This window comes from Melitaea cinxia, chromosome 26, assembly GCF_905220565.1.
Source record: "Melitaea cinxia chromosome 26, ilMelCinx1.1, whole genome shotgun sequence".
NCBI lineage: Eukaryota > Metazoa > Arthropoda > Insecta > Lepidoptera > Nymphalidae > Melitaea > Melitaea cinxia.
This window is the reverse complement of record NC_059419.1, coordinates 2,802,289-2,862,190: the sequence shown is the minus strand read 5'-3', so window position 1 is coordinate 2,862,190 and position 59,902 is coordinate 2,802,289. Positions and strand designations below refer to the sequence as shown.

Here is a 59,902-nt window from a genome sequence, read left to right as displayed (position 1 = left end):
AATGATAGTACCATATAATACTATATAAATATTCGACAAGAACGACAAAATTCATAAATATTATTACATAATTTATACATATACAAACTTTATTATGTATAATTAATATATTTATTTATTTATACTTTATTGTACACCACAACTACATTTTACGCATTAAACATAATTATTTTGAGACAGTGACAGACTGAGAACTACAATGGGCGGACTTATAGCCATTTCTTCCAGACAACCCAGATATATAGATATATACTATTAAAATAAAACTTTAATATACTAAATAATAAAATATATCTAGAAAATGTATTCATTATCCATATATAGCCTATGTCGTATTAATATGCAAATAGCATATAAAGCCTAATTTACGCACTACATGATCCGGGAACTCTAAATTGAGCTGTCTTGAGTTCTCCTGTTCTGACTCTCGGACTCTGGCCTTGAAGGATTTGGTCTCTATACAATATGAACATTTTGTCAAGCTTTGGCCCACACATTACAGGAACTCTTTGCAATCTGTACTCACTGCCAGCGCATTGGGACTGGCAAGCAGGTAAAGGTCGCATTGTGATACATATTTCATCACGATTCTCGTAAAACTGACTTTCACGCATCACTTCACAAGTCAGTGTGGTTTTTAGATAATTTCTTGATGTATAAGTTTTTTCAGAAGCCCATTCCTCTCCTGATTCCATTGGCATGTCGTTTTGCAGACCTTGATCGGAACGTGAAAAAACTGTGTATTTTCTCTTTGGCTGATAAGCCATTTTTTTAGCTTGAGCGTTTAACTCTTTTTCCTTGGAATCACTATCGCCGTCAATCAAAATATAAGAGGCAGCGTACAATTCAGGTTTGTCGAGTAAGCCGTTTGGTGATAAATAATCATCACGAGGCTCTCCACTCATGTACCCGCAGATACCTCTGTTGTTATTACGATTCCAGTTTGTGATGAAAACTAATCTTGAACCATCGTACATGACTCGAAGCTGATTTTCGCGGATTTTAATGATTAAAATGCCATTATCTTCGGTGTGGTACTCGAGCATTGGCAGCTCCTCGATGTCATCCCAGTACATCGTTTTGTCTCCCTCTGAAACCTTCTTAGCGTTGGTCTTTACCTGGACTACGTAACTCTTTTGAGTTTGAGGTGCTGGTTGCACTTGAAACTCTAAATCTTTGCCGGTGTGGGATCTATTGGATAGAAACGAATAATAATTACAACTTAAATGTATATTGTTATATATAATTATATACGTTAGATAGCTTTCTTTTAAGTTACTAGTAAACTTAATTGCCAAGCAAATTCTATTAGTGCATGGATGATATCAATACAGTACCTGAAAGAGATGTACATCTCTCGGGTATTGTCATCAAGCCTCCTTGCTAATACTGCCAAGTTTTCGTTTCTTTCTGGTCGATTGTCGTATAGCACTACATGCCAAGATCGAGATAACGTGTACTCGTAGCTACGGTCACTGAATGTCCTCACTTTGCTACCGTCAACGCTGCAGTAAGCTGAAATTATAATTTATTGGAAATAGTTTATTGTATTTATGTTTTGTTAAGTACATATTTTTAAGTAGGTGACTTTCTAATGTATATAATACTAATACATACGTTGGAACTGGTGTCGGCTGAAGTGATTAAGTACACGTTCATAAGACGTGTACGGCCAATAAATAGCTACAAAGGGAGCAGTAGCTTTTGGAATGGGAACGTTTCGTAGTCGCATTTCACCGAGCCGAGTTTGAAGGGCTAAGCACAAAGTATTTGTTAAGAATGAAGCATTTACATTTAAATCAATTCTTCCTTCGCTGTTAACCTTCTGGGGACTTATTTCTGATTGCCATATAGTGAGACCTTCGATAATTCTGTACAACTGGTAGTAAAAGTTTTTAGTCATTGGAGTGATATCCTTGTAGGTAACGGAAACTTTGTAGTTATCGGGAGCATGAGCCATTACAATGGCCCTATGGCAATTGTGTTGATAGTTGTTCCCCTTCGACATTTCCTGTTTGCATTCTTTACCCAAAGCATGGTTTTGAAGGTCGTCAGCATATTTCTCTGTTCTTTCAGCTGTACCTTTGATGTGAACATTTTCTTTCTGGTTGTTTGCATAGTCGATTTCAAAGTCCCATTTCAAATTATTATTTAGGGCTTCCACGAAGTTCATTTGAGATATTGACGCAGGCTTATTGATTACTCCGAAAGCATTAGCTTGGTATGGACCATTTTGATCGGAATTCCTACCCGCAAACAATTCGAATTGCATCTTGGGATCAACTTCACTTTGTCCAATTGCTAGTGTTGCAACGTACTCAATTTTTTCGGGTGACTCAAATTGAGCGCTGAGGTCTAAAACTTGGGCTTTTGCAGATTTAATTCCAAAAGTAACTCGTTTTACAAGCTCTTCTCGACGTGATGGACTGTTAGGTGATACGTCTGCTACTTTTTGTACAACTGGTGGCACTTTGTCACCATTGTTTTGATTGTATAAGGTATCTGAAATGGGAAATTTTACTTCCTTACTTTAAAGAATTACTAAGCTAAACGTACAATACTGTACATGGCTGTACACCAAAATACTAAGCTAAATTCACAATGTAATAAAATTGTTATGAAAATGCTTACCGTAAACAGCTGAAATAGACACTGCCTTACTCTTCGACTGTTTTCCGAGATATCTTAAGTTCCAATGAGTTTGAGCAATATCTCGTTGTTTTAGTGCGAAATATAAATTGGAAAGGTAATTCTTAGAATTGAAGAACCATCCGAAATTTCTGTAGTCGTTAGCGTAAGAGTATCCTTGAAGTTGGAATATTGCTCCAATTTGCTGACCAAATTTATAATCCACTGATAATACCTTTTGAGGTCGTATGATAACTTTAGAGTTGGGATCCTGTGAAATCGTAACCAAGGTGTCCTTCTTTTGATTTGCAGAGTACGGCCACACGCTGTAATGAACAATCGTACTATCTTGCTCTGGTTCCCTTGGCGCCAGCCTCAATTTCATCTCTCCTGACTTAACCTCCAAACGCATTTTAAAAGGTAAATGCAATTGGAACTTTTCTACAACACCTACACTAGGATATTGATTGGAAATAGTGTCCAGGAAACCAACACTTCCTTCGTAATTTACAGCTAATGTGAACGATACGTCACTATTAAGAGCCATCTCAGTTTTATGTTCGTTGTTATTCGTAGCATTAAATTGTTCATTATTATTGGTTTGAATGTGTAAAATCATTGGTTTTTTGTACTTGTATATGAAAGGCACACCAGCTGCTAATGGGAACATAACTGAGACTTGGTTTATGTTCACAATTTTGGTGTAGTGTTTATTAGTACCTTTGGGCCAGCCTGATAACCATTCACCAAACTGAAAACCTAAATCTTTAATATCTCTTTCATTAAAAGCAAAGTAGCGTTGTTGGTTCATCCAATCAAAATAAATTGATGCTTCCAAAGGTTTTTCGTTCTTATTTTTAATATTTAAAATATTGGAAATCTTTTGAGCGGAGTACTTGTGATTCAGTTCATTAGGAGCAGCATTTTCTTGTTTATTTGTTCTTTTAAAAACTTCATTAAAGAAATATTCAACTAACTGTTGTTTATCGGAAGTAGCCGCAGAATACTAAGAAGAAAACAGAATAAATATTCATTAGTGTAATTTGATGATTTTCTCTTTGTCATTTTTATTTTGTAAAAAAATGGTGTTTTGAATAAAAAACTTCCTACCCTAAGTCGAATCTCAACTTTTATGAAAACTTAATACTTTAAAAATGTTATTAACAATAATTTTGAAGTTTATTAAACTATGAAAAGTATCTACTGAAAGTAAAATTGTTAGTCTATTATAAATTTTGACCGTTGTTTTATTTACTTACCGTGTATTCTTCGTCCCAGCCTCTATCTCTGTTTTTCCAGGAGTATTCGAATGTGTTACCCAGGAAATAGTCCTTGCTTCCAATTTGTGAAAGGACACCAATCATATCATATTCATCGTCTCTGTTCGGATATTCCATGAATACCATTTCGGATTCTTGCAAACCGAAATCTTCCTTCGTCAACATATCTTTTACAGCAGCAGCTTTCTTAGATCTAAAATATTTTTTTAATATTTATTAAAATTCATGTATTAAAGGAGAAATAATATAAATTTAATAATTACAGCTACTTACAGTTCATAGAAGCGCGGGTGTTTCAGTTCAGAAGCAGAATTAATTGCTGACTTCAAGACAGACCGTACTTGGTTGCTTGGATCTTCATTGGTCATTTGCGCCATTGCTTGCATCATTGCACTCGAAGGGTGAGTCATAAATATGTTATGAATAGCAGCTACTCGTACTTCATAAGGCTCAGCGGTGTTTTTTAAGATACTGTATAAAACAGCTCTTACGTGGCTATCACGTTGTTGTGCTAAGACTCGTAGGTTTTCAACAATGCGAGTCCTCAGATAAGTCGATACCTTAATTTTTCCTTCAATATATGGGGCAAAAACGTCTAAAATAGCACGATGACCAAGCTTTCCAATAGCTTTGATGAATACTTGTGATTTATGGCTGTCCTCTTGATCAACGGCGAGCTTTAATTCTGCACTTAAGCGGGGAAGAATGTCATCTACAACAAAATTGTCATGCTTAGGTGACAGACGACCGTACATATGCGAAGGGTAGTAATGGTGAGTGGTGTCATTGTTTACTTGGCCCATGTTAATGAACTTGCTTGCGGCAATTAAGGCAGTGCTGTTAAGGTAAGGCTGTTTCCTTACTTCTGGATTCATAGCCAACTCAAAGAATTGCGACATAGTTTCTTTAGTAGGGTAGCGTAACGACCTTACGAGAGAAGCGATAACTTGCGCAGCTTCTTCTCCTTCTATTGTTCTATTTTCAATCCATGTTTTGATTTGTCGGAACGCTGGAGTTGTACCCGCTTGCGTCACGGCATCTCTGTAGACCATCCACATATCCAGTTTGACATTATCGTTGCTCGACTTTGCTATTTCAATGCTGCGACTCGTTTGACTGAGCTGTCCGTAGCTCATAGAAGCGATTACACGAACCAGGATGTTAAACTTAGCAAGAGTATCTGCTTTAGGCATGTTGTTGGGATTTTGTAATTGTTGTGCAATTTCTTGTACCAACTTTTGTGCATTCATAGGGTTTTCTTTCCTATCACCGCTAGGCTGTGGACTCATATATAAAGCAGCATAAGCAGGCTCATTACTTTTAGGAACCTCATCATTAACATAGGCGGAAGTGGATTCACTGGAACTGGAGGAACTAAGGTCTGCATTACGACTCTTAGTAATAACTTTGTTAATAGCCACTGTTGTTTTTTGTTTGACAGAACGCCGATTACGATACGATTTGTTAATCTGTATATGTTTCTCGTATCCTTCGTGTGATGATGAAGTCGATGAGCTGTCTTCATTGATATCTCTTTGTTTTGAATTTAAAGAGTACAGAAGAGTTGTAACTTCGCGTTTAGCTTCAGGTTGAGGCCATGCAGTTTTTGAGTCCTGCTCGTACGAAACTAAACGAAAACTGACTTTGCTGCGTACTTCTGCCTTCTTTTTTCCGAACATATGAGGGTGCACATTGACCGTACTTGTCGTCTCTGCCTTGTAGATGGGGCCGTTTTTACCGACGAGAATTCTCGATACTGTTGCTTTTTTGATGAACTGTTCCTCATCAGGCTTGTGCGCCGTACCAGTCCACTCTGCGCCAGCTGGTACACCGAAGTGGTAGCCAACTCTGTGGTGGCAATGGCCGTAAGTCTTGCTTTTTGTGATTTCCATGGGGTCCTCTTCTTCCGTGAAGTTTGGAAGTTCACGCCTCCATTCGGGAGGTGCTGGAGAAGCTGTGTAAAGAGTCTCACAGTCACCAGTGACGTCTGTTTCCATCTTCCTGAATAAACCTTGTTGACTTTCCTTGTCGTACGTGTCGTGTGAATTATCGACGTTGCGATGGGTAGATAAATCTACTTGTAATGAACTGATAAGACCTTTTAATAAGTTCTCTTGAGCGACTGACACGGAAGTTGGTAAGTCGATTGAGAGAATTCTACCTCCGTCATGAGAAATCTCGAAAGGTTTGTCAAGATTTGGTACAGGTTGATAGTTTACTACTTCAGGGTTTGCTTCATGGACATCATGGTGCTTTAGCTCTTGATGAATTTGAGCATTTCGCGGCATTTCCAGTTTAGCCTGAAGCTGACCAGGAGCTTTCACACGAATTATAAATCGTGCTTTGAAAGAGTTTCCAGTGCTAGCACCCTCCGCGTGATAAGCCAGTGTGTGGGCTTCGACATCGTAGCGGTAAATTTTCCCGGTTTCCCATGGCCATTGAGATGTTTCATCGTTTGATTCGCTGGGCTTGCTGAGCCGGCCCGAAGACACAGCCACTGTACAAACATAATTAACATAATATTAATTACTATGTAAATGTGTGTAAGCGTCAATTTAGAAAATTAACATATGTGTAAAACAAATTACAATAAACCTAAAAAAAAAAAAAAAATTATGTTATATTATTAACATAATTTAAAATAAAATAAGATAAGATTTTTTTAAGTTGTCCTTTCGTGTGATAAAATATAAATTCACATATCCTTAAGTTCAAGCGTACGGCTCGCATGATGGTAAGCAAATACCGTAGCCTATAGACGTCTGCAACACCAGAAGCACCACAAGCGCGTTGCCAAGTCTATTCCCAATTCCCCCAGGAGCTCTGGTCACGTTACTCACCAACAGAAATACAAAACTGCTTGAAAGCATTATTATTTAGCTTTGATCTTCTGTAAGGTCGAGGTACTACCCCAATCGATTTATGTAATTATATCAAATGTAGAAAACAATAAGCATATTTTGATAAGGATTTATGTTTAGAAAACACAAATAAATTAAACGTCTAGCACTGGTCTGTTTCTGTCGCGCTGGTGGTTGCGGGTTCGATCCTCGCATATGGCAAACGTTTGTATTGGTCATACGTCATCATACGATGTTTATCGTTGTCTGGGCGTTTGTGCTGTGTGTTTCCGGACCACCAACGTAGGAGATAATCCTACTGGAGGCCGTTGAGTGTGAAGAGTTTACGTTTAGATTTTGCATACAATGTATTTTAAAAATAAGTTTAATTATATAAACATTTTTGAATATCATATCAAAAATTGACCGCTCCAGCGGGGTTCGAACCCGCGTCTCGCGTTCGCTTAAACCGAAAATAAAAATCATCTTATCGAAAATTTCGCTCTAGCGGGTACATCGTTCCATAGCTTAATTGGCTAGAGCGCCGACACGGTCAGTCGGAGACGCGGGTTCGAACCCCGCTGGAGCGGTCAATTTTTGATATGATATTCAAAAATGTTTAGAATTCCTAATGTGTGGGTAACACAAAAATAAAATCGTACATATTTAATTATATAATTATAAGTAATAAAAAAAATGACGCCGCGTTGGCGCAACGGTTACAGCCATGGATTGTATCTGTTGCGCTGGCGGTTGCGGGTTCGATCCCCGCACATCACAGACATTTGTATTGGCCATACAAGTGTTTGCCGTGGTCTGGGTGTTTGTGCAGTCCTTGTGGGTCTCCCCACCGTGCCTCGGAGAGCACGTTAAACCGTCGGTCCCGGTTGTTATCATGTACACCTGATAGCGATCGATACTCATAATAGGGAATATATCCGCCAACCCGCATTGGAGCAGCGTGGTGGATTAAGCTCTGATCCTTCTCCTACATGGGGAAAGAGGCCTATGCCCAGTAGTGGGATATTACAGGCTGAAGCGAAAGTAATAAAAAATAATATTAAACATTTACATAAATTTGAAAAAAAACTGACTTCAATTTACAAGGACAAGTAAAGTAGGTAGGTACACGTACAGTTATACATTATTAACCGACTTCATTAGATATAACTATTCAATTGTTTTATCAGTTCTTGATAGAAATAGGATTGTTATAACTGCTAATTGTTGTCGCGCTATGATTAGGTTTTGATGATTTTTTTCAGACTGTTTGAGTTATTAATAACTAGCGACCCGCCCCGGCTTCGCACGGGCAATGCAGAAACTTTATATGCTACAGAATGTCTTTATATACAACGTTCACAGCTTTGTTGTCATAAGTAAATAAAAACATGTCTTCTTTGGAGGTTATTCTTGAAAGAGCGTCATATAATTATCTGACATTTAATTAAATAGGCTATGTGAAAAACACTCAATTCTCAAATTTAACCCTGGGACGTTAAAAGTTTGACCCTGCAATTTATTAATGGTTTATAAACTCAGTTCTTGTTTCATCTCACACCTGAAAACTATACGTGTGATTATGAACAAATTGCCCTATTATTTTAGTGTGTGCTGCAGTAAAAAAATATTTTACTTACTATTCGTTCGACTATAAATAAAAGATAATCAACAATTATTAACAACAAAAAATATGTAACCTAACGTAACCTAACGTCGTAGGATTTTCGATAATTAAAAATAGTTGCTCTAATACTAAATTGCCTTAACTCTTAATTGAAACCAAGATACAATTGATAAATTATGGTTTTAATCTAATGCTATCCTACCTAATGTATGCGTGTAATGTATGCGTATAATGTACATGTATAAGTGCGGTTACGAATTGTAGTTACGAGTTGTTGAAATAATGGCATGTAGTCTTAGCGAAAACGAAATCCAGGAGCTATTGTTGGATGAAAATGATACAGAACAAGAACTTTTGAGTGATTTCGAACCTTGTGACGAAAAAAAAAATAAGTGACAATGAAAATTCGGAATATGAAGCCACTTTTCAATCAGGTGACTATTCATCTGACGATAATTTCGAAGATGAAAGTAAAGGAAAAGGTAATGCACTGTCATCTAAAACTTACTATAGAGGCAAAAATAGGTTTAAGCGGTCTAAGACACCGCCTAGTAGCTCCAGAATCAGAAGTCACAACATTATTACTGACCTACCTGGGATCGTTGGTCCAGCTCGTGATAAACAACAACGAACAACAAGAAAGAAGAGCAGTTTATTCTTCATTTTCAATGGATCTGAAGAATAAAATTGATAATTTCCTGGGACCAGCTGTTGATGTATCGCAAAATGATACACAACAAGAAACTTCCACTCAAAGTGGGTCACGAAAGAGAGGAAGATGCTATTTATGTGGTCCAAAGATTGAAAATAAACAATCGCAAAAGTGTGGTAGATGCTGCAAATTTATATGTAAGCTTCATGTACAAAAAAAAATTGTGTAGCAAGTGTCTTACATAGAATAAGTAAAAGACTGATAACAATTTTACGGTTTTAGAATAGGTTGTCATTTTTTTTTTATTTTCAGTTGATCTCACAAAGAATTTATATTTTTGTTAACGTCAAGATACGTAGAACTCTAAAGTATTGTAAAATTTTAAAGCTTTTTTGTTTTTATTATTTTTTGATATGGCCAAAGAAGAACACCAGATAAAAATGACCAAATGTAGAACCTAAGATTAAAAGTGAAAAAAAATATATAATTTCATGATGTAAATGAATAAAAGTTCATTTATATATTACATAACAATTGTTTTAATGTATTTATAACCCATCTAAGTGATAATTTCTTCTGTATTAAATAATAGCTTGGATTTTAATTAAAGGGTCCATTTGGACCTAAGATTCCAGTAATGTAGAACAATTTAGCTATTTCAGTTAAGGGTTAAATCTAATTATGTCTAACTTAAAATTATTAAATGTGACGCCATGAGAGTTTTTTTACACCCGACTAGCGTATGACAAGCCTGGTTATATGGAACTCTGCCAAAACCTGACTCAGGCTATATGCTATGCTCAGCGACTTGTAGCATGAGAGGGGAAATATTGTGGACTCAGGCAATATATTCTCTTAATTTAAAAAAAGGGCATTTTCGAAAGCTACGACAAAATAAATAATTTTAGTTACCTATATTTCCTTATTTCTATGTAATGTATAAAACTTAATAACTTACCCCTTCGCGCACAATGCACCACACATTTATCACATTTAGACTTTAGTACCGCATAAATAGCAGTCATAAATCCGCAACATATTTCGCAACTTTATTTTTAAGAACAGTTACTATTTCTCACGTCTTACTTCTCGTCTGTCAGTTCTTTGTTTCGCCCCGCTACCAATTTGCTTATTCTCATACTACTTATCCAGATAAATTTTTAATCTTATACTACCTACCAGACGTACCAACATGAAATAGTGATTTTGTTTCGTAAAACACATAGGTACCATAGTATGCTGTATGAGACATAATTGTGTTTTCTGGAAAACGAAAAAAACCGATCGACAAGTAATACAACGTAGATTGACGACAAAAATTGTCAAGTAAATACGCATTATCAAAGCTTACTCCAAAAGTTGTTATCAGATCTCAATGAAATTTAAATGTGACCACATGATAAACATCGGCTTTCGATTAAATTAAAAATCATCAAAATTGGTATACCCAGTAAAAATTTATGTGGATTTTCAAGGGTTTTCCTCTTTCCCTTGATTTCTCTGGGATCCCATCATCAGATCCTAATTTTCTTATCATAGTACCACACGTGAGATATATTATTTCCAACAAAAAAATAATTATCAAAATTGGTTCATAAACGACGAAGTTATTCCCGAACATACATTAAAATATATATATATATATATATATATATATATATATATATATATATATATATATATATATACGGTCGAATCGAGTAACCTCCTCCTTTTTGAAGTCGGTTAAAAACGAAATAAAATACTTATAAACAATCTAATTAAAAACGCAAATAGCTTTAAATTTAAAGCGAAATAGTCTGTTTTTTTTTTCTTAGTTGACATTCTTTTAACGTTGTATTTATGCAAGACAAGTGGACCTGTTGAGCCTCACCACTATATTGTTTTTTTTTTTTTTAATCTTATTTTGTTTAAACATTCTCCTAACAATAACGAACACAAAAAATAGAATTACCTATAAAATTTGGTGCATTCTTCGGAAGAAAAAAGATATTTTTTCCAGAAGACTATTTCGCTATTCAGAAAGGAGTGAATATTTAAAAAAAAATTAAGGAAAGTTTATTTATTTTATTTCTGTAATTTTTTAATTTTTACAATAATAATTTTTGTTTTAATAAGAAATAATGGCACGCTTAAACTGATATTAAACCCTATTTTTATACGAAGGTATAGAAAGCTTTAAGTTTTATATATTTGTAGTTAATCATAATAATTAGAAATTAAATTAAATAAATAAAAATGAAAACATAATTATAAGCTTACCAATGATGGCCGCGAGGACCAAGATCTTCATGTCGTGGAACAACTCAATCCGTGTTTCCTACGGCTGAAGAAGATCACATCTGTTTTAAGATCTCTTTCCATATCTTATATATTTTCTGCTCAGCGCGTGTATATTTTGACCCTTGGTATTAGAAGATAATTACAATGTAGTCTTGTTATGTAGGCCCGTGACTAACATTTTCTTGATAACGTATAAAATTAGATTTAAATAATACTTTATTTTCATAAATCGTACATATCATGATGGAAAAGTTGTAGTCTGTACGATAGAGTTTTAATAATATTCAGATGTAACTTTCCGTTGCGGCTTCGTCCGCATGTACCATACGATTTTTACCACACTTTTATTAGCTTGGGTTGTATATATGTAATGGAATCTTTGAGCATAATTTTCACCAATTTCCAGAAATTTGTTTAATTTAAAACTTTGCACACGTATCAAGGACCGATGACAGTGCAATAATTCAATAAAAGTTACCCAACATCCTTATCAGGACCGCCACGATTAATAAATTCTTTCGTGGATCCTCGGCGTAGTAAAAAGACTCTAGTAAAAAGTTATGAAAATATAGTAAAATGCACCCCACGCTTTTGACTCTACATTGAATAGTTCTCTTAATAACTTAAATCTTCTATAATATAAAAATGAATCGCAAAATGTGTTGGTAAGCACATAACTCAACAACGCCAATTCTTTTGTTTTAACGTTCGTTGAAGTACAAGGATGGTTTTTGCGGCGAGAAAAATTCGAATAATTTCCGTGAAACCCTAAAAATAGTCCTTTTCTTTTTCCCATACAAACGTTTTTTAACTAAAATGTAGAGTCAGTTTGAACTTTATTGCTATTCAATAAAGTTCATGTTAAATTATATATTAGGGCGCATTTTACGTAAGTTATTATTGATTAAATTGATCTTAATCGTAGACCACACTTTAATATAATTTACATACAGTAAAAATGGTATTAACTAGCTATTTCACATTACTTATTATATTCTTGCGGGGGCGTTAACAATGGAAAATTCCCATTTTTAAGCTATAGCTCCTATCGAGTCCAAATTTCCTACGAATCTCCTACATGTGATGTAGAAATAATTCGATGAGCGGATTTTCATGGATATTTTTCATTTGGATAACTCATGCCCAATAGGGATTACGGGGGTGGGCGTTAACAATGACAATTTTAAATGTATATAACTTCGAAACTACTAAACCAAATTTTATCAAATTTTTTGAGCATCTATAATTTGGTCCAACTTGGGAGATAGGGTTGTTTTTATCTCAATTGGACCCGATAGATGGCGCTGCTATTGGTATGTAACTCCGAAACTACTGAACCATTTTCCATCAAGTTTTGCAAGATGCTTAATCTGTAATTTTGTCCGACTTGGGAGATATAGTAGCTTTTATCTCAATTGGACCCGGTAGGTGGCGCTGCTATCGGTATGTAAGCTATCAAATTTGGTAGCGGTTTTCCGGGTAGGACAACATCTGTCGGTTCGCTAGTAATATATATAATGTGTTTTAGTACAAAAATAGTAATATCAGCATAAAATATAGCATCATTAAGTCCACACATCTTTATCAACCATGTAATGCTGCACAGAATAATACGCTTGATCTATTAATCTCTTTTTAATAAAAACTTTAAATTTATGTGATGTGTTTATGTATGGAATACAACTAAAGTTAAATATTTTATTCTTTTTAGAAATTGAAAAGATTTGATTTACTTATACAATTAAATAATAATAAACACTTTAAAATTTTAATTTGTAAAATGACGAAACGAAAGTGCTCTTGGGGCGTGTTTGAATAAAGTTATTTTTGATTTTGATTTTGACTTAATACGTTGTATGTATTAAACTAAATTAACAAAAAATAAAACTATTCGCGTAGTTAGACACAGTATGTCACACTGTCTATTGTATAAGCCAGAGAAGAAGTTGTGAGGGGTGATCTTGTAAATGTAATACTTTGGAATCTTATAAATAATTCCTGTTTATAAAAATACTACTGGTTATGAATTCTTTAGGGGTAAAATAACCGTTCCTATCATATCTAAACTATATTCTTCGAAACATAATCAATACATTTAATCAATTATTAACAAGTACTTACTTTTTTTCTAGTCCTGTTTGGCTTTACCAAGGAAACCCAACAAAACAATTTGAATTCAACCTTTCTTGACCTAAGTTTTTTTTTAATGTTTGAAGCTAACATTCAGTTACTCCAAAAAATTGTTAAGCTCTTATCAATGCGGTTCTCATAGGATTCGTAGTTTTTTTTTTTGGTATCGCAGGGGAACCCATTTACGGGTGATATCCAGGACGCCCGGGTAGGCAGTCCTAGACCGTATGTTGGCTTCAACACTTGCGGGTGCACTACCGACCAAACCCCTGCGGGAGCCTTCAGCCGCTTTAATTGGAGGGTCCCGGATCTAGGATTCGTAGTACCTTAGTTTACAGTATGTACTGTAATAACTTTAGACAGTATTTTGAAATGCAATGGACTATTTTATAAGTATATATTATATAGTACTTATATATTTTTTTATTATATATTTTGTGATTCATTATGTAATAGTACCTATTGAGTTTTTATAGCATATATTTTGTTAAGGTATTTACTATTAAAATTTTAATGAAGTTTGTATACTTAAGTAAGCTAGCTTAATTTTTAGTACGCTTTGTAGCTCTGCTTCTATATCTATACAAATACTTAATTTTCAAAAATGTTTAAAAAATGTTTAATTTTCGTTTTGTAATATTAAAATAACCGCTTTTTACTAAATACATATGGATTTATACAAGGTGCCTATACCAAAATAACATTTTTTACAAATTTTGTCTGTCTGTTTGTTTTATTGTTTGAGTAACTTAGGCTACTTGTAAACTTTTTGTAACTCAGCGAATTGCACAATATTTTTTTAACTCCACGCGAACGATGTCGCGGGAACAGCTAGTCATATCTAAAATAAATTGCACTTAGAAATAGTATCTCTTTTTTAACCGACTTCCAAAAAAGGAGGAGGTTCTCAATTCGTCTTTTTTTTTAATGTATACATCAGAACTTTTGACTAGGTGGAGCGATTTCGACAAATTTTCTTTTAATCGAAAGTTGGTGTGTGCCAATTAGTCCCATTTAAATTTATTTGAGATCTAACAACTACTTTTCGAGCTATATCTAATAATGCGTTTTTACTTGACACTTTTTTCGTCGACCTACGTTGTATTATACCGCATAACTTTCTACTGGATGTACCGATTTTGATAATTCTTTTTTTGTTGGAAAGGAAATATCCCAACTTTAGTACCATGATAAGGAAACTAGGATCTGATGATGGAATCCCAGAGAAATTGATGGAAATTCTTGAAAATCTGCAATAACTTTTTACTGGGTGTACCGATTTTTATAATTCTCTTTTTGTGGGAAAGAAGATATTCTTAGTTTAGTACCATGATAAGGAAACTAGGATCTGATGATGGGATCCCAGAGAAATCGAGGGAACTTCTTGAAAATCCGCAATAACTTTTTACTGGGTGTACCGATTTTAATAACTTTTAATTTAATCGAAAGCTGATGTTTGTCATGTGGCCACATATAAATTTTATTGAGATCTGATAACTACTTTTTGAGTAATCTTTGATAACGCGCAGTTACTTGACTATTTTTTCGTCGATCTACGTTGTATTACTCGTCGATATAATTGAAGTCGGTTTTTTTATGCTTTTTATTCCATTGTTACTGTCTTATTATTTTTTGTGTAAATTATAGAATATTTAATATTTTTTTAAACATTAAAAAAACATTCTAAATCACAAACGATTTAAAAGTAAAATGGTGCTAAAATTAAAAATATAACAATGTTCAATACTAATTATAGCTTTTTGATTGTAAAAGTATGTAATGAGGTCATAAATTAATATGTATAGCAATGACATAACTAAATCATGACCTTTGTAATTAATTACTTGCAATGTTCAACTACATATATACCTAAATATTTTAGTGTTATTACTTAATTATCTTAACGAGAATGCACGTAAATTATTTTAACGTTACAATAAATGTAATAATAAGAGTGATTTAATTACGCACAAAATTTATATAATACGTAAATAACAAAAGTTTTTAATTTTATTTTTATATGTAAGTAGATCGGCAAACAAGCGTACGGCTCACCTGATGGTAAGCGATTACCGTAGCTTATATAGACGTCTGCAACACCAGAAGCATCACAAGCGCATTGCCAACCCCATCCCCAGTTCCCCCCAGGAGCTCTGGTCACTTACTCACCAATAGGAACGCAACACTGCTTGAAAACAGTATTATTTAGCTGTGATCTTATGTAAGGACGAAGCGACCACTACTCCAGTCGAGCTGCTCCATATTTTGAGCAGGAAATTTCCTGCTGTGCCTTACCTCAGCATATTCTGCATTCTCATACGCCATATTTTTTAGTTACAGTATTGTGTGTTTATGAGATAAATCGTAAAAATATTTCGTTTACCGGGAAAACTTTAGAATATTTATCATAATGTGATTGTTACGTGTTAAATTCTGTAAATTGATGGTATTTTGGATATTTTGGGACGTATTTGTAATAAATACTGAAACCATAAGTGCGTTATTTTTTTTTGCGTTTTTGTCTTATCTGACTGTAACTTTACTACTCGTCATGCTCAAACTAATTTAAATGACAATTCTAGATGAAAAATAACCTGATCACTGCTATGCCATCATTAAATTTTTTAATCATAATTCTTATTATCTTTAAATTTAAATTTTTTATCTGTTTGCTACTTCAATATTTTTTTGGAACATTCGGCAAATAAATTGTGTGCAACTATGTTATGCAAAATTATATTTACAAAAGCACATATAACAATTGGCAGAAATACTGAACGCAGGTATCAACAGACGTTAAATATTTACAGAATAGGAGATTCTTATGAATAAGAACACCATATATATGCATACCATAATTATGGTAAACTAGTTGAAGAGAAGTCATTTCTCGTCTTTATATTGTTTGACGTTGATATTTGTACCTCCTAGTAGAAGATCCAAACCTAAGTCGATCTTCAACGAGCTGATAACATAATGAAACATAATTTGCAATAAATTCAGTATATTAAATAATATATTGAAATAGGTCGCCTAAAAAAATCCTGGACTGGCTATTTTTAATTATAAAAAAATACATTTAATTGAAAATTGAAACATCATGATAATAAGTAAATTTGATCCGAGTTGATAGTATGAAACTTATAGAATGTGCAGCCGTTGGGTTGCCTATTTTTTAACTGGACGAGCTACTGGGTTACCAGGTATATTCCTGTATCTCAGTGCCAGTTATCTTCTACATTTTATATGATTCATTCTATCAAGTCAGATTTAAAAAAATAATTTCTTATAGTAATTTTAGTTCATTTTTAGAAAAGACAATTGCGATTTCTAAACATAAATACGTAATTGAAGTAAAACTTCTTTACGCCCTCTACTTCTTCATTCTACCTTTATTTCCCAACCTATTGGTATAAAAATACACCTTCTTGATTATCAGACTTGATTCTATGTTTACGCTTCAGCCTGTAATATCCCACGGCTGGGCATAGGCCTCTTTCCCCTTGTAGGAGAAGGATCAGAGCCTAATCCACCACGCTGCTGCTCGAATGCGGGTTGGCGGATATATTCCCTACTATGAGTAACGATCGCTATCAGGTGTACACGATAACAACCGTTACCAGTGGGGAGACCCATAAGGAGTGTACAAACACCCAGACCATGGCAAACATCACTTCAGCCTATCGCAGTCTACTGCTGGATATAAGCCTCCATAGATTCCATAGTTTTGCCCATAGTCACCACGTTGGGCAGGCGGGTTGGTGACCGCTAGGATGGCTTTGTCTTTGATCTTCGGCATGTGTATTTCAAAGCCATCAGTAGGATGGTTATCCCGCCATCGGTTAGCTTTATAAGTTCCAAGTTGGTAGTTGAACTGTATTATCCCTTAATCGCCTCATACGACACCTTCGGGTAGAGAGGGTTGCTATATACTTTACTACCGTGACCACAAACATATGTACGGCGAATAGAAATGTTTGTCATGTGCGGGGTTCGAACCCGCAAGCGCCAGCGCAATAGCCACAAACCAGTGCTGCGACCGTTGCGCCAACGCGGCGACAGTTCTATGTTTGCCTATATATACTTAACACGTGGTTCAATAAGTCCCGAGACTAAGTACTAAAAAAAGGTCTTTTTTATAAAATTAATTTTTATTCATCAACATAGTCTCCTCCAAGAGCGATACAGTCCCTCCAACGCTTTTCTAACTTTTCTATCCCATGTGTGTAGAACGATTTGTCTTTGGCTTCAAAATAAGCCTCCGTTGCTGCGATAACTTCACTATTTGAGTCAAATTTCTTACCCTGAAGCATTTTTTTGAGGTCTGCAAACAGCCAGTAATCGCTGGGGGCCAAGTCTGGCGAATAAGGGGGATGAGGAAGCAATTCGAAGCCCAATTCGTTAATTTTGGCCATCGTTCTCACGGACTTGTGACAAGGCGCGTTGTCCTGGTGAAACACCACTTTCTTTTTGTTCATGTGAGGCCGTTTATCCGCAATTTCGTACTTCAATCGCTCCAATAAGCACATGTAATAGTCACTATTTATATTTTGCCCCTTTTCAAGGTAGTCGATGAAAAGTATTCCATGCGCATCCCAAAATATAGACGCCATAACCTTACCGGCCGATTTCTGAGTCTTTGGACGCTTCGGGCGGCTTTCACCAGCCGCTCTCCACTCCGCTGCCTACCGATTGGATTCCGGAGTGAAATGGTATATCCAGGTTTCATCCATTGTTACATACCGACGTAAAAAATCCTTTTTATTATGATTCATCAGCGCCAAACATCGCTCTGAATCATTGATACGTTGTTCCTTTTGATTAGTTGTAAGCAAACGCGGCACCCACTTAGAAAAAAGCTTTTTCATGGCCAAATTTTTATGTAAAATAGTGAAAACACTACCAGCTGAAATCTTCACTATCTCGGCTATCTCTCGCACTTTTACCTTCCGATCTTCCAATACGATTTTGAGGACTTGGTTAATATTTTGTTGAGTCACTGCTTCATTTGGACGACCTGAGCGTTCCCCATCATTGGTGTCCATGCGACCGCGTTTGAAGTCGGCATACCACCGACAAATGGTTGCTTTAGAGGGAGCTGATCCTGCATAACATTTTATAAGCCATTGCTGTGCTTCAACGGTATTTTTTTCCATTAAAAAACAATGTTTTATCAACACGCGAAACTCGTTTTTTTCCATTGTATCGAAATTACAACCGTAGCGTCACTTAAATGTTTCAAAATCAATAATTTTATTGTTCCATTTTTAAAAATTTGACACATATTCTTGTATTGATAGCCAGTACTTTTTAAAAATCAAAAGAGTTTTTAATATATGCGCCATTTCCAGGTTAGTCTCGGGACTTATTGAACGATCTAGTAACTTACCAACGCACAATCAACCACCAAAGCCAACCCAAATCACCGCCCAACCAAGTTCGCAACAACCATTGTTGAAAATGACAAATTGTAGGAATTTTTAAAATAAATCATTTTTTTTTTTAATTTAATTTATAAGTGTTAGAATATTATCAAAATGTAATTATATCTTGTTTTAACGAGTGTTAAAGTGTTGTCTTGTATTTTAGATTGATTATCTATGGACTTGTTTATGGTTTATAAAAGGGAAAATAAAAATTAACGGTCAGTCTTGTCGCTACAGCTATTGTGTTTTATTTGTTTATAGGCCCAGTCCCGGTTTTTTCCAAGTATTACAAGAGTTTATAAGGTGTTTTCGTTAAAAATGTCGTTTGGTTACATAGTAAATGTTCCGAAATTGAAAGGGCGAGAAAACTACGACGATTGGGCGTTCGCGGTAAAAAGCAGACAAAAGTGAATATTTGTAATTAAATTACGAAATGTTTAATTTGTCGTTTTATAATATAACTAGTTGACCCAGCCACGCGTTGCTGTGGCTCAGTTATTATAATTTATTAAAATATATGAAAATTGTATATTCAAACGCGCCATCTATAATCTAGGAATAGAAATACGGCGCCATCTACCGGGCATCTGAGCAACTTAGACGCCATCTTTTAGGATTTTATAGAACTAACTGATAAATACTAAAGTCGTGTAATAAACATTTAATTTGCAATAACAAAAATTGAGATAAAAACTACCCTATCTCCCAAGTTTGACCAAATGACAGATGCTTAAAAAATTTGATAAAAATTGGTTCAGTAGTTTCGGAGTTTCTCTGGAACATACATCGTAACACGAACTTTTTGTATACATAGATTATGTGACAGATTATTGGATAATAAAATTAAACAGTTTTAAAAATTTATTCCATCACCACCACAAAAAATGTAAAAACGTTGAAGTCATGATTACCTCGTCAGCATTACAAAGTCGCGTTAAATTAATGTCCGTGTTTAAAGATTCGCGATATTTGGAAGAAGATAGTGGTCATGTTCAATTAACATACATGTGTGACAATGCGTTGGTACAGCGATCACAGCACTGGCCCTTTTAGCTTGCGGTCCCGGGGTCGATCCCCGCATATGACAAACAATTTTTATTGGCCATATAGATGCTGGTCGTGTTCTGGGTGTTTCTACTTGTGTATTGTGTGTGTTTCCGGACCCCCGACACAGGAGAATATCCTATTGGGTAAAGTATCGACTATACCATATTTTTAACAACTTTCTCATTTACTAGCTAAAACAACTTATTGCAGACAAAACAAAATAGTAGTCAAAGGTGGTGTAACTGTCTTACAATTTTGAGTTTATCATTTTCACGTCCTTTTTGAGATGGGGTTCTGACTCCCTCATTATTACGCTACTGAAGAAATAAGAAATATGAGTATTTTTATAAAAGCGAATTAATAACAATTTTAAGTTTGTGCAAACTTATTAATAAAGCTAATACGAAGCACAATCCAGATACAAAGATTTTCAATGAGCTCTAGTTTATTTATTTACTGACGACTTTTCAAAATAAGTACTTGCTAAAACAGTTGTGAGTTTGCGTTAACATTGCCGCAGTCTTCATAACAGTTTTTCATTTGCGTAACCTACAAACACACACTTAAAAATTTAAGAAAAGATGTAAATGTTATTGTTGTAATAAAATTAAAAGAAAAAAAACCCATACGTTTAATTATTATTTACGTATATTTAATCATTTCGTTTACATTTTTTTTTTTGTCATTTTTAATAATGCTTCTTATTTCTACTCTAATATTATAATAATACTATAATAAATTATTAATAGTAAATACATAAAATTATACATATACTACAAACAATAGATGAAATTTCTATACATATATAAGATAAAGCCAAATTGATGTAAATATGTGAATATATTCGTTGTCCATTGCGAAGCCATTAGTCGAATGAGGAGTTATAATCACATTTAAAATATCATTTACGCTTTGCAAGACGCGGGTACACCGTATTCAACAATGCGGGGAACTCCAATGACTCTCGGATTTTTGCCTTGAAGAATTTGGTCCCTGTATGAACGGAACTGGGTGTCAAGCTTTGGCCGACATACTACTTGAGCTGCATGGACACTGTAATCACTGCCAGTGCATTGCATCTGGCAAGCAGGCAAGGGTTCCGTTGTAATACAGATCTCATCATGGTTCTCGAAATACTGGACTTGGGGCTTCACCTCACAAGGCTTTTTACTCTTTTGATAATTTCTTGATCTGTAAACTGTTTGAGAAGCCAACTCCTCGTTAGATGTCAGACGCATGTTGTTCTGCCAATCTTCATTGGATCGTAAAACAACTGTATATGTTTTCTTTGGCTGATAAGCCATTTTTTTAGCTTGATCATTTAACTCTTTTTCTTTGGAATCACTGTCAGCGTCAATCAAAATATAAGAGGCAGCGTACAATTCAGGTTTGTCGAGTAAGCCGTTTGGTGATAAATAATCATCACGAGGCTCTCCACTCATGTACCCGCAGATACCTCTGTTGTTATTACGATTCCAGTTTGTGATGAAAACTAGTCTTGAACCATCGTACATGACTCGAAGCTGATTTTCGCGGATTTTAATGATTAAAACGCCATTATCTTCGGTGTGGTACTCGAGCATTGGCAGCTCCTCGATGTCATCCCAGTACATCGTTTTGTCTCCCTCTGAAACCTTCTTAGCGTTGGTCTTTACCTGGACTACGTAACTCTTTTGAGTTTGGGGTGCTGGTTGCACTTGTAACTCTAAATCTTTGCCGGTGTGGGATCTATTGGAATAGAAACAAATAATAATAATTACAACTTAAATGAATATTGTTATATATAGTTATATACGTTAGATAGCTTTCTTTTAAGTTACTAGTAAACTTAATTGTCAAGCAAATTTTATTAGTGCATGGATGATATCAATACAGTACCTGAAAGAGATGTACATCTCTCGGGTATTGTCATCAAGTCTCCTCGCTAATACAGCCAAGTTTTCGTTTCTTTCTGGTCGATTGTCGTATAACACTACATGCCAAGATCGAGATAATGTGTACTCGTAGCTACGGTCACTGAATGTCCTCACTTTGCTACCGTCAACGCTGCAGTAAGCTGAAATTATAATTTATTGGAATTAGTTAATTGTTTTTATGTTTTTGTTAAGTACATATTTTTAAGTAGGTGACGTTCTAATGTATATAATAGTAATACTTACGTTGGAACTGGTGTCGGCTGAAGTGATTAAGTACACGTTCATAAGACGTGTACGGCCAATAAATAGCTACAAAGGGAGCAGTAGCTTTTGGAATGGGAACGTTTCGTAGTCGCATTTCACCGAGCCGAGTTTGAAGGGCCAAGCACAAAGTATTTGTTAAGAATGAAGCATTTACATTTAAATCAATTTTTCCTTCGCTGTTAACTTTCTGGGTACTTATTTCTGATTGCCATATAGTGAGACCTTCGATAAATTTGTACAACTGGTAGTAAAAGTTTTTAGTCATTGGAGTGATATCCTTGTAGGTAACGGAAACTTTGTAGTTATCGGGAGCATGAGCCATTATAATAGCCCTATGGCAATTGTGCTGATAGTTGTTCCCCTTCATCATTTCCTGTTTGCATTCTTTACCCAAAGCATGGTTTTGAAGGTCGTCAGCATATTTCTCGGTTCTTTCAGCTGTACCTTTGATATTAACATTTTCTTTTTGGTTGTTTGCATAGTCGATTTCAAAGTCCCATTTCAAATTATTATTTAGGGCTTCCACGAAGTTCATTTGAGATATTGACGCAGGCTTATTGATTACCCCGAAAGCATTAGCTTGGTATGGACCATTTTGATCGGAATTCCTACCCGTAAACAATTCGAATTGCATCTTGGGATCAACTTCACTTTGTCCAATTGCTAGTGTTGCAACGTACTCAATTTTTTCGGGTGACTCAAATTGAGCGCTAAGGTCTAAAACTTGGGCTTTTGCTAATTTAATTCCAGAAGTGACTCGTTTTACAAGCTCTTCTCGACGTGATGGACTGTTAGGTGATACGTCTGCTACTTGTTGTACAACTGGTGGCACTTTGTCACCATTGTTTTGATTGTATAAGGTATCTGAAATGGATAATTTTACTTCCTTACTTTAAAGAATTACTAAGTTAAACGTACAATACTGTACATGGCTGTACACCAAAATACTAAGCTAAATTTACAATGTAATAAAATTGTTATGAAAATGCTTACCATAAACAGCTGAAATAGACACTGCCTTACTCTTCGACTGTTTTCCGAGATATCTTAAGTTCCAATGAGTTTGAGCAATATCTCGTTGTTTCAGTGCGAAATATAAATTGGAAAGGTAATTCTTAGAATTGAAGAACCATCCGAAATTTCTGTAGTCGTTAGCGTAAGAGTATCCTTGAAGTTGGAATATTGCTCCAATTTGCTGACCAAATTTATAATCCACTGATAATACCTTTTGAGGTCGTATGATAACTTTAGAGTTGGGATCCTGTGAAATCGTAACCAAGGTGTCCTTCTTTTGATTCGCAGAGTACGGCCACACGCTGTAATGTACAATCGTACTGTCTTGCTCTGGTTCCCTTGGCGCCAGCCTCAATTTCATCTCTCCTGACTTAACCTCCAAACGCATTTTAATAGGTAAATGCAATTGGAACTTTTCTACAACACCTACACTAGGGTATTGATTGGAAATAGTGTCCAGGAAACCAACACTTCCTTCGTAATTTACAGCTAATGTGAACGATATGTCACTATCCAGGACCATCTCAGGTTTATATTCATGATTTTTCATAGCATTAAATTGTCCATTATTATTGGTTTGAATATGAACAAGCGTTGGTTTTTTATACTTGTATATGAAAGGCACACCAGCTGCTAATGGGAACATAACTGAGACTTGGTTTTCACTAAGAATTTTGGTGTAGTGCTTATTAGAAGTTTTAGGCAAGTTTGATAACCATTCACCAAACTGAACACCTAAATCTTTAATATCTTGTTCATTGAAAGCAAAGTAGCGTTGTTGGTTCATCAAATCAAAATAAATTGACGCTTCCAAGGGTTCATTGTCCTGATTTTTGATATTTAAAATATCGGATATCTTTTGAGCAGAGTACTTGTGATTCGGTTCATTGGGAGCAGCATGTTCTTGTTTATTTGTTATTTTAAAAACTTCGTTAAAGAAATATTCGACCAATTGTTGTCTGTTGGAAGCAGTTCCTGAATACTGAGAAGAAAAACAAAAAAAATATTTATTAGTTTTTGTACTTTGATGATTTTCTGTCATTTTTATTTTGCAAGAAATGATGTTTTTAGTAAAAAGCTTCCTACGCTAAGTCGAATCTCAACTGTTATTAAAATTAAATACTTTAAAAATATAAAATGTAGTTGTGTGAAGATTTTCTATTAAAAAATAAAAATAAAATAAATCGCTTTTTTTTCTTGAATTTGTCTATAGGTGTGTTCTGTTTGTTAACTACGCTAATTTGAATCAAATGTGCAATTATTTTACAATTTAGTAAATATCGAAAATGATCTACTCAAAGTAAACTTTTCTGTATCGTTCTGTATTTTAAGCTTTGTCTGATAGAAATAAAAGCAACATTAAATATTGATATTTTAATTTACTCACCATATATTCTTCATCCCAGCCTCTGACTCTGTTTTTCCAGGAGTACTCGTACGTGTTACCCAGGAAATAGTCCTTGCTTCCAATTTGTGAAAGAACACCTATCATGTCATATTCATTATCTCTGTTCGGATATTCCATGAATAACTTTTCGGACTCTTGCAAACCGAAATCTTCCTTCGTCAACATATCTTTTACAGCAGCAGCTTTCTTAGATCTAAAATATTTTTTTAATATTTATTAAAATTCATCTATTAAAGAAGGTATAATATTAACGAAATAATTACAGCTACTTACAGTTCATAGAAACGCGGGTGTTTCAGTTCAGAAGCAGAATTAATTCCTGACTTCAAGACAGACCGTACTTGTTTGCTTGGATCTTCATTGGTCATTTGGGCCATTGCTTGCATCATTGCACTCGAAGGATGAGTCATAAATATGTTATGAATAGCAGCTACTCGTACTTCATAAGGCTCAGCAGTATTTTTTAAGATACTGTATAAAACAGCTCTTACGTGGCTATCACGTTGCTGTGCTAAGACTCGTAAGTTTTCAACAATGCGAGTCCTCAGATAAGTCGATACCTTAATTTTTCCTTCAATATATGGGGCAAAAACGTCTAAAATAGCACGATGACCAAGCTTTCCAATAGCTTTGATGAATACTTGTGATTTATGGCTGTCCTCTTGATCAATGGCGAGCTTTAATTCTGCACTTAAGCGAGGAAGTATGTCATCTACAACAAAATTGTCATGCTTAGGTGACAGACGACCGTACATATGCGAAGGGTAGTAATGGTGAGTGGTGTCATTGTTTACTTGGCCCATGTTAATGAACTTGCTTGCGGCAATTAAGGCAGTGCTGTTAAGGTAAGGCTGTTTCCTTACTTCTGGATTCATAGCCAACTCAAAGAATTGCGACATAGTTTCTTTAGTAGGGTAGCGTAACGACCTTACGAGAGAAGCGATAACTTGCGCAGCTTCTTCTCCTTCTATTGTTCTATTTTCAATCCATGTTTTGATTTGTCGGAACGCTGGAGTTGTACCCGCTTGCGTCACGGCATCTCTGTAGACCATCCACATATCCAATTTGACATTATCGTTGCTCGACTTTGCTATTTCAATGCTGCGACTCGTTTGACTGAGCTGTCCGTAGCTCATAGAAGCGATTACACGAACCAGGATGTTAAACTTAGCAAGAGTATCTGCTTTAGGCATGTTGTTGGGATTTTGTAATTGTTGTGCAATTTCTTGTACCAACTTTTGTGCATTCATAGGGTTTTCTTTCCTATCACCGTTAGGCTGTGGACTCATATATAAAGCAGCATAAGCAGGCTCATTACTTTTAGGAACCTCATCATTAACATAGACGGAAGCGGATTCACTAGAACTCGAAGAAACAGATACGTCATTACGATTCTTCCTTATAACTTTATTATTAGACGCGACATTTTTCGGTTTTACAGAACGACGGTTTCTAGAGTATTTAGTAACGTCACTTACTTTTTCTGTCCATTCGTGAGACGATGAAGTCGATGAGCTGTCTTCATTGATATCTCTTTGTTTTGAATTTAAAGAGTACAGAAGAGTTGTAACTTCGCGTTTAGCTTCAGGTTGAGGCCATGCAGTTTCTGAGTCCTGCTCGTACGAAATTAAACGAAAACTGACTTTGCTGCGTACTTCTGCCTTCTTTTTTCCGAACATATGAGGGTGCACATTGACCGTACTTGTCGTTTCTGCCTTGTAGATGGGGCCGTTTTTACCGACGAGAATTCTCGATACTGTTGCTTCTTTGATGAACTGTTCCTCATCAGGCTTGTGCGCCGTACCAGTCCACTCTGCACCAGCTGGTACACCGAAGTGGTAGCCAACTCTATGGTGGCAATGTCCGTAAGTCTTGCTTTTCGTGATTTCCATGGGGTCCTCTTCTTCCGTGAAGTTTGGAAGTTCACGCCTCCATTCGGGAGGTGCTGGAGAAGCTGTGTAAAGAGTCTCACAGTCACCAGTGACGTCTGTTTCCATCTTCCTGAATAAACCTTGTTGACTTTCCTTGTCGTACGTGTCGTGTGAATTATCGACGTTGCGATGGGTAGATAAATCTACTTGTAATGAACTGATAAGGCCTTTTAATAAGTTCTCTTCAGCGACTGACACGGAAGTTGGTAAGTCGATTGAGAGAATTCTACCTCCGTCGTGAGAAATTTCGAAAGGTTTGTCAAGATTTGGTACAGGTTGATAGTTTACAACTTCAGGGTTTGCTTCATGGACGTCATGGTGCTTTAGCTCTTGATGAATTTGAGCATTTTGCGGCATTTCCAATTTAGCCTGAAGCTGACCAGGAGCTTTCACACGAATTATAAATCGGGCTTTGAAAGAGTTTCCAGTGCTAGCGCCCTCCGCGTGATAAGCCAGTGTGTGGGTTTCGACATCGTAGCGGTAAATTTTTCCGGTTTCCCATGGCCATTGAGATGTTTCATCGTTTGCATCGCTGGGTTTGCTGAGCCGGCCCGATGATACGGCCACTGATGAAAAAGACATGGGTTAACTTCTTTGTACTTTTTCTTTGTACACATTACGCTAGTACTGAGTAATAATAATAAATATTAATTTTTAAGGTTTAATTGATTTTATAAAAAATCAAGATCGTTTTCATGCTGATAGAACGTTTAGAAGTACAATGTGAGAGACAAAGAATACTCGTATATATTTTTAAGTAATGTAATTGTTGTACTATTCAATAATCACTACATAGTATAAAAGAAAGTCGCTTTGTTTTCTTTCGTCCTATGTCCCTATGTATGCTTAAATCTTTAAAACTACGCAACGGATTTTGATTCGGTTTTTTTAATAGATAGAGTGATTGAAGAGGATGGATGTATAATAACATCCATTAAATAGTGGAGAAATACTGTTTTTTTTTGAGGTTTCTAATGTGATGTCGTAAATAATTAAATTTTTTCCGCTTACATTGCAAACGCAGGCTGAACCCTACGAGATTTATCAAAATAATGTACTAAGTATTGTACACATTGAAAAGGTCTACAGAAAACTCACAACACACACACAACTACAAGCTATGGTATATGTCTATCTCTTATGGATATCCCACAATAATTTTTTTTTGTCATTTACTTTTTACGACAATGGCTAATTTTCGAAGCGATTTTAACCAATACAGCATTAATCCTTATCTAATAAAATACCTTAAATACATTGCTGATTTAATACAGATCTATATGGCCCTTTACAGCATATGATTTAAATTAACATTTTCGAAGATATTACGGATTTAAAAATTGCGGGACGTAGCATTTGCGGCGGTTCCGGCCGGCCGGGGCGGCGGGAGCGTGCCTATAAATTGCGCGTCGGAGGCCGCAGTTCTCCCTGTAGCACTTTGAATTTAGCAACGATCAAAACTACTGGATTGATTTTAATAATTTTTTCAGTGAATGACATAGGCTATATATTTTATACTCGTGCGAAGTCGGAGCGGGTCGCTAGTTTATATATAAAAATTTAATTTTATTATCGATCCCTCTGGTGTAATGATGCGTGTACAGTGTCAGCGGCGCCTAAGCAGCGACGCTCGCGTTCGGTTCCCACTCGGAGTGGATATTTGTGTTTATATAAATATTTATTTCCGCTACACTCAGCCCCTGTGGGTCTCCCCGCTGTACATCGGAGAGCAGTTAAACTGTCGATACCGGTTATTATCATGTCCACCTGATAACAATCGTTACTCATAGTAGACAATATATCCGCCAAACCGCAGTAGAGCAGCGTGGTGGATTAAGCTCTGGTCTTTCCTCTTCATAGAAAAACAGTAGGATATTACAGGCTAAAGCAAATTTAAAATTTTAACAACAATTTAAATAAGAAATTCCGAAACTTTATAATTATATAAAGACTCACCAATTAAGGCCGCTAGGACCAAGATCTTCATGTCGACGAGCAAACCTATTCCAGCCGAGATGTATCCTACTGTCAGAGCAGATCACTTCTGGTACATCGTGGCTGTCTTGTGTCTTATATATTTTCCATTAAACATGTGTAAGCTTTGACCCGTGATTGCTAGGAGATAACAACATTGTAGTTTTGTAATGTAGTCTAGTGACTAGCAATTACTTGATAACGTACAAAATTATATGATCCTTTGGGGTCAAAGTTATTTGACGTCCTATTTTCGTTTAGGTTTGCCTTGTTAATGTTTAGTGATATAACTAGACATTACACAACGGAATTTACTTAAGTTAGTACGCAAATTTTTGGAACGAATAATACGTGTAAATTGAACCAATTTTTGTAAATTCGTTTTAAATTTTTATACTAATCATTAGTGTTAAAAGTATCTTACCATACATTGGTATTATAAATATTTTAATGTTCTGCATTTGGATTTAAATGATCAATTTCAAAAGTATTTTCACGTTATCGAGTATATTTATTGAAAAGGGTTTCAAGGGCTGTGATATCAGGTTAGGCCATCCCGATATCATTATTACAGCCTATACAGTCCACTGCTGGATATAGGCCTCCACAAGTTAACGCCAAAAATAACGTGAACTCATGTGTTTGCCCATAGTCACTACGCTGGGCAGGCGGGTTGGTGACCGCAGTACTGGCTTTGTCGCACCGAAGACGCTGCTGCCCGTCTTCGGCCTGTGTATTTCAAAGCCAGCAGTTGGATGGTTATCCCGCCACCGGTCGGCTTTTTAAGTTCCAAGGTGGTAGTGGAACTGTGTTTTCCCTTATTCGCCTCTTACGACACCCACAGGAAGAGAGGGGGTGGCTATATTCTTTAGTACCGTAGCCACACAGTATCCCGATATAATCCATGTTATTGTTATGATTGAGGTGTAGGTCACCTACAGTAGGTGGAATAATTGCATTGACCTATTGGGTCCACATCCCACACGGATGTCTGTAACAAATCCTTTTATGCATCTATATTTTAGCTGACTTTAAAAAAGGAGGGGGTTTCTCAATTCAACCGTATATTTCCTTATGTGTGTTTGCGGATAATTTCGTAGCTTATGAACCGATTTCGCTGTTTTTTTTTTTTTTTTTTTTAGAAATAAGCTATCCCAAGGATGGTGTCATGATAAGAAAACCAGGATCTGATGATGGCATCTAAGAGAAATCGAAGGAATCTTCGAAAATCGTAGTGGCGACTAGTGCGCTTGTTAATTTTTTTTCGTCAACTTACGTTGTATTACTTGTCGATGTAATTGAAGTCGATGTTTTTAGTTTGCTAGCAAACACTATTATCCTACTACATTTTCTAGTTTTTGTTGTGCTTTAATGGTCTAGGTATGAACTGATGAACCTTAATTTTTATTTCTGTCTTTTCTTCGATTATAAATTTACTTGAAAATAAATAGGCTATTACCAAATTTTAATTTAAGGATAGGAAATTAAGTAATATATACTTTAATTTTTTTTAATGTAGGCATATATAACCGCTACTTCGTAATCGTACTTTTTTGCTTTTGAGAATATTTAAAATGCAAAAGGATGCATGGTGATTAAACACAGACTTAGTGTTTTGTTACCGAGTAATATGTTATTTTAGTTAATTTTATTATAAAACAAAAGCATTTGTATGTACTCTTGCGTCACAGGAGTGTGGGGAACCGAAAACGCAATTCACAAGCACAAACCTTCAGACCACGGCAAACATAATCTAATATTCAGTTCAGCTTTGATTTAAACTGAACTATAAAAGATGTTACAAAGGAACGTGGGAAAAAATAAGATGAAAGAAAATTATAATAAAAATATTTTATTTTAAAACTGATCAATAATATTTGACAGCAGCTGTCCTATAGTAATTATTAAAAAAAAAACTTAGTGAGCAAAAAAGAGATCTTACATGGAAATGATCTTACAAAATACACTAACAAAGAGATTCTTTGGAAAGCATCCAATATTTGTACATTACTGTTAATTTAACTACGATTAAGAAATAAAAGTATTTTATTTTTATTTCTAATGATAACACTTGAAAAACATTAACTGAATTGTCATTACTATTAAATAATACCACTTATCACTAATTTTTTTAAAATATTGGCTTTTTACTTTTTGACTGATTGATTGATTGCATTATTGGCATAAAAATATTTGTAAAATTGAAATATATTGTTCTCTCTACCAAACATCAAACTAATAAAAAAAATAAAAAGAAATCGTTTAGGTACAATCGAAGGCTTTAGATGCTCATTAGGGTATAGATAATATATATATCATTTTTGATATAATTACAAATATTATATTTATCACTAGCTTCTGCTTGTGACATCGTCCGTGTGGAATAGGAACAATTCTGTCGAAACTAACTGTGTACGCAGCGCACGCAGCGGAAGCTCTCAAAAGGAAAGATTTTACAACATTCTTCATTGGTGCTCCGCTCCTATTGGTCTTAACATGATGATATAGCCTATATAGCCTCACACAACACAACAAACTCTTCAGCCTAACAAGTAAATATTCTCTAACTTTTCTAAATGTTGCCACTTTCAAGAGACTTTTGATATAATCGTAATACAATAAAACATATTGTTTTCTAATGTTTACGCGAATTTCATTCGTTATAATGTTACAACTTTTTCGGATTTTATCGCGGTTTATAAGTTTTCTAAATGCCTGTCCATGATCACGGGAGTCCTCCCACAGTTGTTTCATTATAACAAAAAAAATATATATATAAAAATTACCATAGATATTACTTCTAATGTTGTCAATAACTTATTTTACCTACTTATATCATATAGGTTTACTTACATAATTGAGCAAAAATAGGTGTTATTGGAAGAAGACAACTTATTTACGCTAATAAAATATAATTATATGTCTTTTTATGTGTTAGACACAAAAATTGTACTTATTTTCTAGAATAAAAAAAAAGCAAAATACCGGCTTTCCCCCCTATATATTTTCCACCAACTGATAGTTTAGTCAGACTCTTAATCAATAGTTCATTTTTCTCACATTTTACATGTCCACCAGTGAACTATAAATTATGAAATTTGTTTTCAATGGTCTACAAAATCTCAATGAGACAACAAATTATGTCTGTATACTGATTTCCACAAATGTCTATCTTTGTTCACTGCATATTCAATATAGACTTTATAGTCATATGTAATGTATACAGCAGTAAAATATACCTCAGTTTCTGTATTACTTAGAAAATAAATGCTATCAGTAACTTTTCAGTTGGTACTTGCTATAAAAAAACCTAATCTAAGCCATTGGTCCCATAACCTAAATAACGGAGACGTGTCAAACACTCTCATTTTATTATTTAAATAAAAATTAAGCTATTTGAGCTTTTAGTTTCAACCCAGTCTTAAATTGAGCTTCGTTTTATTTACAGTTTTATAACATAATATTATAATTACTTACAACACCTAAATAATAATGAAAATAAGAATTAATACTCATAATTGTTAGGAATTTATTTCAAAGGATATTTCAATAATGATGAAGTCTCTGATATTGAAATATATACCATATATTCCTATATAAATATATTAATATAGGAATATAAATATATTCCCATATAAATATACCAATACATATTTTTAGCTACATTATTATAATATTTACTGTTTTATCCCTTATTTCGAAATAAATATTAAACTCAAAAGTCTACAATAATTGCAACTTCCGCATCTTCTATTACATAAATCATGAAGATGTATCATCATGCAAATAAGCAACTTCATAACTTATCCTTTATATTTGTATAGATTTTAGTTGTAATAACCTAACAAAGAATAGCCATTTCTATAGAATGTAAAGACTACTCTATATTATGATTTAAGAATATTCCATGCGATCAATGTTCTATCTACATTAAAAGAGTTAATAGTCTCTACAATTTCTGCAACCTCGGTACAGTTAGCTTATCCCTTATACACCTCAATGTCGTCAACTTAGCTGGTGAGCTCGGTACCAATTGTTCCGTCCGTCGGACCGGTCTGGGGGGAGGGACGCAGGTTCGAACTTGCGTCACGTGAGGGTGAGACTTTACATGCTTCCTCAGAGATGACGGATCTGTGTACCGTTTCCCACACCCAGCGGCACCACAGGCGTATGGTCGCTGGAAAAAAGATTTTGGTTAGTTTTTCTTAATAGAACAGTTTCATTAGAACGTCATAATTGAACGGACTATTTTCAAATCTAATTAGCTGTGAAACTTCAAGTTCTGGCGAGGGAAATCTTTAATTGTGGTAAAATCTAGAGATGGTTATGAGAAATTTCAAGGGATATAAGTTTACCTATTGTATCGATATTGGTATTATCATAAATGTCTATTTAATAACCTAATATCACTGTGTTTAAAAACGACTTATTAAAACATACAAAAAAAACTTACAGCATTAAAATGTGTTCTTTGATGTTTTGCTCTATCAGACGAATTGGAGAAGGCTTTCCTGCAGTGTGGTGCTGGACACGCATAGGGTCGCTCGCCAGTGTGAGAGCGAACGTGGATCTTGAGGTTCTCTAGACGAGAGAAGGCTTTGCCGCATCCTGGATGCTAGGACAAAAATAGAACAGGTAAGTATATTTAAGCTGGCACGAGCCCCACATTTACAAATTGAGTTACAAATTGAGTTGAGTTTACAAATTGTGTTGAGCCTGTGAACGTACGACGTGACGTCACATTGCTAACGCATCTTTAACTATCGATCTGTCTCACTCTCATGCTCTCTGTTTCATCTCAGTTTTAAGCTTGACAGAGTTAGATAGTATTTGGTTTTGACCGATGAATATATTTTGAAAATACATGGCAATGTTTTATTAATATCATGTCTTATTAATAACATTTGCTTGCAATATTATTATTTCTGTGCAAATATCAAATTTCGATTTTCGATGACTGAAATTATAGAATATAATAACGGCAGTTATAGTACTTAATCATTTTAAGCTGTAGTTATTACTGGTAATGAAAATGTGAACAAATAGTTTTAGGTCATTTGAAGAAATAGCGAAAAATGCGCGAGTGTCTTCGCTAATTCCCATCTAAATAGTAGGACAAATGAACAAATGCATACATTAATAGGAAAAAAAGTCTTTGTCAAGCTATGAAACATATCTTTGGATTTTGCTTTGTTGAAATATACTAATTGAGTTGTTTTACAATAGATTAAAATTATTAGTGGAGTCGATATATGCTCATTAGCGCTGTATACTTTGAGAGACAATTTGCAACACAAAAGTACTGTTCTATATATATTTCCAAAACATGCATCATCGATCAATCCTCGACCATTATGGTCATGTATTTAGCAAAATTTTATATCTAAAAACAAACGAAATGAGTAAGAGACTAACGTGGCATCTATTCGGCTTATGTCCGGAGTGCACGCGCATGTGTATTAGGAGCTTGTAACGCGCGTTGAAAGGGCGGCGTGCTCGCGCGCAGTCGCGCCACAGACAGCTGAACTCGTCACCTGGAATAATATGACTATGAGAAAATAAAGTTTACAATCTATATAAATAAATAAATAAATATATAGCCGTTATTACATATATACTATGTATACATAAATAGTTTTTAACTGCTCAAATTTCCTGCTCAAAATATGGAGCAGCAAGACTGGGGTAGTACCTCGACCTTACAGAAGATCGCAGCTGAATAATACTGCTTTCAAGCAGTGTTATATTCCTGTTGGTGAATAAGGTGACCAGAGCTCCATGGGGGAATTGGGGATAGGGTCGACAACGCGTTTGCGATGCTTCTGGTGTTACAGACGTCTATAAGCTACTGTATACAAATTCATGACACATACTACGACTTGAGATGTCACAATAGTCACGGTAACAAATATGGGTGGCAACGTATAAATGGTTTAGCTGAATAATTGTAATTGTTCGCATACGAAAAAAAAAAACGACTTCAATTACATCGACAAGTAATACAACGTAGGTAGACGACATAATAGTCAAGTAAATACGTTGTAAATACGTATACGTTGTAATCAGATCTCGGTGAAATTAAAAATGACTACACGATCAACATCAGCTTTCGATTAAATTAAAAATCATCAAAATCGGTACACCCAGTAAAAAGTTATGCGGTATAATACAATGTAGGTCACGAATAAATGGTTAAGTAAAAACCCAATTATTAGATATAACCCAAAAAGCAGTTGTTAGATCTCAAATAAATTTAAATGGAACCAAATGACACGCACCACCTTTCGATTAAATTTTTTTTTGTCGATATCGGTCCACCCAGTCAAAAGTTCTGAAGTAACATACATAAAAAAAAATACAATCGAATTGAGAACCTCCTCCTTTTTTGGAATTCGGTTAAAAATAAAATAAATAGTGTATCTATGTACACCTTATATTATTTATTTATTTAAATATATTTGGATAATTTAAATTAACTTGTTTAGCGACCAAGTTATATAAAATAAACATTAGGTCGGTCCTGTTAAAAAGCAGATTAATACTCAGAGCCACACAATACTGTAAATATGAAAATAAATATTTTTAAATCTTAATAATGTTAAAATGTGCATATTAAGCTAACAAAAACATTCCACCTAAATAACGAATTCCTTATAAGAACATTTTCTAAGTAAGACTCTGTGTCATCCACTAAACTGCATCCTGAATGTGTTAAATGATTCAGAGTTATTAATTGTTTCTGAAACATCATCCAAAACATATTTCGAATGATCTAATGATTTTAAAGCAACGCTATTTTTTAACTGATGACACAATCAGCTATATACCAAACTATCCGAATATATCAATTACTTTTACAATTTTCCGTTCATTCAGACACATCCTGACAATGAAAATAAGTATGGATACCTATATGGTATAGTTAGGAAGTTTTATGCGTTTTCATTTCGGTGATTCATTTATATTTATACATAGTAAAACCAAAAGTTCTTCTGGAAAATTTGAACAATTCATTGTATTCGAATTTCAAAAGCATATTTCAAGCTACAGTTTGTCTTTAGTCTTTTACATTTCAAACAACACACGATCGAACTGTTTACAAAATAATGTAAACATTTTAACTTACCTTTGTAAGTGTTAACGTGGGACCTCTCAATGTGCTCCACTAGCGTGTTTTGATTCGGATATCTTTCGAAACAGTGCTCCCATAAACATACCCTTTCACCTAAAACATAAACAATGATCATTTGATTTATTGTTTACTTAATGCTTCGGCGATTCAAAGGGAGAAAATTTTGGTGTTTTAAATCTCAGCAGATGGATTGAGCGTGTTTATATGATTAGAACAAGTCACAGAATGATATATTGTGATATACATTTTTAGAAATTAGAATGTAAACAGTATATAGCTTACAAGACTAATTTTTTTTTTTCTTTAAATCATTATCTACTACATTTTCAAATCTATTCAAAGTTATATAAAAGGGCTACTATAAAATTATAAAAAGTGAGTTATTTGGTATCTCTGCCATATCCCGTATATCGAAGATATAATATAATAGAAAATGTGAGAAAATGGATTTTTTTAATGATAAATCACCTGCCTTCAACAAAGTTGTTTTGGGATTGCTGAGGAATTAATTACTTATAAATGATTTTTGTGTTTGTTATTTATGTTTGTTTTTTAATCATCATCTATCTTTAATTACACTCATCTGTATTTCAATTTGTAGATATAATATTTTAATAATACTAGTGTTACATCTCTTTTGTGCATGTTGTGACAACTTAAAATGTTGCGCGTTTAAGCTTAATTGTAGTACCTATAGTTTTTTTGTGAAAATTGTAATGTAGCATCTACTGTTTGTCCAAATGAAATAAATAAATAAATTTGTTTCATACCTTGTACTTTTTCTTTATCCGATCTTTTATCATTTTGACTGACCGAATTATTTCCTGAATCAAAACCTTCATTATCTTGTTCAAATGTTAGACCAAAATCATCAAGATTTATAAAAAGGTCATCCTCATCAAAATTTTCCGAGTTTTCATCGTAATACCCAGCGCTTTGTACGTCACTCTCTATCGAATCGCATATAGAATTTTTTCTTATATTTCTATCGAAATTAAATTCCGTACAACTTGTTGGTGTATCTGGTAAAATGTATTTATTTTCAGTACCCAAATTATACAGTATGTTATTTGGATAACTGTAATGGTCTAAGCTGCTTATGACTTGATTATTAGTTATAGTTTGTGTCGAGTTCGCATTATGTACATTTTGTTGTAAGCTATATTCATCACCATTTTCTGAATTATTATAACAGTAACGTTTCGCAAATGCAGTTTCTATCGATGGTAATAAATTTTCATTGGTTATCTTTAAATAATCATCGTTAAATGCATCTGGCGATAGCCGACTCGACTCACCGTCCTCTCTACACAATTCATCAATCAATGATTCATCGTCAATATATTCGTTATTCGCTTCATAATTGGTATTATTTTTTTTACTATCATCGCCTGAATCAGACTTGAAGCTGTTGTCATCAAACTCTATGCTATCCAAATCTAATAAAACCTCTTTAATGTTTTGATCGTTTATGTTAGTATCTATAGCTTCGTCAATTATCTCGAATCCAGTTGTATTATTCTCTGTATTATTCCAATTATCTAGTACTTCGAAATCGAAGCTTTCTTCGATACCGTATTTAAAACTATCATTCTTTTGCTTAGCCTTGCCATTTTCTAGTTCTAAATTAAACTGAGTCATATAATATGCGTGTAGGTCTGTGACATTATCGTTTCTCTCTTGAAACAGTTCGTCGTCGTCATAGCAAGGTATGAGATCATAATCAGCCATGGCTTTAAGTTCATTCGCCTAATAAAGTTCAGTAATCCCGTTACAGAGGTGGATGTAATTGACATGTGGTGTGTACTCTGGTCGCCGCATATGGTTTGCTATTATTATAAAAATAAACTTTCTCCAAGCAACATCTCGCGTGGCCGACGCATCTGCGAATTATAAATTTAATTACTATTGTTATTACGATGTATGGCAACACGTGTTCAGTTCGCCACCTTATATTGTATCTAAGGAAGTGTTTTTATGGTCTTTGATAAATTAATTAGAATTAAGTTTGGCTGTATTTTGGTGGTATTAAACCAAAGTATAAGTTTGTGAAAACTAGTCTTGGTTCCATAAAGTTTTTTTTTGTGTATATACTATTGATATCTTTTCCGTAAAAATTATGACAATTTTTTTTAATTAGATTAGTTTTATAAACTTCCTGCTAGGCGTTGTAATTTTTTTATTTATATTTTTGATAAAATATAAGTTTATAATATTATTTAATATAGAATGTTGTATTGCTCATATAAATTTAGAAAAATTCAAATACAATTTTTTAATTGGATGAGTTTTTGTAAACTTTCTGCTATGCGTTGTAAATATTTTTTTAAATTCAATTTTGTTTTTTTTTTTTACTAAGATCATTTATTACATACAATTTTTTTTTTATATGGAATGGTATTATTATACTAAAACAAATAAAAGTAATTCTATGTGTATTAATTTGTGTTCTATGATACTTAAGTAGTAGTGTTCGATTTCGTCTAGTAATAACTTTTATCTGATTAATATTTTCATCATAAAAAATGGGCGAAAACGAGATTTTTTTGGTTAGACGTCGTGTCGTAAGATTATTCCGGTAAATTGTTTTAGGTGCAGAAAACTGCCGCTAACTAGTCAAAACTAAAAATTACTATAATTTGACTCTGATTTAATATAAAAGCGGAAAAAATAAATAAATTTTTGTTTGCTTAACATTATATTAATTTGTATTAAAATTTCCTCTTTACAGATAATAAATTTTCTTATGATTGTTTTTTTTATGATATGGATATGTATTTTTTCATAGGCAAATAGTTGCATGTATACAACATACATATATCATTTTTGTCCAAACGTAAGATTACAAAATATATGTTTTGCAAAAAATGTTAGTAGTAATTTTAGGAAATAATCATAAAAACTCACAAAACTATTTTCTAACGTCTAAAACAATTTTTCAATATTTGCCGCCTAAAAATTTTACCGGTGGTATATTTCAAACATGCTTGAAGTATTTAAACTAGAGATTAAGAGTAAGATTCGTTATGAATAAGAATTCGTAAAACTAAATTTAAAATATATTATGTTAATTTATTTTTGTTTTTTACAATTATTTATTAATATATTTAAATTAATAATTAAAAAAAAACTATAAAAATACCAAGATAATTTCAAAACAAGTTAATAACTTACTACTTGAAACAAATTTGTTGTAAAAATAAATTCCAATTTCTTAAAAATCACAGATTGGCGCGCTGTCAAAATGACACTTGTCTTAGTTATCTGTGCACACACGAAGGGTTACACGACCGCACTGATTGGGCTATTCAACGGGAATAACACGGGAGCTGCTTGGATAGCGAAAAAACAGAAACTACACATATGTTTTAAACAACCACCATACGTTGCCAATACCCGACACCATAGTCTCCTATCGAATTTCCCTTATTTAATTGAAATAGAGAACAAAATTGTCCAGCAAAACTTATTTCTTAGCCGCAAATGAAATATTTGTGATCTTTACTGGCTTTTGGCGCCGTAATATAGATTTGGGGTTTAGTAACTCATTTTTTATTTAATTAGCTTTTAATATTGTCTCTTTCACGCATGACACACGGCGAACATTTTAAGACATAATATCTCAATTTTGTATTTTACGATTGCCCTAAAAGGCAGTTCTCTTTTGATTTGTGATAACAAAATATTTTTACGAATAATAGGTACGTATGTAACGTACCTATATTTCGTATTCTCTGATCCTTCTCCTACATGGGGAAAGAGGCCTATGCCCAGCAGTGGGATATTACAGGCTGAAGCAGCAGCAGCAGCAAAAGAAAAACTGGTTCATTAAATGGGCCATAAATCGCAAGCGGTAAGTTATACAAGGAGTCTACAAGAAACAAAAAATGCTAAATTTTATTCTCTATAATAATGGCTTTTATAACTGTTACCCTAAAGTGCACAGTTTCCGAGATTACTATCTTGACACCCTTTTTCAAGTCGCTTGAAGTTCCACCTGAATCAGCCAGAATTTTATGATTTTTACTTAGTAAGTTATCCTAAGCCTTATAAATAAAAACAATTCATTCAGAAATTTTGTGCGAGGTTAAATTATATTTTTACTGGCCTATATTATAGATTATTTATTTTTTAAACAAGCTACGAGCTATGTTATTACACAATCACTAATACTGACCTATTTTATAAATGCTCAAATTTAAATTAATGAAATGGTAAAATTTATAACATACACAAACATAAAGAGAAGGACAGCAATGAAGCTTATGCGATAATAAGGACGAGTAATAAATTTTATTTAGGCAATTTAATTTAAAGCTGTGTGGCTACGGCAATAAAGAATATAGCCATCCCATCTCTTCCCGTGGGTGTCTTAAGAGGCGACTAAGGGATAACACAGTTCCAAAACAAACTTGAAACTTAAAAGCCGATCGATGGCGGGATAACCATCCAACTGCTGGCTTTGAAATACACAGGTCAAAGAGAGGCAGCAGCGTCTTCTGTGCGATAAAGCCAACCCTACGGTCACCAACCCACCTGCCCAGCGTGGTGACTATTGGTATTTTTGGCGCGAACTTGTGGAGGCCTATGTCCAGCAGTGGACTGCGATAGGCTGAACTGATGAGGCAATTTTTTTACAAATATCATAACATATAATTTTCATCAATTGTACAATTGACATTTAAATAAGATGAACAGGCTCAGGTAAGAAAAAACGATAGTATATAACGATATAAACATGAAAGTAATTTTTTTTTGTCTGTAATTTTTAACAACCGATTTTTATTTTGAAGAACAGTTCAAAGCGGCAATTAATAACCATTTCCTAATAATTCAATGGTTTTGAATTTATTACCACAAGCGTCGCGTCTTTTGTTGAAAAAAAAATTTTACGAGCTCCTTAAAATAATTACTGAACGTAAGTATCCACAGAATACTAACACACGTGTCTAAGAAAAAGAGGCTTGTCTATTAAATTTTTGTCTCTTTTTCACATTTCTGCTGACGTCGTTACGTCTTCATACTGATGTCAGTTTGACTGTTTTTTTAGGTGACTTTTTTGTATGAGTGGTATAAATTTTTATTAGTTTTCTTTTGACACGATGTCACGTATTTATCGAAAAAAGGTTCAAAGTTCTGTAGCATTTGAATATAAAAATTATTGATATATGAACAGCCAATTTTTAATATCTATCTATATACTAATAAATGGAGAGCCGGCTCTTTTGTTCGGTTATACTGCGAAAGCTGCTGAACCGATCGGAATAATACTTATATATCGGAATAATACTTATATATATACTTATATATAAAAATATGGAGAGACAGAAGTCGCTAATATCATATGTATTGAGAACATGCACAGATTATATTTGTTTGTGCAATATTAAAAAAAATATTTTAACCACCCTTTTTTGGTTGTGTAGATTAAAAAAAGTTTATGATATTTTTTTTACCAACAAAATCCACTCTATCCTTAGAGTATACATTACAGAAGTATGTAATGTATACTCTAAGACTCTATCTATCAGATTTATCAATTCGCAACCTATAATTCTAAAAGTTTCACTTTATTGATATAGTTATAACAGGCCTAATGTGCCTGTTTTACTTTCAACTGCTTGTGTGTGAGATAAATTTTATCAACAACTGATGAAACAAGCCCTGAGTTTATCAGTTACCCACAGATCATTCTAAGAAGTGGAAAATTTTCATGTTTGTTCTGTTTCGGGTGCTTAAATACAATTTGGAATGTCTATTCCTACTAGTATTAAGTCCGTAAGATTTCTTGTATTTGTTCAATCACATAGGTAGTTACTTAAAAGATACTTCTAATATTGTTTTTTAATGTTTACGCGAATTTCACAAATTATAACGAAACAACTTTTTCGGATTCTACCGCGGCTTATTACGTTTTTTAGATGCCCGACGCTTCGAAAACTTTCCGGAAACCATGGTAACGGGAGGACTGATACTTCTAAATTTAAAATTTTATATAGATAGGTATTAACAATTTAACAAAAGTAAATTTCCTGGATCCAAACGAAAGTAATAAATCAGTCATCATAAGTTAATATTCTATAGTCACCAACATTTCAATTTCCAGAAAATAACATTACAGCTCATAACGTAATCCAGATAAAAGGTATCTTAACCTAGGCGACCTAGGTTCAAAGTTGGTCATACATAGTTGTAATCGCAAGGCTAATATCCTATTAATGTACAAACACATGCCCCACGTGCAATGAGATATCCGAGTGATCTTGTTTTAAACGTGCTTATTTTGTTTACTGTATTTATTAAGTTTTCCGGGTTTTGTTTTCTTTAGGTATTATAAAAGAGTGTTTTAAAGCACCTTCAAAGCGTGACGGTAAGGCCGTTTTTTTTAAAGGTATACTTTATTGGCGCGTTAGGGTAAAATGATGAGGGTAAAGATAAGCGAAAAAAACTGACACCCTGAAGTTAGCTAGTCAACGAAGAAGGAGTTAGCAACGTCAAATTAGCTAGCCAATGTAGTATAACTTCCTACATGCGTACATAAGTCCACACGCACATTTTTTATAAAACTAGGAGACAAAAAAATCGTTCGATCCTCCTGATGGTAAGCGATTGCCATCAGGCGGGCTTACCGTACCGTACTTACCGTGCGGTCCATAAGTTATGGACGCCTGCGACGCCAGAAGCATCGCAAGTACGTTGCCGACGCTACTGTGATCCCCAGGAGCCCTAGCTATTTATTTTTTCGCAAGAACAAAACACTACAGAACAACTAACAGAATAGTTTTACCGGTTGTGGATAACGCTATTTGACGGATGTATCCAACAGATATCTTTTTTTATATATATTATTCTTTTAACAATCGAATTGTACTGCATTTTTAAATGTCCATCTAAAAGTTATAATTTATTAATTGACGAAAAAGAGGTCTTAATGGTTTATTCTACCTCCTAATGGTTTATTCTCCCTTTAAGTCTATTCGTAACTTATGTGAAGGGTTAACTTTACCCACGACCGTCAAAACCAGCCCTAAGACTAAAACAAAGGTAATCGAAAGGTATTAATCCACCACGCTGCTCCAATGTGGGTTGGCGGATATATTCCCTACTATGAGTAGCTATCAGGTGTAAATAATAACGACCGCTACCGACGGCTTAACGTGCTCTCCGAGGTACGGTACGGAGACCCACAAGGATTGCACAAACACCCAGACCACGGCAAACACCTGTATGGCCAATATAAATGTTTGTCATGTGCGGGGATCGAACCTGCAACCACCAGCGTAACAGGTACAATCCAAGGCTGTAACCGTTGCGCCAACGCGGCGTCTAATCGAAAGGTATATACTATGATATTTCAGTCAGATATTTCAAATCAATCACTTGTTACTTTAATGGCCGAAGCAGAATTTTATTATTATTAAGTATCAACAAAATCGAAGTCAGATGTTAAGGATATTATTTTAATATCAATAACACAGCCATTGATAAAATAAAACCTAACAAGAGCACATGAAAGTCTAACATCAGCGCAGTGGAGACAGAATGGGGTGTCTTCACATAAGCGGGTTCAAATTAAAGTATACTTAATGTAAACACGGTCTGTTGTTCTCAACTTAATGCCTATGTTTTAGGTAACAGTCTACTTATGCACAACTGTTATAAATACGATTACGCTTCAGCCTGTAATAGCCCACTACTGGGCATAGGCCTCTTTCCTCATGTAGGAGAAGAATCAGAGTTTAATCCACCACGCTGCTCCAATGCGGGTTGGCGGATATATTCCCTACTATGGGTGACGATCGCTATCAGGTGTGATAACAACCGGGACCGACGGCTTAACGTGCTCTCCGAGGCAGGGTGGTGAGACCCACAACTCACAAGGACTGCACAAACACCCAGACCACGGCCTTATAAATACGTTTTTAAATAAATACATAACATATATATATATATATATATATATATATATATATATATATATATATATAAAGTTTAGACGCCTACTACGGCCCGAGAATAAAATTAAAGTCCTGGACTCCCTGGAGTTCCTAGAACACATAGCAGTGTACCTATTGCCAACTTTGCCAACCACCTAGTCAAATAGTAAACATCTAATTTTTAATAACTTTCATTCAACACTTATCAGCGTCGAAGGTTAGCATAGAAACACAAATATGTTTATACTTATGAGCTTACACCAAAAGTCCTTACTAAATAGAAATGTTTTAATCTTTGTAACATCGAGTATACGAGACAGTTTTCAATGACAATTGTAATAATGAATAATAAAATGTATCTGTCTTATTATTTTTTCTTCTCAAAAATATATATTTTAATGAAATAAGGAAAAAAGTAAAGACAAATTGATTATATTTTGACTACGAAATGATCTTCTCTGTATTTTTTTAATAAATCACTTCATTTTATTATTGTGGAATAGTGGACATGTCACTTTTAATAAAAAATATTTTTGTATATCGAAATTGTACGCAATATTACATCTTAATGGTCAATATGTAATTTATTTCAATTCAATTACAAATAATCACGTTCACGTAACATTAATTTAAGTGTCGGTGTTATTACAAAATTCAAAATATCACATTGCAATGTATATGAAACGTCCTCGACGCGATGTCGCTTTGTTTTATTATCGTTTTGCACTTATGCATGACACGTGTGAACACACACATAGACATGATTTAATATTTAACCGTTTATACGATAAAAATACACAAACAATTCAATGAAAGTTGATTTCTTTCGTGATAATAACAAAGAGACGATCTAATGTTCTTGCATGTAACATTGAATTTTATAATTCGAACAATTTAAAATTTTATTGTTATTTCGAGATTATGATTAGAGGTAGCTAAATTATTTCAAGATTATTAATTTTTTTAAGAAATACGTAGATATACTACTATTACTTTTAGTTGTAATATAATAATTATCGCCGGCCGCACCTATAAAAAATGCGTGCGTACAAATAAGTACACATATCAGAAGTGAAATTTCTTCGTTTATATTTATACAAATCTAAAGCTTTAGATTTCCGTTCCAGCGCCATCGACAAAAACGTTGCCGTTTCATCCGTAAAAATTGTACCCGCACGAAGTTACACTTCAATAATACATTTTTGATTCCTATAACCATGCTTCTAATCTCATAAATATTTTATATTTCTTTCACAACAATATTGAATTAATTACTATATTCTTTGCTCCAAGTTTAATCAGCCCTTAGTGGTAATAAGAGATACTATCTAATAAAACTAAAAATCTGACACACGCCACTACCAATGACATCAACTCTTAGTGACAAACATTAATTTGTATTAGGAGAACATGATTACTTACTCTCGCTTATCCTGTCAAAGTTGAGTTGGGTATTTTTAGTAATTACATTTGATCATTGATAGTTGTAAGCAAGAAGTTACTTTATACTAATAGTGTCACCCCAAGTTAAAATACTATGTATAATAAAATATATGTATTTAACAAACATAATATTTTAAAAATAATTGTTGCAGTTCTCTGTACAGATTATCTTCCAATGAAAAACTTATAACCAAGGTTGGTAAAAGTTTGTATGTTATCGTTTCATTCAATTATGATATCCAAATACAGGAAATTAACTGATACGGTGAACTTTGTACCGCGATATTTTTTTTCGTAAATATTTTTTTTTTTAATTTCTTTTACACAAGCTTTGTCTTTACAATACAATGATAATAAAAAAGAATTGTCCAATTTGGAGCAGCCATTCGGAAGTTATACACTTACATACATTGCGGTGTTACTTTTTTTTTGTAAAAAAAGATAAAGAATTTTTAAGTTTACTCGCTCGTTGGAAAATAAGATTATTTTCTTAGAAGTAACTAATCATTGTAACTATAGCCACTATATGCATGAAAAGTTCTCAGCAATGGCGTTTTATCGTTACCATATGAAAATAATAATTGTCTGTTTCGGTAGAAATGTTATAATTAATAGTAACTATACTGTTACAATTTATTAGTTTGTATAAGGGCTTGTCGACAAAGGTGGTAAATCTTTATTTATTTTTATCCTGTTTATTTGATATAATAACTGTAACCAAAGGTATAACGAAGATATAGAGGAAGTTAGGCAGAAGAATTTTAATATAATTTTTCGTTGGCTTAGCTAACAGTATAAATTATGTACGTTCACTGTACATAGTTACACACTAATACTATTCCAGTACATATATATTGTTCATTAGGAAATGAGTAACGTCGGAGGGAATTAGACTCTTACTCTAAAGGTAAACATTAAAAATTAACAAAAGTAATGAAGTCATACTCAAAATACATTATTTTGTATATATAGCAAAAACGTTTGGTACTAAACCCACTTCACTGAGCCATATACAAGCTCTAGAAAACTTATATAAATAGAATAAATGTCAGTTTAACCTGAATAATCTAATCCTACATATCCTTTGTAAAAATTCTAGAAATTAACATAAAAATTAGGTCATAATACACTAAAACTTGCAAAAAAGTTTCTATATATTCAAAGTGCTAACATACTAGATCAAAAATTAAAACAAAAAACGGGCAGATTTAATAAAAAAAAATAATTACTTAACTCAAGGCTGGCGGATGATTAATGGGCATATTAAATTAACTATTGTTTTTCGCCTTATCTAGGACACGCCGCTCGAGAGATGCATACACTTGTTGCGGGTAGATCTTCTCAAAGTTTAGATATAAGCTTATTTCTAAGTTTCTAAGCTCTAGATTAAATATGTTCCTTGTCAATTATGGTTACTATCTTAGCTATAATTATGTTTTTGTTTGTATTTTATAGCAGCTATATAGATTAAAATAATAATTTAAACTTTTCAACACAACTAGCGGTTTTAATTATGGTTTTTGTAAAAAATAATTGCTGGAAAGTATTGAGTTTTAAGGATTGACGTTTTCAAAATATTATTGTAACATAATAACATAGCTTAACAATTTCGTGCTATCATTTGCTTTAACTTTCTTTTCATAAATATTGGTAACGAATTCATTTTTATTCGTTTGTGATAATAATAAATGAAAAGATAGTTTATGCGCTCAGAACAATATTATCAGCATTATTATATACAAACACTTACATATGCGCCGTAGAAAATGTAACACTTTTAAAATTATATTTTTTTTCATAAATCTTACTAATAAATATTCTTTATAATAATAATAAAAGTGTAACAAGTGAAAGGTCACAGTTTGAAAACCGCTGTTCGTCGCGGTGGTACACCAAATTAACACACTCGCGCGCTTCACCGCCGCCCAACCTCGGCCCGCTGTTAATAGAACAATTTTTATATATTATACTTTTATCATTTATTTTTATCATTAATTTTATAATAACATTTTATACGTAATTCAAAGATATTACTTTTAAATGCTATCGCAATTTCCATATACAATTTTTAATTTGTAAAGAAAACCGTTTTATTGACTATATTCATTTCATAAAAAGTAAATCAGCATTAATATTCAGTTACTTATTCTTGAGTTAATTCTAATAGCATTAGAATAAACAGGTAAACACTGAGAATCACGTAGCATTAAGAAAAAAGAGGGCGGAATCGAAGTCCAACACTGATAATGAGAGCATTAACTACGTAAAAATCCTAACAAGTTACATGTTATCAAATTATCTTATCATAAGTAGATAAGGTTGTATAGATTTAAGTCTTTTGCTAAATATATATTTTTATAGTTAATGTCAAAGAAAAAATAATACAAACTTAAGAAAGTAAAAAGCGGGCCGCTATCATCGTCATGACATCGTCGTACGCAGATGTCGATGTACAGAAATAATACAGAAGGAGTAATTGCGCCTCACGCCAGCGCACATGGAAAAACTCTTTATAAATAAACCTTCTTTGAAAGCTAGATATGATTGTTTTTTTAATCGAGTTTTTTATGTTTCGAACGATCGTCTTTTCGGATGATTTGGAATTATTTTTAACTGAACCGTGATTGGAAAACGTGCAGATACAAAATGATTTTGGTTTAACTGTAAACATACAGAAAGTTAGTATGATGCAATAAATTATTTTATCATTTCGTAGCAAAACAGGAAGGTTTAGCAAAAGGTAACCTACGATTAAAATATTATTAATAATTACTTACTGCATTATTTATAACATGTTTGGGTCAATTTTATCATTGTATGTAAATTATTCTAGTTTATTTTGATAGTTAAAATTAATTACTAATTTTTTAAAGAGTGAAATTGCACAATTGTAATTTTAAGTCAAAAAAATGCTAGCGATTGCTATGTGTCAAATATAACTTCAAATTTATTAGTATATTTACAGATTGGGATTGGATTAGCACAAATTGCGTTTCTGTGCATATACGGTAAGTAATGAATTGATAGATACGTTTAGGTTTTTAAAATGTTAAGTGTTACAGTGCATAAGTATCATCATATATATATATATATATATATATATATATATATATATATATATATATATATATTAATACGCTGTTTGCCTCCCTTTTTAGAAAAAACCTCACATTTGCTCCACATAAATTATATATCATTTTCTAGATAATTGCTTGCTCTACCGGCATCCACAACTAAAAAAATTATTATTTATTTTGTTTTTGTAAATTATTTAATTATTTAAATTATATATATGACGGCCTTAATTTTGAAACAACGTAAACATGATTGACGGCCGATAAATTTTTTGTTCAATTTGAAATCAACTCACGTAATTCTAAATATTTTTTTGTAATTTTGTAGTGATAATTTTTACACTTATTTAAGTGCGAATTATTCGCACGGGTATAGCTAGTAATATATTAATGTTAATGCATGTTTACAAAGTTTCAATCGTTTATTCGAAATGAAACTTTATTGAATAAAAATACATTATAGTTGTTACGAATAATTGTTTGCTCGCAAATGAAAAAAAAATCGATTTCAATCACATCGACGAGTAATACTTCGTAGGCATACGAAAAAATTCTCAACTAAATACGCATTATTAGATACAACTCAAAAAGTACTCGTTATATCTCAGTTAAATTTAAACGGAACCACGTGTCACGCACCACCTTTTGATTAAAATAAAATCATAGAAATCGGTCCACCCTGTCAGAAGTTCTAAGATAACATACATAAAAAAAACAATCGAATTGAAAACCTCCTTTTTGGAACTCGGTTATTAAAGTATCGATACAACACATTTTTGTTGATTGGTTTTTAATTAAGTAGGTACATAAAAGTATTTAGAAAATTTAGTATTTTAGAAAATAACAAATACCGTAAAATAAAATAAATCAAACAAAATAATAATATTAATAATAATTCAAACTATTAAATGAAATAAAAAACATATGGCTTTATTTATTTTTGTCGACAGTATAAAAATATATAAATCATTTAAAAAAAAGTTTACTAGTAATACGACGAATACGATAATAGACGTTTTACAAACGTCACATTATACAGTTGTGTGACTGATATTACGTCACTTCCGTTATATATTTCTCTTACGGTTTTAGTCTTGCATTTTTTTCAGTTCGCTCTCCCAGCCAAATTTCAACCCTTTTTTTACGTGGGGATAATCCATCATGGATACCCCAGCGCGGGGGTGCCAGAGGATTATATCAGACTCCTACTGACTAAAAACCACCACGTGTTAGCAGTCATCCGCCTGGGTGGGGCGAGAGGGGTCGCGCTAGCATTCGCCACCTCGCCTCAGCGGTAGGCCCGGACAAAGCTTCCGGGCCCCGGCATGATGGTGGGGTGGCCTCGCTCACAACAAGGCTACCCCTCAGACGTATGGGGTCGTGTCGTCCGGCCGGCCGAAGTCCCCCGACTATCGGCCGCCGACCCCACTATTACGAGGGGGGGAGGAGGTGGGCAAACCACCTTCTCCTTGCCCTTGACAGTGGGCCAGCGGAGGCGTCTTCTTCTCTGGCCCGCTCCGCGGTCTCCTTCTGCGTCATTACCTCTTCGCAGAAGGAGACCACCGCCTGCCACGATCTCTCGCTGTCAAGCATGGCCTTTACGACACTCGGCAGCGAGAGATCCCGTCCGAGAACCGCTGAAAGCGTGCGCCGCTGCGGTTCCCAAGTGGCGCACGCCTCCAGCGTATGGAGCGCCGTATCTTCTGGCGCTCCACACTCGTGGCAAGCTGGAGTTGCCTCCCGTCTCGCGATTTGGTGCAGGTACTTACCGAAGCACCCATGTCCGGAAAGCACCTGCACCAGTCGGAAGGTCAGCGGCCCGAACCGCCGCCTCACCCACTTCCGGAGGACCGGCTTCACTGCGTCCACCGTCCACTGCCCGGGGACTGGCGAAGCCAAGTCCTCCGTCCACCGCCGCAACAGGGTGTCCTGCGCCAGCCTCTGCATGCGTGCGAGCTCCTCCCACGTAGGAGACTCCCCCCGGGATCTCCTCGCCGCCACAAAATGATATGTTTCGGCGAGGATCTCCGCCAGCAGTTCCCAGGGGGGAAATGACAACCCTGCCGTAAGGAACTTCGTTCCAAAAATTATTAACAAGCGCTTATCCGACTAGGTTACCGGTATCGGTAATTTACCAGAAGCTTTTCTGCGGATACCGACTTTTACGAAAAAATAGATGTGCTCCTTTTAACTGTTTAAGAAAAAAATACTCTGCATATTGTATAAAGAAAAATAAATATGACAAGCATGGCAACAAAAGAAATATTTAATTTATTTTTTATTTAGTGGATTCTACTAGGAAAACGTAAATAAATATTATAAAAATAATTCTTGTTTGTAATTATAAGTAAGAAGATGTTTACTACAGTGATAAAAGGTATATAAGTGAGGGAATATTTTTTGTTTCTTTATAAAAAATATTCGTATATGTGGCGAATATTTAATGCTTGATAATTTATGTTAATGCACTAGCATTGAATGCGTATGGATGAGGAAAATAGAATAGAATTAGTCATTTTGAAAATATTGTTCTTTGACATCAGTCAAATAAAGGCTGGCTACAAAATAAAGAGTAAAGATGAAAAAAAAAATAGTTGTCAAATTTTACACGAATTAGTTCTACACATTCAGTAAAAATTAATATTCGTCAGTTTTTTTTTCTTATACAGTTGACTATTCATTCCTTTTGACAACGTTAATCATGCGTTGTCTTTTAAAAAACATCAAATCTCAAATTATTATTTTTTTATTAAAAAAAAATGTGTAAAAATATAAAAATGTAAGAATATAATATATTTGTAACAGAAAAACAAGTCAACGTCGGACTATATGTCTTAGTTTTTCTAGGCAGTCTAAGGACTTCTAAGTGCTACTAATTAAAAAAAACGCACGCGTATAAGCAATAATAATTTGCGATGTTAAAAAAGGCACGGGAAACTACGAGCGCGTGGATGTTGCGTCATTTAATATTAAAAAAAACGGCATAACTATTTAGTTTATTTTTATCCATCCAATGTTAAAATAATATTAAAAATAAGGATTAAAATCAAGTATTATTTTTGTCTTAAAGAACATATTTAAATGAACAATCTTCATCTAAAATATAAGATTGTAGATTAAAAAAAAATTCTCACGTGTGTCGCATGACAAAACGTAATCATTGCCATATGTTTTGACGCATCAGAAAAGAAAAAAAAAACAAGTAAAAATATCACTAAAACACGTTTGAGAATACTAAATAAATTTTTAACTTTCCATTTCGAATCGAAATGACACTTTTATGAAAAAAAAATTCAACCCATTCGTAGACATGTGTTGAAAAAAAATACCGTTTTTTATATCGGGAAGAGTTCAGTAACCAGATCGGGATTAAAAACACAGTTATTTTAGATTTTTTGTCGGTTCAGCGGTTTTGTAGTTGCTTACTATCGATATGATTAAGAACCATGTGTCAGGTTGATAGGGATTCACTTACAATATCGATACTTTGCTATATATATTTTATATGGATTTGGAAAATTGTATTAAAAAGGAGACTGCTTAAAACTTGGTTTGCTAGGATATAATTATATAGAATTATAATGCATATATTTCAGTTTACTTTTTTACATGTTATGGTCGGGGTCGAATGTCCGTTTCACCGTCTGTTTATTTATTTATTATTACACTATACGTTTTATTCAGATATTTTAAATATTTTTTAGAGTAAGTAGAGTAAGAGAGAGTAAGGATGATTATATTTTAGCGATATTACTAATGTTAATATACTAAAAATTACTTCAACCACGATTACAAGTAAAACTTAACGTTGTATTACGTACATTAGTAATTCGATTCAACCTGTAACGTCCAACAGCTGAACATAGGCCTCTTTCCTCACGTAGAAGAAGGATACATTTATAATTAGTAAAATATATTATCGCTCGCGACAGTCTGGGTACCTTCAGAACAGAAATCATAGCACTTTTCAATAATTAAAAAAACAAAGGCTTATCAAATTATCCTCTTTCTTTACTTATTTTCTGTATTTATAATACAAAAAGTAATTAGTATTTATTTATTAATTAAAAACTTATTATTTTCTAAATTAAGTTTATATTTTTTAACGTTGTGCATACCTATAACGAAACACATATTTTTAAATGCTATTAATGTTTTTAAACTGTAGAAATAATCTAATATCTATTTAGTTAATAAGCCAAGTAATTAAATAAATATTAATTTTATAGTAACTATCGATAAAACGAATAAAACGAACAACAAATAACGTCCCTACGACGTGCACTTGTTCACTTCATAAATCAAGCGAGCGCGAGTGAAGGCGCGGTACGTCGATACAGTGACGTTTATATTGTAAAGTTTTTATATACTTAATTACTATTCCAGAATTGTTTATTTATTATTTATTCAAACTCTATTGTACACATAAAAACATAGGTACAATTTAGAAACCTTACACATGTTTTTGTAATGGTTCTAAGATGTATGTTTTTATGTGTGCCACTAATTACATTGTTTATACCTTACATAACTCTACATAATTATGTTAATAAAATACAAAAAGTTATCTTTCAAGTAAATCATTCATATTACATGATGCATTTGTAATATAAATTTTAACGGTGTAAATTTAATGAACATTTAAAACATTTTAACGTTATTCTGAGAAAACCTTCATAATTTACGTATATTTGCTTAGTTTTCTTTGTAAAAAGTTAAACATAAATAAAAATGCATGTAATGACCAAAACAGTCAGTGCCAAATCCTGTAACATTAAAAAAAGTTGGTTGTCTGTAAAGTTGGTTTACGGACGATAGTTTAACGTGACAACGTCATAACAAAACATCTCCTCGGACGCATAGGCCAATCGAGTGGAAGAGAGATAGATGCGGGGCAAGCGTACAATGAGCGTAACGGGACATTGAGCATAACGCTACATTGAGTCATTCTATTTCGTGCATGCCGTCGGCGTTCCTCGATTTATTAGACGTTGTCAATTACAACTAGTGTGCTTTAGACCACAAAAAGTAAAACTTATTTAGCTGCCCCTACAGTGATATACGAAACGTAACTCTCTCTCTTTCTATCTTCACTAACTTATGTCTCCCTTTCAATTTCTGTTACTCTCTCGTCACGCATTGACCAGCTTACTCCCCAAGTCAAGCGTGCGCACAGAAGTTTTACTTCAAAAAATATGTATTGATTTATTAAAATAATACTTATTATTATTATTATTTATTGTTTATTATTATTTAACACTTTATTGTACACCAAAAAAAATAAAATAAGCAAGCAACATTAGCAATAATTTGTAGAAAAAAATGTACAAAAGGCGGCCTTATTGCTTAAGAGCAATCTCTTCCAGGCAACCTTAGGGCAAAGGAGATGATATATTGACGGTGTAGGTGTAGGGTATAATTTTATAAAAAATAATAGGAAGCAACTCAATAAATAGACATACATACATACTTGTTACTATTTGACTAATAATAATTATAATGTCAGATGATTCAGTGGACGCAACATTTGCGGCGCATGCGCTTCCGAACAGTATTATTAATGATTCTACGATATATCAAAACGAGACGTAACCGCTCTACACTCATATCCGCTGTTGCAGACATTATGAAGTTTCCTGTAAACACAGAATTATTATGATACGGTATTTTACAATAATTATAAAAATGTAAACTTTTAATACTTTTTGGATTTTAAATTACGAGTAAATACATTAGGTCTATAGCATACTTGTTAATGTGATTATTAATTTTATTATTTGTTTGATATCAGCATACAATCGTTCCGATACTAAACACCAAGCGGGGATTAGACGAGCAGCATACCTGTTGCAATAAATATTCAGGACATTTTAATAATCATTTTGTGACGAAAGAACACAAATACTAAAAATATACAAAGGATGGAGGAGCTTAGTATAGCTAAATAGAGTACGGCATGCAGAACCTTTGTCGACGTCTTGTTTTAATATATCTTTACCGTAATAATTAAATTATATATATTTGTACCAAGTCAGGATGATTGCTTAAGGTTTCTAAATACATATTTGAATATTTATTACGAATATCTTATTTGCTGTTATTTTTTCAAAATATGCCTAATTTCCATCATTTATTTCTTAGTTGTATGTTAAATATATTTATTACAAATTGTTGATTGATATTATTAATTTTTCTGTCCTTCCCTTGATTTCGTGCAATATTACTAAAAAATATTGACAATATAGGTTTATTAGTAAACTAGCTGTGCCCGCGGCTTCGCCCGCGTTGAAATCAGTTTGACACAAAGTTTTCCCGGCAAACTTCCAGTGAAACTCTCATCAAAAGCGGCTTAGCCGTTCCGTAAACCTTCCTCTTGAAGCCCTCTCTCCGTTGGAGAAACCGCATGAGAATCCGTTCAGTAGATTTTGAGGGAATCGATCACATACGCTTTTGGGGACTTTGTTTTATAATACACTAACTGTTGCCCGCGACTATTAAGATGCTTAACGCAAATTATTTTTTTATTTCAGTCACTTGAAATGCTTATCACTCTGAGTAACTTTTTAAAAGGCACAATTTAGTATAATTTAATAGTTATTTTCATAAAACCTCTCTATACACCACATTTTTAGTTTTATTTTCAGGCTGCAGTATAAATAACCTATCAGGCGAACTTATAGCTGCTGTATATGTTTCATACAAATTATCAACCCCAATTAAACCGCCTTAGCGGTGGAATATCGCAAAATCCATTCTTAGCGAACGTCTACCAACTATAATCTATCTCTCTGCCAAATTTCACCTTTGTCCATCTTGGGTGGATGGACCATCCGGTCAGTGATCTTTCTCTTTTATACATATAGATTGCGATGTATCATTTGGACACTTCCTCACCATCTATAGAGCATACATTTTAAATTTCAAGTCTCTTACCTTAATAACATAGGACTTTCATACAAATTTCCAACCCCTGTTTTATCCCATTAAGGGTCGAGTTTCATAAAATCCATTCTCGGTGGATATTTACGCCCTATAAGGAACCTATCTGCAAAATTTCAAGTTTGTAGCTGTTATAGTTTCGGAGATTTCGTGTTGAGTGAGTCAGCCTACCATACCCCGTTTTAACCCCAAAAGGGAGTTAATTTCTAAAGATACATTATTTGAACACCTTCTCACCAACTATAGAGCATACATTGAAATTAAATTTCAATTCTCTTACTTCAAAAACATAGGACTTTCATACAAACTTCCGACCCCCGTTTTATCCCTTTAGGGATCGAGTTTCGTAAAATTCGTTCTCAGCAGATGTTTACGCCCTATAAGAAACCTATTTGCCAAATTTCAAGTTTGTAGCTAATATAGTTTCGGAGATTTCGTGATGAGTGAGTCAACCTACCATCCCCCGTTTAACCCTAAAAAGGAGTTGATTTCTAAAGATACATTATTTGGACACCTTTTCATCATCTATAGAGCATACATTTTAAATTTCAAGTCTTTTACTTCTAAAACATAGGACTTTCATACAAACTTTCAACCCCCGTTTTATCCCTTTAGGGGTCGAGTTTCATGAAATTCGTTCTTAGCAAATGTCTACGCCCTATAAGAAACGTACCTGCCAAATTTCAAGTTTAAAGCTGTTATAGTTTCGGAGATTTCGTGATGAGTGAGTCAACCTACCATCCCCCGTTTTAACCCCAAAAGGGAGTTGATTTCTAAAGATACATTATTCTGACACCTTTTCATCATCTATAGAGCATACATTTAAAATTACAAGTCTCTTATTTCTAAAACATAGGACTTTCATACAAACTTCCAACCCCCGTTTTATCCCTTTAGGGATCGAGTTTCGTAAAATTCGTTCTCAGCAGATGTTTACGCCCTATAAGAAACCTATTTGCCAAATTTCAAGTTTGTAGCTGTTATAGTTTCGGAGATTTCGTGATGAGTGAGTCAACCTACGATCCCCCATTTTAACCCCAAAAAGGAGTTGATTTCTAAAGATACATTATTTGGACGCCTTTTTACCATCTATAGAGCTTAAATTTTAAATTTCAAGTCTCTTACTTTAAAAACATAGGACTTTCATACAAACTTCTAACCCCCGTTTTATCCCCTTAGGGGTCGAGTTTCGTAAAATCCGTTCTTAGCGGATGCCTACGTCTTATAAGGAGCCTACCTGCCAAATTTCAAGTTTGTAAGTGTTATAGTTTCGGAGATTTCGTGATGAGTGAGTGACCTTTCGCTTTTATATATATTATAGACTAGTGGTGCCCGCGGCTTCGCCCGCGTTGAAATTAGTGTGTCACAAAGTTTTGCCGGCAAACTTCCAGTGAAACTCTCATCAAAATCGGCTTAGCCGTTCCGTAAACCTTTCTCTTGCCAATGGTGGAGCCCTCTACAACGGTGAAACCGCATGAAAATCCGTTCAGTAAATTTTGAGCAAATCGATCACACTTTTAGGGACTTTGTTAATAATACACTAACTGTTGCCCGCGATTACGTCCTCGTGATTATGAAGATATGTATTACTATTAAGATGTTTAACGCAAATTATTTTTTTATTTCAGTCACTTGAAATGCTTATCAAACTGAGTAACTTTTTAAAAGGCACAATTTAGTACAATTTAATAGTTATTTTTATAAAACCTCTCTATACACCACATTTTCAGTTTTATTTTCAGGCTGCAGGATAAATAACCTATCAGGCGAACTTATAGCTGCTGTATATGTTTCATACAAACTATCAACCCCAATTAAACCCCCTTAGCGATGGAATATCGTAAAATCCGTTCATAGCGGACGTCTGCTAACTATAATCTACATCCCTGCCAAACTTTATCTTTGTCCAACCTGATGGATAGACCATCCAGCGGTTTTTGAGTTCTCGTGATGAGTGAGTCAGAGACCTTTCTCTTATATATATATATAGATTACGATGCATTATTTGGACACCTCCTCACCATCTATAGAGCATATATTATTTTAAATTTCAAGTCTCTTACTTCAAAAACTACTTTCATACAAACTTCCGACCCCCGTTTTATTCCCTTAGGAGTCGGTTTTCGTAAAATCAGTTCTTAGCGGATGTTTACGCCCCATAAGGAACCTACCTGCCAAATTTCAAGTTTGTAGCTGTTATAGTTTCGGAGATTTCGTAATGAGGGAGTCAACCTACCATTCCCCGTTTTAACCCAAAAAAGGAGTTGACTTCTAAAGATACATTATTTGGACACCTTCTCACTATCTAAAGAGCGTACATTTTAAATTTCAAGTCTCTTACTTCAAAATCATAGGACGTTCATACGAACTTGCAATCCCCATTTCACCCCCTTAGGGGTCGAGTTTCGTAAAATCCGTTCTTAGCGGATGCCTACGTCTTATAAGGAGCCTACCTGCCAAATTTCAAGTTTGTAGGTGATATAGTTTCGGAGATTTCGTGATGAGTGAGTAAACCTACCATCCCCCGTTTGAACCCCAAAAGCGAGTTGATTTCTAAAGACACATTATTTGGACACCTTCTCATCATCTATAAGGCATACATTTTAAATTTCAAGTCTCTTACTTAAAAAACATGGGACTTTCACACAAACTTTCAACCCCCGTTTAACCCCTTTAAGGGTCGAATTTTGTAAAATCCGTTCTTAGCGAATGTCTACGCCCTATAAGGAGCCTTCCTGCCAAGTTTCAAGTTTGTAGCTATTATAGTTTCGGAGATTTCGCGATGAGTGAGTCAGCCTACCATCCCCCGTTTTAACCCCAAAAGAGAGTTAATTTCTAAAAATACATTATTTGGACACCTTTTCACCATCTATAGAGCTTACATTTTAAATTTCAAGTCTCTTACTTCAAAAACATAGGACTTTCATACAAACTTCCAACCCCCGTTTTACCCCCTTAGGGGTCGAGTTTCGTAAAATCCGTTCTTAGCGGATGCCTACGTCTTATAAGGAACCTACCTGCCAAATTTCAAGTTTGTAGGTGTTATAGTTTCGGAGATTTCGTGATGAGTGAGTGACCTTTCGCTTTTATATATATTATAGATTAACTGATTATGACAGTTGTACATTTGTTTAATTAAGTGTGCAACGATATTAACTGTTTTAGAATATAGCTAATTTTATCGTTTTATATATAAATATAATATTTTAATAGCAAAACACAAGTAAAATCCTTGATTGACATACCTATAATAGATGCTGATCGCCTAAAGGATGTCACTATTTTTGTGATTAAGCAGCAAATTTTGCCTTGTACGAGAAGACTATTTAAGTAATAAGGCTATCATATTTTTCTATTGTATTCTATATTTATCTCTATTCAAAACACATAATTTCATATGCAAAACAGGCTTATTTCGAAGGTAAATAAAACAAATAGTTATTTGTAATGATTTGGTTTAATACAACACTAATTAAGTATAATTTACAATGTTCAATAAATGTAATTTAGTGTCCCACATCGGGCGCCATCGCTAAAGTTATCCAAACAAAATGTTCGATACAAAGTGCTCAGTTCAGAAATATTACAGAGAATCAAAACATAACTTACTGTAAACTTTGTAATGAAAATTATATTTAATTCTGAAGTTTGAATTTAAAAAAAAACAAGGTTCATTTGAAAGTTTAATTACAGAAAAGACACAAAAAGTTGTGTCCGATTTCAACAATAATATATAAAGTAATTGAAAGTTCTAGAACATTAGTTAATCGTTGTATTAGAAATGAATGAAAATTAAAAATATACATATATATAACCATAAGTTAGTTTATTAAAAGTTAATGTCCAAAATATAAAAAAGAAAAAATAATCAGAATATTTATATTAACTGATTATTCCTAAGTTATTTTAAATGCATATTTGATTATAGCCCGTTATCCACCAAGATATTTAAATCCCTACGATACATAGTTGTGATATGATTATTTTTACCCTTTTATAATTATTTGGAATAACACGATCGATTTCTATTGACGATTAATTTTATAAATGCTTACAAGAATATCTCGAAACGCCTAAAAATTCTGAAATTGATTCGTCACTTTTCATAATCAAACAAAACATTTCTCAGAATCGGTTCGGTTACCTATTATAGTGAAAATTTATCTACTAAGTATTTTTTTTACTAATTTTCCTACAACATGAACGATTTAATATGCATTTTAAGTGAACGTTTACATAAGCCTAGAATTTTTAATTTCTTAAACAATTTACATTCGACGATAATGATAAATATTTACAGCGTGAAAACAATTCCGTTTTGATCACAACAAAAGAAAAAAAATAGAAGTACCATAAATATACCTATGGCACGCTATGTGAAAAACCTTAAAAAATAATAAAAATAAAAATGATACATCAGATCCTATATAAATCAATTCCGTATACTTTCGTACTTAAGAGTTAATATAAAAGCAACTCTGGTAGGTTACAAATGTTTGAGATCTCCGACAGTTTCTCGTCCTTGTCAGCTTTAAGTAGATCATCTAACATGATTTTATTTATTCCGTTTTATATTAAAATGTACACGTAATGAGAACAAGACAAAACCGAAAAATTTCATAAATTTTTACTTTTTTACGTTATAACTGGCGAGAGTTTGAATAAGTTTTTTTGTAGTAGCATAAATTATCTTTTTATTTTAAACATTTTTACTTACTTTAAAATACAGCAGCAAAAAAAAAAAAAAAAAAAGAAAATGAAGAAGGAAATATATCTAGTTCTTGATGTTATAAAAAGTTTAGAAAGATATAACCAATATTTTTTTTTTAATATATCTTTCTAAAAAGTTGTCTTGTTTACATTACGTAAAATATTAATATAAAACGGAATATAGAATAATCTTGTACCACAGTAACAAAAATTATAACTAACAAGGAATGGAATTCGAACAAAAACG

General features: G+C 33.7%; 3 protein-coding genes across 3 annotated transcripts; all 3 read right to left on the bottom strand.

The window, feature by feature from the left end:
• Window positions 1-274: 274 nt before the first annotated feature.
• Window positions 275-11,367, bottom strand: LOC123666625 (vitellogenin-like). The gene is made up of 7 exons (XM_045600718.1): window positions 11,290-11,367; window positions 4,182-6,405; window positions 3,888-4,101; window positions 2,632-3,634; window positions 1,618-2,502; window positions 1,338-1,515; window positions 275-1,191 (listed from the first exon to the last, which is right to left on the bottom strand). The coding sequence occupies exons 1-7, from the start codon at window positions 11,318-11,320 to the stop codon at window positions 366-368; spliced, it is 5,361 nt and encodes a 1,786-aa protein (XP_045456674.1). The 5' UTR covers window positions 11,321-11,367; the 3' UTR covers window positions 275-365.
• Window positions 11,368-20,666: 9,299 nt separating this feature from the next.
• Window positions 20,667-28,448, bottom strand: LOC123666626 (vitellogenin-like). Its single transcript, XM_045600719.1, has 7 exons — window positions 28,403-28,448; window positions 24,789-27,012; window positions 24,495-24,708; window positions 23,087-24,089; window positions 22,073-22,957; window positions 21,792-21,969; window positions 20,667-21,641 (listed from the first exon to the last, which is right to left on the bottom strand). The coding sequence occupies exons 1-7, from the start codon at window positions 28,431-28,433 to the stop codon at window positions 20,819-20,821; spliced, it is 5,358 nt and encodes a 1,785-aa protein (XP_045456675.1). The 5' UTR covers window positions 28,434-28,448; the 3' UTR covers window positions 20,667-20,818.
• A 3,921-nt stretch (window positions 28,449-32,369) lies between these two features.
• On the bottom strand, window positions 32,370-37,283 carry LOC123666624 (zinc finger protein 69 homolog). Its single transcript, XM_045600717.1, has 5 exons — window positions 36,323-37,283; window positions 35,547-35,645; window positions 33,836-33,954; window positions 32,874-33,035; window positions 32,370-32,597 (listed from the first exon to the last, which is right to left on the bottom strand). The coding sequence occupies exons 1-5, from the start codon at window positions 37,281-37,283 to the stop codon at window positions 32,370-32,372; spliced, it is 1,569 nt and encodes a 522-aa protein (XP_045456673.1).
• Between the last annotated feature and the right edge of the window lie 22,619 nt (window positions 37,284-59,902).

Excerpts from the sequence above, each read along its gene's own strand:
- LOC123666625 (XM_045600718.1), bottom strand. The coding sequence starts at position 11,320 with ATGAAGATCTTGGTCCTCGCGGCCATCATTG. Across the intron at positions 6,406-11,289 it reads GGTCCTCGCGGCCATCATTG|TGGCTGTGTCTTCGGGCCGG; the intron begins GTAAGCTTATAA and ends ATGTTTGTACAG. Across the intron at positions 1,516-1,617 it reads CAGCCGACACCAGTTCCAAC|CTTACTGCAGCGTTGACGGT; the intron begins GTATGTATTAGT and ends TTATAATTTCAG.
- LOC123666626 (XM_045600719.1), bottom strand. The coding sequence starts at position 28,433 with ATGAAGATCTTGGTCCTAGCGGCCTTAATTG. Across the intron at positions 24,709-24,788 it reads CACCCGCGTTTCTATGAACT|ATCTAAGAAAGCTGCTGCTG; the intron begins GTAAGTAGCTGT and ends AAAATATTTTAG. Across the intron at positions 21,970-22,072 it reads CAGCCGACACCAGTTCCAAC|CTTACTGCAGCGTTGACGGT; the intron begins GTAAGTATTACT and ends TTATAATTTCAG.
- LOC123666624 (XM_045600717.1), bottom strand. The coding sequence starts at position 37,283 with ATGGCTGATTATGATCTCATACCTTGCTATGACGACGACGAACTGTTT. Across the intron at positions 35,646-36,322 it reads GGATAAAGAAAAAGTACAAG|GTGAAAGGGTATGTTTATGG; the intron begins GTATGAAACAAA and ends TTTATGTTTTAG. Across the intron at positions 33,955-35,546 it reads CCACGTTAACACTTACAAAG|GTGACGAGTTCAGCTGTCTG; the intron begins GTAAGTTAAAAT and ends ATATTATTCCAG.